At 37.7% G+C, this 72,089-nt stretch overlaps 1 protein-coding gene across 3 annotated transcripts; it reads right to left on the bottom strand.

The window, feature by feature from the left end:
* Positions 1-15,378: 15,378 nt before the first annotated feature.
* On the bottom strand, positions 15,379-43,350 carry RGS13 (regulator of G protein signaling 13). 3 transcript variants are annotated; one of them, XM_027611786.1, is made up of 7 exons: positions 43,215-43,350; positions 41,831-41,896; positions 41,398-41,438; positions 35,905-35,973; positions 32,055-32,116; positions 17,440-17,606; positions 15,379-16,266 (listed from the first exon to the last, which is right to left on the bottom strand). In XM_027611786.1, exons 4-7 carry the CDS (start codon positions 35,967-35,969, stop codon positions 16,084-16,086), a joined length of 477 nt encoding a protein of 158 aa, XP_027467587.1. In that variant the 5' UTR covers positions 35,970-35,973; positions 41,398-41,438; positions 41,831-41,896; positions 43,215-43,350; the 3' UTR covers positions 15,379-16,083. The 3 variants fall into 3 exon arrangements, with proteins under 3 accessions (XP_027467587.1, XP_027467588.1, XP_027467589.1); XM_027611787.1 differs by lacking the exon at positions 41,398-41,438; XM_027611788.1 differs by lacking the exons at positions 41,398-41,438; positions 41,831-41,896 and having other exon boundaries at positions 43,215-43,338.
* Between the last annotated feature and the right edge of the window lie 28,739 nt (positions 43,351-72,089).

Raw genomic sequence — 72,089 nt, 5'->3', positions numbered from 1 at the left:
GGGATGCGACAGAGATGTTAGTGCTGTGGTGGTAATTATTTTGCAATATATAAATGTACTAGATCAACATGTTATACACAAACTTACACAATGTTTTATGTCAGTTATATCTCAAGGCTGGGGAAGAAATGGAATAGCATAGAATCTGCTTCAAGGAAATTTTCCATACAGAACGCTGTTGGAACACCAGAAAGAATAGAGAGATGGGCCTTCATGAGCTTACAGGTGATACGGCTGGTTCAAATGTCTCAAATGTCTATCTCGGCTGGGTCAAATGTCTATTTGCATAGGTAATAGAACCAACTCTCAGTCTTGCTTTCATTCTGAGGTACCGGGACTGTCAAGGCTTGAGAAAGAAGATCTGCAGGCTTTGTCTTTCTCCTACCATTGGTTACAACTAAAAACTACCCAAAAGAGAACACTCATTGTGAATTAAGAATGGGTCTAGGTTGGTTTAGTAGAGTCAGGTTACAGAAAACCTTGAAAGTGAGGCACAAGAATGTGCACAAGCCAGAAACTTGATGTGATGGGCAGTTGAGAGAAGGAGATGATTAATTACTACTGTCTAAGATGCATAAAAAAGACAAAACTGGTGGTAAGAAAACGAGTGGGAAAGCTGTTAAAATAATAAGATATGAGGTGCGAGGTGATGAGAGTCGAGATTCTGTTGGATTCAGCAGCATTCAAGAAAAGACAAAATTGGAGAGTCATGTTGAGGGCATGAATAATAATCACAGCTAAAATTCGTAGTTATTTGTTTTTTAGTTACTGTGCTAACACCTTTTCGTGCATTATCTTACTTAAACCTCAGAACAGCTCTCCAAGCTAGATATTATTAGTACCCCCATTTTATAGGTGAGGAAAGTCAAGCACAAGAATTTGAGAGGCTTAGGGTCACAGTATTAGTGAGTGATGGGCCAGAACATTTGGGGACATCTTAGGGCAGGTTTGCCTGGTGGGCCTGGTGTGATGGCTATTTCCCAAATGGGTATGTTGGAGATGAAGCCAGTTTTGGTGGGGGAGAGAGAAGGGTACAAGTGAGCCTGCCAGGTTGGAGAGGGCAGAATGCGGTGGGAGCTGTTGGCTCATGGATGATCTGTCCAGAGGATCTGTCAAAACTGAGCCAGAACAGACAGAGCCAAAGCAATAATTTCATGAAATTAAATTGTCCTATTTTCCTGGATTTGCGTTTCCTGAGTAGATTTATTTAACTTTTAGTGCTTCCGTAATTCTAGATTGCAATTGCCAGTGAGATTTGCTTTCCTGTATGAACAATATAGGAATTAAGCCCTTTGGACTCCAAAGTCTTCTATCAAGACTTCAGTCACACCACTGAGGTGTGATTCTTACACATGCATGTCTGATATTCTGACCTACTAAAATGCCATATTTATGAAATCTAAAAACTATAGATTTTTATAGATTTTCATCCCAGACAGTTTGGGTTAACTATAACTAATAGTTTTTAGATTATAGTCTTGATCAAGCTTCTATTCCTTGCTTTATGCATGCCCTCCCAAACTCAGAAGGTGAGGCAAGGTCTTCTGTAGAATTTTGTGAAGACTGTTGCAGTTCCTAGCTGGGGCTTAAAAGTATCTGGGGCAAAATTAAATGAAATCATTTAATCTATAGATTATAGTGATGACCTATAGATCACTCCAAAGTCACAATGGAAAAATAGTAAACTACCCCATCCTGTCTTTCATGTTCAAGCCCAGACACGAAAAAGCCAGTGGACATTCTAAAGGATCCTTCTTATCAGGTTTTAGAGACTCTTCAAGACAATTTATAAAATGACATTTTCTTATAATGTCCTCATTAATGAATGTGCTCTGATATTTACTTCCCTAGCAACTTACACAACTTCAAAAGATTTGTTCTATGTGATATCATATTCAAAGCTATTTTTTCTTGCTAGAGTAGAAGCTTCTTGAAGGCAGAGAACTTGTCTTGTTCACAGCTATATCTTTAGTTCCTAAATTAACGTCCAACATATTGCAGGAGGTGAGAAACGAAACAAATCTCAGTTACTGTGTTATGTAATACCAGGACCAAGCAAAAAAAAAAAAAAAATTTTTTTTTTTGTTTTTTGTTTTTTGTTTTTTGTTCCAGGAAGCTAAGACCACAAACTAATTAAAACAGGTGACATATAAAAACAGGGAGCTTGCTCCTCAGGACTGCTTTGAAAAATAGCTTCCTCACCATACTCATTTCAAGACCTCAACTTCACTGGGAACACCAATCCAAAGTTATGTCATTAACTCTTCCCAATCCCCACTGGTTCTCTGCTTTTCAAGAACTACCTTAAAATCATTCGGGATGCATCCTATAACCTGTAACCAATATAACCTATAATCCTATAAACATCCTCCCCTAATTTTCTACCTTTAAAGATTTTAAGACTGAAAAAGTGGTGTTCTTGCTTGCTGCAGTAAGTTCAGGAAACTTACCCTTTTTTGCTCAATAGGTATTTTTGATTGTCTTCATAGGGGTTTTGATGGAGGTAACAAATATTTGTTAAATGAATGAATGGGCAAGAGATGACCAATGGTATTTCCATTTAATTGATGTGGATGGTAAAGCTTCATTAAAGTAAGTAGACTAGATTCAAGCCATTCAGTCTTTCTGCAAAGCACAATTTGTACATGGCTCTTTTGAGATTTCTTTCTTCCTTCAAGATTGCCTTAAGGTTGCTTAAATCTGGGTCAGCATGTGTTATTTGGGGGGTGGAGAAAGGGGATAAAGTATGTTTGTATCATGTGCATCGTCTTGACTACCTCCTTTAGGGAGTGCACCTAGACTTGGAGGTTATGCCTATAACTATTTCACCAGTTTGTATGAGAAACATAAGATGTAGAGGAGGTCATGTATCCAAATGAGAATATGAAATATGGAATATGAGAATATGGTGAAGAGGAAATACAATGAAGACTCTAGTGAATGCATTCTCACCAGTGGTGATATTGCCCCCAATGGGTGAAAATTGGTTCTTGGATGATCAAAAAAATCTCAGAAATTACAATGGTTTGTGGCCTTATAAAGGGCTACAGTACGTAACCAGATATAACCAGATATGTATCTGAAGTATCAACATTTCACAGGGAGGGGGCAATTAGGAAAACAAAAATGTTTAAGAAGGCTCCTTACAGGGATGACAACAGAGAAAAGGTTGAGAAACACTGCTCGAGTGACAGTTTCTTCTAGATGGCCATGATTAAAAACTCTTCACAATCAATTTAAAGTTTTCAAATCTAATACTGGGTCTGGTGCCAAGTCCCAAATGCCACAAAAGGCATTTGCTTGTTAAAAAAAAAAAAAAAAAAAAAAAAAAACCTGAACATGTTTTAAAAAGATATTCTTAAGTATAAAGAAGGAATGTACGTACGGTAGCTGGGATTTCTTAGTACCGCCATAGGTTTGGTTATATATGTTGTTAAGTCATAAACTGCAGTGTGTGTATGCGTGTGTGTGTGTGTGTGTGAGAGAGAGAGAGAGAGAGAGAAAGAGAAAGAGAGAGACAGAGATGTCAACTTTTCTAAGACAGAGGGCTCTGAAGACTCACCTGACCTTAATGATCAGTCTGGTAACATGAAATTCACAGAAATTTATTTGGTAAAGAGATTAACCTGGATATACCAACACTTTGGCAGATTGTAGAGAAAGCTACAAATGAAGTAAGTCATTAGGGACCATGGTTTCCTTGCCCTGGAAAAAATAACAGGCCCCAATATTTACTGTACTCTAACATATTAGCAAGATGTACCAGTCAAAACTAATCAATCACAGCTGCTGGAAAGCAAATAATTAACATGTCTCATTATATTATTCATCCTCTTGGTGAGCAGAAAGACTTGATAATGGGGTCTCTGTGTGCTACTTGACTGTTTGCATTGAATTTGGATTGTAGTCAGAAAATACTCAAATATTCTTAAAACATTAAATGGCAAAAAATGCTGGTCTGCACTTATTGAAATAGGATATACTCATTTCTTTCTAAATAATTAATTTCTGGGAAATATGAGGTACTAAAATAGATACCATCTACATAACGTATTTTACTAAAGTAAAATTATCCCGAAAAGTGGTCCTTCAAGCACCTTCACTTTGTGTAGGTATGATATGGGAGAGAAGACTTAGTCTATAATGTGATCAAGACCACAATAATCTGAGTTTTTATGAGGTTATTTTCTTTTTCTGCAGAATCCCAGAGGTAGATTATTATTTTAAACAATGCAAACGAATAGACCTATACTTGTCTCTCTTTCAATTTGTAAACTAACAACTATTGTGTTTCATACCTCTTGGATTACAGTCTTAAATGATCACACTCTAGGCAGCCATATTTTCCCATTTGCATAAAATAAAAAAATACAGCAATATGAAAAACATGTATTTGTGAACGTTTGTTGAAGGCCTATAATAGGCTGGTCAGTTTACTAGATACTTTACATGTATTATTGAGAATAATATAACCTTCACAGCAACTCTGTGAAGTAATTTTTATCCACTGATACTATTTTTTTTTTAAAAAGACTATTTTGCAGGGGGGCACTTTTAGGTTCACAGCAAAACTAGAGGAAGATTAGATAGGTGGGGTGGTGGGTGCTGGTGGGCCTTGTAGTCCATGCCAAGGAGTTTGGATTTTTTCCTCAAGTGCAATTGAGATCACTGGAGAAGTTTGAAGAGTGCTATAACCCAGCACATTTTCAAAAGAACACTCTGGCTTGTGTGTGTTTGTGTGTGTGCGTATGTGTGTGTTGGGGAAAGTGGTAAGAATGGTGAGGTAGAAGCTGGAAGGCCAAATTAGGAGCCTGTTGCAATAGTCCAGGCACAATATGGCAGTGGCTTGGAGTAGGTCGAAGTAGTGAAGATGATGAGTATCCAAAGAGGCATCCCAGAGATGATGGGATTGACTGATGCGTTGCACGGGCGATGTGGCAGAAATAGCAGAAAGAGGCAGAAAGTTCAGGAGGATTCCAGGGTTTGGCCTAAGTTTTTGTGATTCATGCATTGCATTGACAACGGTTGCTGTGAACATTCAGAAGTGAGAGAGAGGTGATGTTCTAACCTGGGGTGATCACGGCGGACTTTGGGAAAACATGGTAGGATTGAAACTGAATATTGAGGAGCAGGATTTGTTTAAAGCTGAGAGGAAGGGGGACGAGGTTTCCGGCTGGTGAAACGTAGCAGGGAAAAGTGCACAACTTGGAAGAGGCGATGATGTTTCCTGAAATGAGGAAAATTGAGGAGGGATAGACTTTGGAGGAAGATCAAGAATTTGTTTTGGATATATTAGTTTTGAAAGTTCTTATTAGAACCCAAACTATTTACAGTTCCTCAAACATTTCATGCTCTTTTTATTTGTAAGAGTTGTTTGTCAGAAGTAATAAACCAAGAACAGATAGTACTGTGCTCAAAGTACTTTATAATCTCTGTCTTTATTTTCTTTACTTATGATTCACATGTAAATGATTTCACCCATTCCAGATCCTATTAAGAGGTTGTTTAAAAAAACACTTTTCTCTCTCACAGTGATATAGTTGACAATGACTCTTTTACTCCATGTTGTACTTTTAAATTGCCTTGTTGTTTTTCAGAATTATCACTAGCTCCGATATTTAGAAGTCCTTGTCTACTATTTATAAAATATTTAGAAATCCTTGTCTACTATTTATCATTATTTATTGTAAAGTTCTGGTTCATTATGTTTTCTATTCATGTGATTTTGTTTTTTCCCCTAGATATTTATATTACTTCATTAAAGCCATGAAGCAACTTTATCATCTACTTCTTACTTCCTTAAGGTGCCTATTTCAGAGTGCTTTCTTGTTGTTCTTGGGGGATACAGACACTTGAATGGAGATTTGTTACTGATAAAGAATAGTTTTCCTAAAACAATGACATTAAGAAATAGATAATAAGATTTTGTCTACTTCGTACCAGATGTGGGTTCCTACAAGCAGAAATTTAGCATAAAGGATAAAACTGAGTTCTGATCTTTCCTCCTGTAGCTATGTGGCTAGAATGAATTACTTAACAACTCTACAGTGTGTCTTACCTGCTATATGATAAAGATAACAATGGAACCAAACTCATAAGCTTGTTGTGAGAATTGCAGGAGATAATAACGCTTGCAGGGATTGGCACAGCACCTGGCACATAGTAAATGCTTAATGAATTCTATTATTACTATTATGATTATCATCATCACCAAAGGATAAGATACCATATCAAATGTGTTCTTAGCATTTACTCCTTGCAAACCATTGATGTGGTTTTTGGTGGATATAAAGTGGAGAACATAGTTCTCTCCAAAATTTTATAATCTAGTTGCAGAAATAGAGTACTGTTCTTGAAAAGAACATAATAATAAAATATTATGAAGTAGTTCAAGTAGTTCAAGAGAAAAATTATGACAAAATAGTACAAGATTTATGACCCGTGAATTTCACTGATAATTGTTGCCATGGGCATTTGGAGAGAGAGATGGGTTTCAAACAGGGTGTTGAGGAGGAACAGGAATTATTTAAAGCAAAGAGAAAGGGGGCAGAAATCTTAGGCAGGTGAAGTTTAACAGGGAAAAGGGTAAAACTGGGAAAAGGCAAGCGTGTGTATAGAAAGAGTGTAAGAGTGCTATGATTTCTATTAAGTAAAGCAGATTTTTTTGATGAGTCATTTTCCTAAAGTTCTATTAGCAAAATAAAGTATAAAAACTAGAAAGGTAAATGAATGGATATAACTCACAGGAAATAAACTCAAATAAAAAATTTCCATACTAATGACAGAAAGTTTAGAAAACTTCAGGAAAGCGGAATTCCAAGCACTCCTTATTCAAAATTTTAAAATTTATTTTTCTAAAAGCATAACTATTATGCCTGGATTTTCAGGACAACCATTTGAAAGTGGAGAAAAGTCTGTGCTTGCAAATAAAAAACTTTTAAGATCTTTGTTATTGCTACAAGTTTCAGGTTTTTATTTTAGAATTCAAAAGCCAAGACTGACCATTTGCATTCCCTTTGTCAAGGGAGCTCTAAGTGCTCCCTTGAGCTACTTTTGTTGCTCACAAAATAGGGCAGGGCCATAGAAATGCAAGTAAAACATCTTGGTTAATATCTCACATTTTTTTTTTTTTTACTGCTGCAAATGCTGCCTAGGATTGAGGGTCAGATGGATTGAAATATAAAAATATAAAATACTTAGTGATATTTAACGCAAGCAATAAATTTCCATATTTTGAACATATAAAATTAGATGTACATATTTTAATGATTAGAAGTTCTGCATGAGAGAACACATGTTAGAAGACTGTGACTTTAAAAGGATGACAAATGATTAATCTTTGGTCTTCTAATTTACAATTTATGAGGCAAGTAAATGAGAAAAGTGCATTTCATGTGCAGGAAATGACACCATGGAGAGAAGGCATGTGGGTTCGAGGGGCTTGTAAGCAGTTTCTAATAGAGCACATTCGTGTGTGTGCACGCACGTGTGTGTGTGTGTGTGTGTGAGAGAGAGAGAGAGAGAGAACGTATATGTGTGTGGGGGGTGGATGTGAAAGAGAGAGTGGGTGGGTGTGAGAGAGAGAGACAGATAGCCAGCATAAGAAAGCATGAGAAATGAAATTGGACTGGTAAGCTACAGTAAAATTCTTGAAGAGATGTGTATCATGGTAGAGACAATGAGGGATTACTGAAGAACTGGATCAGATTTGCTGGATAGTGCTATGGATGGGATTCACCTCGGACAGAAGGGTGTTTCTATCTTTCAGAAGAAAACTCCTAATCCATGCTAGAATGGTGGGAATAAAAACTCAGGTAGCCATTAAATGAAGACAGCTGCATGAGATATTTAAAGTAGAGCAGACAAAACTTGGTTGCTAACTGGTCTTGGGGGCTGAAGGAAAGGAAGGAGTCTGGGTTCTGAGTAAGGTGACTGGGTAGCAACATTTATTTAGCAAACATTTACATATTAAGTGTGTTTTAAACTATTTGCCAGGCTGACGGATTCTTGGCACATGAAGGTAACTGAAAGTTTTAATGGAAGGGTAGGCAAGTGAACATGCAATTATATTACAGGTGATAAGTGGTGCCATCCATTCTGAGAAAGAAGACAGGAAGGAAAGGAAGCAGAGATGAATTACAAGGAGGAATGATGCATTTAGTTCTAGATGCAAAAACCTGAGAGCTCTGGAACCCCATGGGGACACTGGGGGTTATGCTGCGAGGCAGGGAGAGCTGGGGAAACAGGAAATCATCAAGAATCAGAAAGACCTGGGCTTGAAGTGTTCCCTGGCTCCATCACTTGTTTGGTTTGTAATTTCAGGGAAGTAATTTCTTCATCTGAAAAATGGGATTCAGATCCCCCACCTTTCTGAGTCATTGAGGATGAGTGGTGATAAAAGGGTGCACTGTAAGTGGTCCCCAAGTGTGGTGGCATTGCATAGAGAAGGTCTGGAGTTCAGGGAAGACATCTAGGCTGGGGGAACATACATGATCGATGATGCTTTGGTGGGAGAGAGGAAACTGTTCTGGACACGGCTAGCTTAGCAAGAGGCGCCTTGGCGATTTCTCAGCATCTTTCTGTTATTGGAATGATTATTCAGTTCAGAATACTCAGATTATTCACTTCAGTTTGTCTGAAAGATTTCCCTGCCTTTGAGAAGACAGGGAATTACTGAAGACAGTAATCTCTTTCAAAATTAGGTCTTTATGATTTTTTTTCTTAAAGTGCACATAGGAGTGCACATTGCAATAGCTGTTGCTTATTTCATGGAAATAATTTTCTAACTTGTGTATCTGTAGTATGATACCTGCAGTCATCATTATGGTGTCATTTGAATGATGACAATAGCTCATTTGAGATCTGTCAAGAAGATCAGTCATTACTTAGTCACATGACAATCCCCTCAATGTCAGAGGCTGATTTGCAAGCGTGTGACTGAAAAAAGTTGCAGTTTTGGCCTTTAATAAGCAAAACTTCATTTGATTTATGGGAAGAGCATGGATGTGAATTAGAAAGTTCTTAATTTTACTGCTGGCTTTGTTTCTTGGTTTCTTGGTTCCTTGAGTGAACGGAGACAAGTTTTTTCTCTCTGAACCTTAGTTTTCTCAAGGTTAAAATGTAGTTAATAATAATTTCTTTGCACATTTATTGTGAGACTTGAATGAGAAAAGAAATGCAAAATGACTATCCCAGTGCCTGGCACCTAGTAGCTTCCAAGTTTTATTCCTGAAAACAGAACCTCAGAATCCTTTTGGTTTTTTCTTCTCAAAGAAACTTTTCACCAAAGCTTTAGGCTAATAATAACATTCATTTGTGGCAACCCTAGAAACAAACTGCCAAACCGACACCTAAAAACTGAGCTAGCACATACACTCCAATTTTAGATTTACTTGCTTTGGATGTAACTTGCGTATGAATCACATGGCGTCCGGGGTGCTATCAGATAGTGTTATGGCGTACGAACAGATTATATTTACCTTACCCGTCTTCTATCATTCTTCTCACCAGTAAACGCCTGTGAGAAAGAACTCAGTTGCCAGTGCTCTCAGAGAAGCCCATCCAAGTGTCTGATATAGCTAAATGCGTTATTAATTAGAAGCAGCAAGATGAGCTGTCGTCCTGTCAAGAAGTCAAATTATCCAGTAGATTTTCCCACCTCTTTCTGTATGCCATTCCCTTTTAAAGTATAAGTTGCAAACTAAGGATGTTTATAGATCTGGCATATTCTTTTCTTGCATTGAAAAGTTTCCTTTTCTTATTAAGAATGGAAGCCGTCTAACGAAGTGTGTTTATCATTACAAGCGCTGCTTATTTACTATCCTAGCGCCCTCGGCAGGTATGATGCTGATTTCTTCATTTCTCTTTCCCCTTTTCTTGCGTTTGACACCTGAGACTGCTCTCCCTTGGTTTACACTCCTACTCCCTCTCTTTCCCTTTCCATATTTCATTTTGTTTTTCTCTTGCATGTGAGCTCTTTCTTCCTTTTTGGTTCTCAGAAGCCATTACTTTCTAAAAGCACAATCCCTGTCTTCATTAACTCTGCCAGGGACTGTGGTCCGCACATCCGAATCCGTCAGCTCACTTACTCATGCAGCGGTCCAGCAGAGAAGTTTCCATTACCCCCCTGCTACCGGATTTTTCTTTGCCCACCTGAATCTCACCACTCAAGCCCGGGCCCAGGGAGCAGCAAACACCCTGCTCTTGGGGCCCCGCCATTCTTCCCCTCTATGTCTTGTGGATGAAAATGCATCCTGGTAGGATTGTTAGAAGGCTCAAGTAAAATAATGAAAATGAATTATTCTTTCTAAGGCCCATAAACTCCTAAAATTTGAAAGTGCTACTGATTAGGATGCCTGGGTGGCCCAGTCAGTTAAGCGTCTGCCTTCAGCTCAGGTCATGACCCCAGGGTCCTGGGATCGAGTCCTGCATCATGTCAGCGGGGAGCCTGCTTCTCCCTTTGCCTGCCACTCCCCCTGCTTGTGCTTGCGTGCTCTCTCTGACAAATAAATATATAAAATCTTAAAAAAAAAAGAGAGAGAGAAAGTGCTGCTAATCAAATCCTTTTTGTAAACATACTAATTTATACTTGGATAAATGATCTAAGCCCTTAGTGGCTGGTTCCACATTTTAAGCAAAACTGTAGGGCAAGGTGACTATGGCAGGTATTAGATGTTGGGGGGTGTCTTTAGAAAGTAGCTGCTGTGTGTATGGCTGGCAGATAAAAACCACCTCAGATGGGAAAGATGTCACTTATTAAAATTAAATAAAATGCTCTTATGATTTCCTGTTTTATGTTCTCCAAATTCTTTGCCCATACATTCTAGATTCTTTCAGCACTTTATTTCTTTGGCTTTGGTGCTTCTCATGACATTTTTCACTATTTGCCCATACCTGATCCTTCAGGATCTCAAACTGAAGATGGAGGCAGGTAGCACTGATTGACTATGGCCATGGCCCTGGTCCTGGATCTCCTGCTCATTTTTCATCCAGGAAAACAGGGACAGCTGTGGGTTGCTGAATAGTAAAGACCAATACCTCCAACTTGCTCTTGGCAGGCTCATAGCTTGGATCCTCTGCAATCACCTTCCCCTCTCATTCATAAATAATTGGGTTTAAGCAACATATTTGCCAGCTAAACAGAAGATGTTTCATCCTATTACTGGAATCTGGGCATCATTACATCAGTTCCCTGATAATTCTTCTTTTTAGCAGAGGCTCAAGCATCGATGGCATCTTAAACCAATTTTCATGAGTTCATTAGCAGTAACTAGAGATAATTTTAATAATGATCTTTCATATTAAAATGGTCTGTATAGTAATGGCATTTTAAATTTGAATGCATATTTTTTATGTTAGATCATTGCACATTTACTTTCTATTCAGCTTGGTTGTGGGAGGTTGTACTTATAATGATTAATAGTATTGAGTTATATAATATGATTATACTGATTGTAATGATTAAGGTATTAGATGATTAAGGTATTAGAGTTAGAAAAATTTGGTTTTAGTGAGAGATACTGAAAGAGTTATTTAACTTCTCAAAACCTCAGATTCCTCACCCTTGATTAGGGTTGTCAAAAGGGAGGAGCATATGAATTATGTAGGGAGGATCCCTCGACTACTTTCTCCAGAGCATCCCTACCTCCCACCTTGCTACTCCCTATCCTATTATGTTGTCTTTTTCTTTATAGCCAATATGATTTTCTACGATTACTATTTTATGACATAAAGACAATGTAAGCTCCTTGAGGGCAGACATGTTTTCTGCTTGGTTTGTTGGTGACTCCCTATCTCTGACAACCAGGTTGGTATATGGTAGATGCTCAATAACTATTTATTGAATGAGTGAATAACATATCCAAATACTTAGCATAGTATCCACTACATAGTAAAACTCAATAAATAATCATTATCAGTACTATAAGTGATGTGATGAGCTCCCAATGAGAATTTAAGAGTTTTAATATGTTATCTTGTTCCTTAAGGTTTGATTGGGTCTTATGGGTTTTTGCTCTCTGTCCTGCACAGTTTCACTATAAGATCTCTTCTGGTCATTGAGTCAGCCATGCTAACACTTCCCAGATCTACATTTCTCCTCTGGAATCCCACTTATGGCATGTAGGTGCCTCATATACTCAATCTGTTTCCCAAACCTGCTTATCTTTCTGAGCTTCTTTTTCAATTAATGGCATCCTGTACTTACGCTGATGCTCAGATTAAAAACTTTGGATCAACCCTGATAATTCCCTGTATCTGATGTGTTCACAATTTCTCCCTCTGTTTTCCTCATTTGCCTAGCTTAGACTATCATTGTCTCTCATTTGAACTTTTACCGTAATGAATAAGATGGTTAAATTTTATTAAGCACAGTATCAGGACTTTATATGCATGTGAATATATAAAAGGTAGATGTTATTCATGTTATTGCTATTATCATTTTATAGATGAAGAAAAAACAAAGTTCAGAGAGATTAAACAGTTCCTTAAATTCTCACAGCTGCTAAGTGTTAGAGCCAGGATTTGGACCTAAATTGGTCTGATTCTAGAGCCTCAAACTATCTTTTAAATCTTCTTGTTTGCCATGAGATTTCCCTTTTTCTACCCTTGTTCCAATCCACTCTGTTTTCCCCTTTCCTCTGAGTGATCTCTTAATTATTCTTCAAGAATCATCTTAAACCTCACCTCTTATCTTCTTTCTAAATTCTACTGGGTAGAAGTAGATGCTTCTGCTAGGACTCCACAGCACTCTGCACATGTCAACCTTTGCTGTTATTATTTTGCATTATTATTTTGTATTTTAATTATCAGCTCACACATCCTTGAGAACAGAAGCCTCACCTAATTCATGTCTGCATGTACAATATCTGTACTCATTGGGAGCTATGTAAAGTTTTGTTCAAAAAATGCTTCTATAAATACTATTTGCTGAAGAATTTAATACTTGCTCTTTTATTTCTATAGGAATGCTACTAATTTTTTTTCCATAAAAATGTATAATTACCACTTAGAATACCTGCTTTTTTAAATGATGCACCCCTCTCCTTTGGTTTTCTATTAACAACATAGGAAGATTTTAATAAGAAATCCCTTTCCATTTGTGTCCCTAATTTCTATGTCTTGTTTGGTATCTGGTGACTTGTAGTTACCCAAATATCTTTGTTCTCTCAGCCTATTTTCCTAGGCCACCCTATAGGCCTACATTCTATTTTCCCAGTTTTACTTTCTGCTAGGCAACAGGTAATGTGTCAACACTAGTGTTTCATTCTTCACCTACAGCTTGAATTTCAATCCCATTTTTCATCTTCTATGACCAGTGATGGGAATTTCAGGTCCTAGATACAGGGAAGATGTTTTTGGGCAGTGATATCTTAGGATTTTCTTCAAATCACACCCTATTATGTCTTTGGAGAAAGCTTTACATATCTCTTTTCTGTAATTGTTCTTTCCAAAATTGGTAAAAAGTCTTTTGCAGTTGATGAAACTGTGGTGTGACTGATGAATTATAAATAGGAAAGTGTTCATCTCTGCCAAGATATTTGAATCTGAAATGTACAAATCTCTGTCATTATCTTCTTTGGGGAAGATAAGATTTTATTTTTAGGCAGATACAATGAAGGCTTATCTCATATATCTCCAGAGTTTAAAAATGTATATCTAAAAAAAGAGAAAAAAATCATAAATATATCCAGGTTCTGATATAGAAATCTAACAATATGTTTTTAACTTATTAATCTCAAAGCACTCATGAAAAAACAAATACCATGTAAAAATGTGTTAATGTGGGCATACCCTCATAGCCATTTGATAAGTATCATCAATTTTTGAATTATTTTAATAGATATCCTAAGGAAAATGAACAAGATTTAGTATATTATTAGGTTAAAATGATCTGAAAGCTATCTTAACTGCTACTAACATAAAACACATACTCCCATGTAGAATTCTTGAAAAGATAGCAGTTTAAGTTCTCTGTTCCAAAGTAAAAAATTTCAGAAGTCCCTCAACTAACGTTAAATGCAAAATAGTTTGTTATCCACTTCCTAATGAAAACATTGATTTTGGAAGGAATTCCAGAATGGGTCCAGGCTTGTTACAGAGAAAAAGAATAATAAATACATTATTAATGGTATGTAATAAAACACACACTGTGTGTGGCTCAGTCAAATCAACTAGTCCCACCCCTTTATTTGATAGATGAGGAGAATAAGACCTACTGGTACTAAAGGTACAATGACATCAGGTGAGTGAACAGACACTAATCCGGTTGCTTTGTACCTCAGTCCAAAGTTTTTTGTTTCATGTTACCATGTGGGACCTTGTTTACCCAACATGAGGTGAAGGTGCTGGGATTGCTAAGCAGAGGGACTCTATTCAGGACGTAAAATCAGCATATAAGCAAAACTGAAAGTTCTAGACTTATCTTGTATTGGAACACAGATATTCACCCACTGAAGGGGAGAGATAAGTAGTAAAGAATGCTGATTATTCCAATTCCATTTATTAGTTATATCAGTGGCTGATTTAGTGCATTTTGAATGATAAGGGCTCAAGGTCTTCTGAGACTGCTCAAACCATGTGTATTATTACCATGTATGTAAAACACTCCCTAATTATATGTCTATAAATATACTCATTCCCGGTCAGAGCGAGATGAAACTATTTGAAACATGTGGAAACTTTTTTTTTTTTTTGGTTTATTATGGATAGGGATAATCATCAACTTCAGATATCTAAGATGTCAATCTGTGTTCTTGAACTGGTATTTTTAAGAGAAAATAAAATTTAGTGAACTACGTAAAATGGACCACTGTGGTAACACTTTCTACTTTAGCTAGAATCCACATTAATTAGTGATACACTTTTTCACGAAAATATCTCTTGAGTATTTTCTCAGAAATAAACCCTCAAATATTTATTCTGTGTTATAATAGCCCTTTGCTGATTGAGAAGAATTACAGTTGATATTCATTTTCATGTCATACAGCATAGGTTTATAGGCGTTTTAAAATAGTAATGCTATTTCAGTCAAATCTGAGACCAGAGAAACACTTTTCATAGTAAAACTAAAAATCTTGAACAATATTTTCCTATAGTTAATTCTTCGGCAAAATGATATTAACATTTTTATGTATTTTATTCTTCATAAAGAATATAGAATATTTATCCATCTGTATGGAATGTTTATACTATGTGCTAAACAAAACAAGTGAAATAGATATGAATTGCTTCTTCTGGAATCTAACAAACTCTAAGAAACTGTTATGACAGGACAGACAAAAAAACCTGTCTTTTGCTGGAAAAATAACTTCATTGTGTCTTTGAAAAAAAAGCATAGATTTATGAGATTTTAGTTTATATTTGGATTTATTGATTATCAGGACCATGATAAATTCACATTGTGAGGAAACAATACTTAAAATATAGGAACCAAATTTTCTAACCTCATGTCAATATAAGAATAAATGAAGAATTATATACATTCTTAATAGCTTAGAATCATCAGGAATTTTCACATATAGAAGATATTTGTGCTATAGAAGTTTAATTATGAATATAATAGGAAAATTTTACAGATAAAACATCTCTTAAGAACATATCTTTTTATATTGCTCATTATATTGGACCATTGATTGTACTTCACATACTAAGTTTGTCTACTAATTGAAGTTATTATGAGCACTCCATCTATATAATACACTCATACTAGAGACAACTTATATAGCTACTGTTTTTAAAGAACTGATCTGTGCATTATGACAGCAAAATTTCATTAATAAGAAAACATCCATTAGTTGACTACTGCAGTAAAAACTTTCTAATATTGGTGTCATGAAGACCTTCCTTTTTCTTATATTTTAACTGAGCTACATAGGCATGCCATAAATTGTGTTTTTCATGTTATAACTATTCTAGAGCCCATCCCTTTGGGGATCTGTTTCTCTTTGAGAACTAGAAGAAATTAATTTGTAGTTTGTTTTCTTCTATTTCATTCCTATTCTATTTCTGATTGTGTGTGTGTGTTAAAACAACAAAGCCAGCACTTTCAAAACACCATCTTCAATTTAAACCTTTGAGTGGTATTTAGGAATTGTTGGGCTGAATAGTCTTCAAAAGTTTCTGGTACATTTCTGACTTTACAAATCTGGGATAGGAATCCCTTTCCATGTGCACATACACTATCCTTTGAGCCTCTTCAAAGCAAGTTTGAGTGGGTTCTTGAATATTCCTGGTGATATTTTCTCTTGTTGAACTGTCAATGTTAATCTGAAAAGTGAAATTACATGTAGAGCATAAGTAAGTATAATTGAAGATAGAAACCATAATGGAAAAGTTTAATTTTCCCCCCTCCTCTTTTTTTTTTAAACTGGAAAAGGGTAATTTTGTCTGAAATTTCATAGATATCTAAAAAGACTTTTAAGAGACAAACTTTGCTTCTTAATAACTAAACATCCACCTCCATATCCCAGATTAAAAAACAAAACAGAAAACACACAGCCCAAGACCAGGGAAATCTCAGAAACCATTGCTTACTTAGGCAGATGCAACTGGTTTGTTAGTGGAGTCTACAAACAAGGAAGTTTATGAGATGAAGGTCTCTTTTAAGGAAAAGGGAAGTTGGTGCTATTTTAAAGTTTATTTTTCTTAGTAGTCATGAATGTTGGTTTCACTGAATATGCCCTGAAATGGGAAGAGAGTGAAGAGAAGTGGAGAAATAAAGGAGAGAAGTGGTTATTTCAATAAGCCAAGTATTTTCCAGATAAGAGTTTTGAGGAACAAGTCAATAACATAGGACTGTCCTGCATGATAGGAATCTCATATGTCATGGTCTACCTTTATCCCCTTGACAAGAATTTTCATTCCTTATTCTCTATCCACCAGGAGGGGTCCCAATGTGTCATGCACTCATGACTCTCTATTTTCTTTAGGCCACTGTAAATGATTGGCTGTAATATCAGTGTGAATGTTTGCTGGATTTGCTGTTTTGGAACTGAGGTGAGCAGTGAGTATGTTGCAAAGGCACAGACTTTCCCAAACCACTGGGGCTGTCAATATGCCAATGTATGGTATCTGTAGTTCCATTTAGCAAAGTTGATTCTTCCTTCTTACAAGGACTTCTTCTCCTTTTCCTTTTTTTTTTTTTTTTTTTTTAAGAAACTTTCCCAGGAATTAAGATAATTTAATGAGAAGAGGTTCTGGAGCCAGACAGGTGTAACTTTGAATCCTAACTCTCTCACTTATCTGCTATGTGACACTGAACAAGCTAATTAACTTCTCAGATTCTCAGGTTTCTTATCTGTAAAATAAGGTCAACAATACTGAATTTGTAGCATAGTGGGAGATACTGGATATGAAGTGCCTGGCACATGTATGTGCTTGAGAGATACTAGCACCCTCCCTGGGACTGATTTCCATTAGCCGTCACAGTCACGTAGTTACCTCTCTAGGGGACTGTGGCTGGATGTAAATCTTATAAAGCTTTTTTGCCCTAGAAATTCTGCTCCGTCGTGAGGCAATTTTCTTATAGGTTTCACATGCCATCCAGAATTTAATATTCTCGTCACTGTGCTCCATCTTTAAGTACGCTGCGTAGACTACTGGACCATCTAAAAGTAATGGAGAAATCAGTTTATTTTCATGGGTCAAAATCATTAAAAAATCTGAACAATATTTAATGCAGGTTAAAACTAAAGTCTGAATCAAAGCTCCCAAATTATTCAACAAGTGAATATCATATAATGATACACACACACACACACACACACACACACACACCCCACATCACTCTTAGATCTATACATCTGAAGCATGTTTTGACAATGCCAGTCAGTGGTGTGGTCATCCCTTTATTCCTTTCTTCTCAGTCACTCAAGGAGAATGGCCACTGATGTGGGTAGCTTTGAGGTAGGAGAAGTCACAGGGACTCAGAAACAGGACTTAAGTTAGATCAGTGGACAGAGCTTTGGTCATGAAACTGACATGAAAAATCTAAGCCCTCCAGCCAAACTGGAGAGTCAGAACCAGGTTTAGAATCTCAACAGGCAGGTCAAGGATGAAAGAAAAATATCCAAGTCAGGTAAAAGTAATAAATTGATCAGGTTGTACAGCCTGGGGTGTTTCTCAATATCCAATCAGAGCAGGAGAACATGGATGGAGGAAAAGTTCAACTTCATATTCATGCCTTATGGTTCAAACTAGAAATGAAGGACCAGGCAAAGAATGGAATTCAGATGGGGTGTCGGAAACTATCTCAAAATTGAGAACAGGACAGTGGGTATGTGCAGCACGACCATCAAATGACACTTGATGCCAGAGATGGTCATCCGTAGTTTTGGTCTTAAGCTGCATTTTTGGAGTGGGTAGATAAAGACATACATGTGAAAAGAGATTTTCTGATTGAAGCACTATTTTGTAGAAGAGGGTTAGGCAAGATCTCACAAATCTAACACATTAACGTCAATCTTTGGGAGGACCAAATATTTTCAGTATTGAAGATGAACACTCTCAGAACTTCTTTTGGTGACTGGAAAGTTTCTTGGCATATTTGAGAAATTGAATTGCTAAATGATGAAACAATGTAACTTTTAATTGATAGTAATAGAAGTCTGTGTGTAGGCACATTGAATATGTGACCAAGTATAGGATTTTGATTTACGATATTTTATTCAGTATTATTAACTGCCATAAGAAATAATGGTAATCAGATAGAATAGCAATATAAAATCAAAGTTTCCTAGATCTTCACATCAGAGATTAGGCTGCATTTTCTAGCACTAGAAAGCTGTCACTCCTTGGCTTCTACTGGCTCTGTCAGCAGTGATAAAAAATAAAGACAGCAATTAAGATATTTTTATTCAAGAGAAAAACTCAAAAAGAGGCAGATCCCCTCTAAAAAGGATTAGGGCTGGGGAAAACTGGCAATTTGCAAGAAATGTGCCATCATGGGAATACACAAAATTAGAGCATGTCTCATTAATATCATGTAAATCTAGCCTTCATGACATTGGGTGGGAAATGGTTTGAAAGGAACATCACTTGAGTTGAGAGGACAAATGAAATGGGGATAGATCGTGTATAACAATGTAACATAGGAAATGATATGGATTAGATATTTCTGCCCAATGGGGGAATATATTTATCTTAGATTTCAAACAAGAAGTTTATTTTCACACCTACGTAACTTTAAGATGTGCCTTGCCTCATCACAGGCACAGAAAGCTGAGGCCAGAGACAATGCCTGTAGCAAGTGGAGCTCCTATTAGAGAAATAGCTGAATGGAAAGGCAAACCAGAAAAACAAAACAAATCAAAACAGAAAGCCATTTCTAGCTTAATAAGTAAAGCTGGAAGCCAATAATTTGCAGTGTGTGTTGAAAGAAATGGAGTTCTATTTAAGGAAATAAAAAGCAATTTGATATACTTTGTACTTAGTAGAATTTTGACAGTGCTTCATGAGGAACAGAAAATAAGAGTCCTAAAAGAAAGAAATGAGCTATGGAACAGGGAAAAATATGAGATACCAGATAAAATCTGTAGATCCTGGAATGAGAGTCAGCTACCAGGCTACTTGGATGGGTTGAGTAGATGGGTGGGTGGCGGGGAAGGAAATGACGTAGAAACCAATATTAGATTCTATGTTATAGTATTCTGAATTTATGTTTATATTTATGTTTATCTTGATTGTATAGTCAAATCTTTAGAGATTCTCATTTCAGAACCTGCCTGCATCTGTATCAGCCTTCTCTAACTTCTCTCCTGATTGAGTGAAGGAAGGATCTTATGGGGCTGGCCAAATGGTTCAACAATTCTCAATATACCCAAGTCCTTTGCTCATGAAGATCCATGCATTGCTGTTGATATTTTATAAGATACTTGATATGATAGATTGTAGTATTGATTTTCGTTACTTCCTGCCCTTCTTATAAGATTACACTTTCACGTCCCATTTATATCAGCCTTGTCCATTGGACTTGTTTTAGCCAATGAAATACATGCAAAGTACCATGTACGGTGCAAGCAGAAGATTTTAAGCAGAAGGTTTAAGCAGGTAGTCTGCCATTGCACTTCCAAACAGTCATGCAAAGGACACATTCTGGAAAAGAACTGCTCCTTTTGTCTGAAGGTCAGAAAGAAGGCAGGAAATAGAGCTGGAGCTGAACCTAGTTATTGCGTGACATGAACAAGAAATGAACCTTTCTTGTAAATTAGTGGAATTTGAATGTGGTGTTTTATTGCATCATAACCTGACCTGAACCCGAAAGCCAACCTGGACTGTTTGAACCTCTTTGATATTTCAGGGAAGATTCTGGTGCCCAGAATCAGTAGACTCACATGGCTGGTATGTTTTACAGAATTCTTATGTTAGTCAAGTAAGCAGCTGAAGACGCATTTGTGTAAAAGTGTTCCAGGAATCTGGGTAATTATTAAAGTTGGAACTGAATTGCTCCATTGAGACTTTCTACTGACTCAGACAACAAGTGAATTTAAAGGTGGGAAAGCCTTTTCCAAATCAGACAGTGTGGCTCAGAGTAGCCCATTCTGAAGATGTAAATGACACTCCTTCCTGAGCATTATGCTCCAGACACTGTGATTCTGCTTGAGCAGAGTAAATAAGGAGAAACAACAGAATTGCTCATCAAATTGAGAAGATGGAAAAAATAGGTGCATGTTTTTTTCTTAAGAAGGAGAATGATGGTGAGAATTTTTGCATCATGTTAAGGATGGGATATTGGTCTGTAATTCTCCTTTTTGATGGGGTCTTTGTCTGATTTTGGGATCAAGGTAATGCTGGCCTCATAAAACTAGCTTGGAAGTTTTCCTTCCATTTCTATTTTTTGGAACAGTTTCAGAAGAATAGGTATTAATTCTTCTTTAAATGTTTGGTAGAATTCCCCTGGGAAGCCATCTGGCCCTGGGCTCTTGTTTGTTGGGAGATTTTTGATGACTGCTTCAATTTCCTTAGTGGTTATAGGTCTGTTCAGGTTTTCTATTTCTTCCTGGTTCAGTTTTGGTAGTTTATACATCTCTAGGCATGCATCCATTTCTTCCAGATTATCTAATTTGCTGGCATAGAGTTGCTCGTAATATGTTCTTATAATTGTTTGTATTTCTTTGGTGTTGGTTGTGATCTCTCCTCTTTCAGTCATGATTTTATTTATTTGGGTCATTTCTCTTTTCTTTTTGATAAGTCTGGCCAGACAGCATGTATTGAATGGAGCACTGGGTGTTATACGCAAACAATGAATCCTGGAACACTACATCAAAAACTAATGATGTAATGTATGGTGATTAACATAACATAATAAAATAAAATTTAAAAAAAAGGAGAGTGGTGCTTTTGGGACTCTCTAGGATGTTCTTTTTAAGCTAGTCACTGAAATTAGTATTTCTATGACACACAAGGTGACACATGTCAGTATCTTGATGCAGAAGGGAAACGTGACATTCCTCTTGGCTGAGTCAGAACAGTGGCCCGTCTGTTCCAGGATTTTTTTCTGCAAGGGGAAAAAGCTTACACCATAAATTTAAATCCTAACGTTTTGCTATGTTGCAGTCTTTCATCAGAAATGTGCCTAAAACAATTTTAAATTTATTTTATTTTCAATCTGTACCACTTAGGATAATAAATTCCATAATTGTACTAGCCTTTACGTGAAGTTTTAAAGTAAATCTGCTTTATTGAGATTCTCTAGTTTGGCTCCTATGATATTAAACATTTATGACTTTTCTCTTAACTTCTTTTTGCTGTGTTATTATAAAAGTAACTTAAAGTACTATGAGTTGTTTTTAAATACAGAAAACTTCTAATAAAGATAATAATGATTGTTGACAATTTGATATAGTCCCTTTATTCTTTCAGTCCTTTGTTAATGTTTAACCTTCTATCTAACTAGTATTCATTCATCTACACAAACACAGATACACATATACTTGTATGTGGCATTATACTGTGAAAGCAATTTTGTGTCACTCTTTCATACTTAATATGTAGAAACACTTTCTCCTTTTTATTTTTAAGGGTTACATAGTAGTCCATTCAAGGCTACCCTATATTATATTTAGCTACCTTGCTATCATTGAATATTTATATTGTTTCCCGTTTTTATGTTGTAAATTATCCTACACTGAATATTTGGTGTATAAATCTTTGCATCTGTAATTATTTTCTTAGAATTAATTTAAAAGAGTGGAATTCCTAAGTTGACAGATGCAGTGTTTTGGGGGACTCTTGATACTTGTAAAATTGCTTTCAGAAAGATCTCATTACTTTTCATTACTAACAGCTGTGTCAATGTGTCTGCTCCCTCCATCCTTTCAATCCGATGGGGGTAAAACCAGTGACTTGTAATTGTTTAATATTGGATTTTTAAAACATTAATGCCCAAACATTTTTTCTTTCTTACTGACCATATCTTTTCTTTCTGTGAATTTCAAATCATTTGACAATTTTTTTGCATTGTTAGTGTTTTCTGGATTTTTCAGATCTCTTTATATATTAAAGACACAATCGGTTATATTTATTGCATTATCTTCTGTTCTCTTTTTACATATTATCTTTGTTTATGATTTTTGAGAAATATATGTAAACCATCTAATCTGAAAAAGCCTCAGTTCATCTATCTGACCTGCCTTCAATCTCTTTTGCACTTTTATCAGAGAAAAATCTTGAAAGCAAAAATCTGACCACAACCCTTTATTTATAACCTTTCAACCTTTTCCTATTATTGCCCTCATAAAAAAAGCCAGACCTTGGCAGTGGCTACAAGGTCCTTTAGGATAAGATGCTCTCTACCTTTCTAGCCTCTTCCCTTGTCACTTCTGGAAACATTCTTTGTTTGCGTCTTGCTCCTGGCCAAGCCGTGTGCCACCCTCATGCTACTGTATATGCAGTTCCTTCTGTGAGATGGGCTCTGTACTGATCTAAGACTCAGGTGAAGTCTCTTAGTTTCTGGAAAAATTTCTAACACTCCCCTCCCCCAACTAAATAAGTGTTTCCTGTCTGTTAACAAATAACACCTAGTCCATCTTATTATAATTACAGTTCCATCTCACCCTACATCACAGTCGGTTCTATCTGTCGGTTTACATTTTTTTCTTTTTTTTTTATTATGTTATGTTAATCACCATACATTACATCATTAGTTTTTGATGGAGTGTTCCATGATTCATTGTTTGTGCATAACACCCAGTGCTCCATGCAGAATGTGCCCTCTTTAATACCCATCACCAGGCTAACCCATCCCCCCACCCCACTCCTCTCTAGAACCCTCTGTTTTTCAGAGTCCATAGTCTATCATGGTTCGTCTCCCCCTCCGATTTCCCTCCCTTCATTCTTCCCCTCCTGCTAACTTCTTCTTTTTTTTTTTTTAACATATAATGTATTATTTGCTTCAGAGGTACAGATCTGTGATTCAACAGTCTTGCACACTTCACAGCACTCACCATAGCACATACCCTCCCCAATGTCTATCACTCAACCACCCCATCCCTCCCACCCCCCACCACTCCAGTAACCCTCAGTTTATTTCCTGAGATTAAGAATTCCTCATATCAGTGAGGTCATATGACACATGTCTTTCTCTGATTGACTTATTTTGCTCAGCATAATACCCTCCAGTTCATCCACGTCATTGCAAATGGCAAGATTTCATTCTTTTTGATGGATGCATAATATTCCATTGTGTATATATAGCACACCTTCTTTATCCATTCATCTGTCGATGGACATCTTGGCTCTTTCCACAGTTTGGCTGTTGTGGACATTGCTGCTATAAACATCGGGGTGCACGTAGCCCTTCGGATCCCTACATTTGTATCTTTGGGGTAAATACCCAGTAGTGCAATTGCTGGATTGTATGGTAGCTCTATTTTCAACTGTTTGAGGAACCTCCATACTGTTTTCCAGAGTGGCTGCACCAGCTTGCATTCCCACCAACACTGTAGGAGGGTTCCCCTTTCTCCGCATCCCCGCCAACATCTGTCGTTTCCTGACTTGTTAATTTTAGCCGTTCTGACTGGTGTGAAGTGATATCTCATTGAGGTTTTGATTTGGATTTCCCTGATGCCGAGTGATGTTGAGCACTTTTTCATGTGTCTGTTGGCCATTTGGATGTCTTCTTTAGAGAAATGTCTGTTCATGTCTTCTGACCATTTCTTGATTGGATCATTTGTTCTTTGGGTGTTGAGTTTAAGAAGTTCTTTATAGATTTTGGATACTAGCCCTTTATCTCCCACTCACTGGCTCACACTTAGCGAATTAGGACCGCAGGTCCATCGTCATACGCCCAGGGCCTGCGCGCTGCCTGATATACAGCAGGTACTGACTAGGCAGTTAGATTGCCTTTTGGATTCCTCATGCTTCTACGTTTGGAAGTGATTCTCCCTACGTTTTGAAAAGTGAAGAAGCAGGCCATAACTGTTTAGCATCCAGGGAGCACCAAAGACCAGCAGATTTTACCTGGCGTGCTGTTACTTTTGTTTGTTTGTTTTGTTTTCTTTTGTTTTGGCAGTGAGACAACATGTCCTAATTGAACAGTGATGTGTCTAAAAGGCCAGGTTTTGTTGTTGTTTTGTTTTTCTCCCTGCAAGGTGAACAAGTGCATGAGGAGTGCGAGAAGACAAACAGCACCGAGGGGAGGGGCTGCGGCCGGCTGGGCAGGGGAGGTAAGTGAGGGTGGCTGAAGGGAACCATGGCAACAGCAAGAGGGTAGCAGAGGGTAGAGTAAATCATAGTGGAAGTAGCTGCCCATGGATAGCGAGTGGCACGAAATCTCTCACAGATGAAGAGAGCTGAGGGAGTGGCTCTACCTCTGGGATCATGGAGTAACAGCATCCCTCAGTAACTTCTGATATCTGCTCTGTGCCAGGATGAGGAGGCACCAGGCAGTGGGAATTGGAGCTGTCTTCATTGCCTCTAGCAGTGTGATAATCCTACAGTATCCAACCTGGCGTTTCCAAGGCTGTTTGCAGGTGATTGTGATAACTGAGCAAGGCAGGAAAGTATACAATACATTGCAGGGTGATTTTGACCCAAATCAATGCTGATGCAAACTCTGTGATTCAGAACACCTGCCGATTTAGAATGGCTTAACTCGATGTCTGCTCTGGAGGAAGCTGATGAGGCCATGGGAAATTTTTGTAACTGGGCTTTCTCACTTGGAATCCTCTGGGCAAAGTTTATGTGGGCACTCAGCATTAAGCATTCATCCTACCACCCTTCCACAATATCTTTGTACTTTAACTCTCCAGAAACTATTTCATCTCTTCTCCCTTCCCCATCTCTCCTCAGCTCTGTGCTGATGACCTTGCCTCAGACTTCACAGAGAACACTGATTTAATCAGGTAGACATCCCCTCATCTTCTCCCTGCTTTCTAACTTTCCTCCTGAAAGGGAAACAATGTCCAAGCCGTTATGTCCTTATTATGCTTTCTCCGTGGCTTTCCGTTTCTCTGTTGCTCTTAAAATTGTCCCCACTCTCTTCTATGTCATCACTTTCTTCCTCTCTAATGGTTGCCATCATCATGTATTTCCCAAATAAAACCAAAAATGACTATTGATTCTATGTTCTCAGTATTTACCTCATGCTTCCTTCTAGTCTTTACTCCTTTCTCTGCTGACCTTCACCCCAAAACTTATGTCAATAATTCCCTGTATTCTCTGCCTTGCTTCTGCTTGTCCTGTCCAACCCCATGCCCTGCGACTGCTCCTGTCAGGGCACCACTGACTTCCGTCGTGCCGTGTCGGACGGTCACTGCTCTTTCCTCATCCGTCGTGCCGTGTCCGACGGTCACTGCTCTTTCCTCATCTGTCCTGCCTTCTCAGCAGTCTTTGACACAGTTCACAGCTCCCTCCCTAAAACGTGCTCTTCCTTGCCTTTCATGATGTACTGTTTTTGTCAACCTTAACTCACCTGGTGCTCCTTTTCCATCTCCTTTGCTGACTCCTTCTCTCCTCTGGATTTGGAAATATTAGCATGCACCTAAGCTCCATCTCTGGACCTCTCCTCTCCTCTCTCTGAACTCTCCCTCGAAGGGATCTCCCAGTCCCACGGCTTTGATTAGGGTCTATACGCTAAGTACTCTTGGCTTTGTCTTCCCCGTTGACTTGTAGTCTTATGGTTTATTGCAATAGCCTTCCAACTGGTCTCTCTGCTTCTTTTTTCCAGAAGAGAACCAGAGGGTATTTTTTATTTTGAAAAGGGGGCAGGGGCAGAGGGATAGGGAGAGAAAGAGAATCTCTGCGCTGGGCATGGAGCAGGCACGGGGCTCGATTTCACGACCCAAGATCATGACCTGCACTGAAACCAAGAGCTGGATGCTTAACTGACTGAGCCACCCAGCACCAACCCCCCTGCCAGAGGGTACCTTTAAAAGCACATCGACTCTTGTTACTCTGTAGTTTAAAGTTTCTCATGTGGCCAGTAAGGCTCTATACTCCTGTCATGGTGAACTTCTTCGGTTATTTGAAGACACTAACCTCACTCCTATCTCAGGGCCTTTTGAACATGGCTTTCCTCTGCTTGGGCCACTCTGCCCCCAAATCCCTGCCTGGCTGGCTGCTTCTCATCGTTCAGCTCTTAGCCCAAATTTTACCCCTTCTGACAGTTGTCCTCTAATCATCCAATTGAACTGTCCTCTTATACCTGCCTTTCTTTGCCATATCACCTGGTTTTATTTTCTTCAAAGTACTCATCACTTTCTGGAATTAATGTATTCATTAATTTATTTGCTTGTTTGTCTATCTCCTCCCTCTAGAGGGAGCACATGAGCTGAGCACAGTGACCTTGTAGGTCTCTTTCACCTTTTTTGTACTGGGAAGGTTTACCAGACACATGGAAGGACTGAATGAATCATCCAAGGAAGTTAGTTTCAGTTTTACTAATTTCTTTCTATTTATATTAAACATGCTTTACTCAAATATAAGTGAGCGACCTCTGCCTTCATCTTTTGAGATTTAGGGTGTATATATATATATATATATATATATATATATATATATATATATATATATCTTTTTTCTGACACCATTTTGTGTCATTTTAATTGAAACTAAAAATAAAACTGATTAGTCAAAATTTTGATTTGATTCTTTTTCACTCAACCTTTCCAGTATGTAGAGCTGTAAAGTTTGTAAAACCTCAGGGGTTTTAGGTAATTGTTGGTCCCCTTGTCATTACAAATTCACGTTTCTGTATCTTTTCTAGTTCTACTCGATTTAGCATCAGAACTACAGATTTCTACTAGGTTTAGCTAGCAGAAATATTCATAGGATTTTCTTTCTATTTTTCATCTTGGTGATGCCTAACATTTTGATGCTGTTTTGAGGTGCAGTGTCAAATTTTGGGTCAACATCATTTAAGGAAACATTTTTGGTAATTCTCAGGTATTTTTATGAGGAAATAACTAATAGCTCTGACAAATTTTTTTCTGATCCATAAAAAACTTATTACTACTTTTATGTCCATTTGCAAATAATGTAACTCTCCTAAAGACTTGGGTGTTTGGAAACTTGGAGGACTTTCTATCACCTGCAGACTTGGAAATTTTGCAGCGTACTTTCTGCTTAATTCATTACGGAGATTTTTTAATGAGACCAATTTTTACATTAAATCCTGAGGAATCCAACACACTGTATCTTTTCCTTCAAAGAAGCATTTCTCTCTACTGGACTTCTAAAATAGTTGACTATTTTTAAAGTACTGCCAGTCAGACCTCCTTATCATTTTACAAGTGTCTGAATCAAGTTCCAGCTCAAATTTGCCTCTTGTGAGAAGCTTTCCCAGGAGACCTGCCGTCTCTCCCCATCTATCTTCATCCCTTAGCACAGACCTAGTATGTATGTGCTACAGACATCATACTAGGTCTGTGCTAGGTGATCTGTTATTTCTAGTCTCCCTTCTTTACAGTTTTTCACAAACTGCTTATGGTGCACATATATCTTATTTATCTTTTTTTTTTTAAGATTTTATTTATTTGACAGAGAGATACACAGCAAGAGAGGGAACACAAGCAGGGGGAGTGGGAGAGGGAGAAGCAGGCTTCCCGCTGAGCAGGGAGCCCAATGCAGGGCTTGATCCCAGGACTCTGGGATCATGACCTGAGTGGAAGGCAGACGCTTAACGACTGAGCCACCCAGGTGCCCCTATCTTATTTATCTTTAATTGTGGATGCCTTCAGGAAAGTACTTCTGCTGTCCCTACGTCGTACATGGTTGGAACTCACTAGACACTACACGGCTCAGGGATCACACGTCACACTGTATGCTAAAAACTCAAAGCAGTTTGTTCTTAGCGGTTGTTTGAGCAATCTGTTCAGCCCTCAGATTCTCATAGGGTACTTCATAAGTACACATTTTTCTTCAGTCACAAGCTACACTTTGGGGATATATTTTAAGTGCTACTCTTCCCATAAGGGTGTCCTAACTGGACCTTGCAAGGAATTTTATATCAAAGAAATGTGTATCTATGTTTTTCTTTCTGTATCTAGAGCTTCCTTCTGCTTATTGAATGTAACAATAGACTCTTCAAGGGAAAGGCAAAGCTTCACAAAACCATCTTTACTCTGGAAACAAAAAACCAAACCAAACCAAACCCTGCCAGTCAGCCCTTTATACAGCCTTTGGTGAAAATGTTGTCAAAGGCTATTATTTTTAAATAAAAAGTGTGTGTTTGCCTTGCCTTTGAAATTCCATTCAGGATGTTACTAGAAGTAACAATCACCATTCTCCACTTTACCCCAGTGTGCTATCAATATCCTGTTCTCTTTTGGGAGAGTTTCAGTTTTTGGGAAAAATCTACCCTTTTCCCTGTGTTATTTCATGTGGTACATGGGCACGTGGAAATTTTTTTTTTTCAAGCACATTGCCTGGTACCTAAGCGCTTAAGATTTAGTGAATAGATACTGAGCACACATACTAGTTTTTGAAAAAAAATAACTGGTTTGTCAATAATGTATCATTAAATAACATCTAGACTACTAGCATTCTTAATTTCTAACTAAGGTCTTAATTTTGACAGGGTTCTGTTCTTAAACTGATGATATTCTTGGATACCCTCTTCCCAAGAGGAAGTTGAACTTAACTGTATTGTGATAACTAGTACTTAATGGCTGTTGAGCAAACATCTCTTAAACCAATTCCTGTTCATCCACTGAGACCATGCTTAACACATTTCTTTCCTAAGGGGGTTTCTGAACTACACGTTCTTAGAAAAAGTCTTTTAATTTATATAGAAAAAGATATCTACATATCTTAGCTAGAGAGTACATTTTACAACTGTCCTTGGTTAATGTAAACACACTTTATTCTCTGGCACATTAAATGTTTGGATTTTTGTTGTTGTTGTTTTTCTCTTTCTGATTGGATGGTCCAGAAAATGCATTGTTTTATCACCTTTTAAATTATGTGATTATTAAATTTTTACATGATTTTCACAGTAACTCAATTTCTCGTAAGATTCTTATCCTGCTTTTGCTGGTTTTTATAAAGAGCAGTATGCTGCCTTCCTGTCCTCATCTTTTCTGTAAACTTTGCTTATTTTCATGACACTAGATCTCTAAATAGCTAATTGTAGTTAGGCTCTCTCTTGAGATCATTACCAAACCATTAACTTTATTCACTTTGTTTATGAGGTCTTCAGGACTGGCACAGAAAGTTTTACATAATATGGCTTGATATTTTGATCTTTTCTTACTAATATTTGTCTTGTATTTATTCATTGAACATTTATTGTATGCCCATTGGATACAAAACACATTTTTAGTCTCTGGGAGGGAGATGAAAGCTGAATGCGAGGTGATCTGTGTTCTCAGGGAATTTAATATCTACTGAGAAAGTGTCTGTGGAAAAACCCAGTACACTAAATAACCGTACTTAGAAGCAGAATAAATAAGGATACTAAGAGAAGAGAGAGGGCGAGTATTTCCAAGAGGTTGCAGGGGACATGTGGAAGTTGAATTTTACTAGCCAGGACAGGCAGATAACCGAGTAGACAGAGGACTTGGCACGGAAGCCTGGAGCAGGTGTGTCGCAGGTGTAACAAACGGAGCAATGGTCCCCTCGGCGGAAGGGTGTGTCATGTGAAGGGGCGGAGCTGCGGCTAAGTCATAGTGCATTTGAGTTTGGGTATAGAGAGTCTTCAAGGCCAAGTTAGAGATTTTGAACTTTTTGGTAAACAGCAAAGAAAAAGGAATGGTATTCCAGGAATGATATTCAGAGACATGAACTTTATTACTAATTAAAATAACTACCAATTGGGGTGCCTGGGTGGCTCAGTTGGTTAAGGGACTGCCTTCGGCTCAGGTCAGGAACCTGGAGTCCCAGGATTGAGTCCCGCATCGGGCTCCCTGCTCAGCGGGGAGTCAGCTTCTCCCTCTGCGCCTCCCCCCCTCATGTGCTCTCTCTCACATTCTCTCTCTCAAATAAATAAATAAAATCTTTAAAAAAATAAAATAACTACCAATTATTGCATGCCTAATCTGCATCAGCCATTAAACTAGGCGTTTTACGTCTAACCTGAACAATAAATAATGCTGAAAAGATGAGTGATATTATTCCCATGTTACAGATGGAGAATTTGAAACTTCAAGAGGGAGATTAACCTGCAATGTTGCAAAACATGGATTGCAGGGGGTTGGGACTGAAATTCAAAGCATTTAGCAGGGGATCGCTCAATATAGTTGACTGAACATATGCTTTTGTCCCTTCCTCTCATTCCAGTGTCCTAAAATTGACCAAAAAAAATCTATTTTTAAAAATTCACAGTCACGCTGGCAAACTTGATCACAAACTATGAGGAATACTTGAAAAGTAAAAGGCAGGAGCGATTCACAAGAAAACCATGGCCTCAGATGCTTATTGGAAAGGGCTGTTGTGATAGGTGGGAGTTCAGGTAGTGACCCAAATCTGGAGGTGTGGATCCCAGTACTAAGGAAGGGCCATGAAGTAATTTCCACAATAGCTGATGAAGGTGTTCCTGTAGGAGGAGCCAGGGGTCCACACCTCTGGCTGTCACCCTCTGGGTCAGACAGTGATAACTGTCTCCACACCAGGAGGGGGCCCTTGGGTCAGAGAGAGCAGGAAGTACCCTAGAAGCATGGCCACCCCCAGGAGTAACAGGAAGTATTCTATCCAGAGTTACCATAGGCACATCCCATCAATTAAACCATCAAATAGCGTAGCTAGCTCCCCCCTCCATAGTCAATAGGTGTAAACATGAAATATTCACAGAGAGTCTAATAAGGAATCTCAAATAAAAAGAAGTCTATAGGCAAAAATTAGCAAACATTTGATGGGAACAAACTCCATTTAAAAAAATACCAAATTCAGCAAACAAGGGAATTTTCTTTGAGTACCTACTACATTTTTTTTTCTATACCTGTCTTCTGGTATTTATCCCAATTTTTCCAATTTTCTACCCAAACACAATTGACTGTTCCTATGAACGCACACACTTCTTCGTATTTCTTGCATTGAGTCTATGACTCTATCTCCCTAATATCCATTTTTGTTAATTTTCATTTATATATATTTATAAATATTCATTTCTTCAGATATAAATACTCATTTATATCTGAATGTTGATACTTATGTACAATTATATGCAGACTTATATAATGTCCCACGTAAATCAGACACTGATAAAGTTGAAAACTAACTCTGAGGAGTTTCAGAACATTAAGACTCAAATTTATTCTTACTTTTGAAAACACTAAGAGCAGCAAATTGTTGAGTTTTCTAAAATTCTAACTTTAGAAGGCCATGGTAAGGCAGTATATTTTAGTACGTGTTACGACTTAAGCATATTTTCCAAGGGATTTTACACATATACTTGTGAAAACTAAATATTTCCAGTGACTAATCTTGTTTTAATTAACACCAAAGAAAATAATAGTGGTTGACACGACAAACTATTTTCAGGTTTTCTTTTTTTAACTGGGGGCAGTTGCCATTTAGAAGGCTATGAGAAGAGCAGGGTACATTCATCATCTGGCGCCACCTTTTTCTGTTAGGAGTGAAACTGACTAGTTAGTCAAACATGAAATATCTGTAATACTCACATTTTGTAGCCATCAGCTTTTCAAAAGACTGGCCCCATTGTAATACTTCCTCCAAAGTAATGCTTTGAAAAGAAACAAAAGGTGCTCATTGCACCAAAGTATTCTCAAGGTTTTGCTGAACATAGAAATATATGATCTTGGGGCGCCTGAGTGGCTCAGTTGGTTAAGCGTCTGCCGTCGGCTCTGGTCATGATCTCAGGGTCCTGGGATTGGGTCCCGAATCAGGCTCCCTCTCCCTCTGCCCCTTCTGCTCATGCTCTCTCCCTTTCTGTCTCAAATGAATAAATAAAATCTTAAAAAAAGGAAATATATGATCTTGAAAATAACACCAAAATATAGTTGTACTCTATTTGTGTGTGGTTTTGTGGAAATTTATCTTTCTGTGATCTTCTACATTTTATTTTTACTTTCTAAATTGTTAAAATTAAACAAAAATTGTGAAAGTGTAAACTTGAAAATATGATAAAATAAATTTTTAAGAGATAAAGATCCATAGTCCTGTAATTTCCCTATTCCCAAATTACTACTATTAATATTTTGATGTACTTTTCAGTGTTTTTGCTATTTATGTGTTTGTGTCATTTTAACTAAGAAGTAGCCAAACTCTGAGTGTGTTTGTGTGCATGCATACTTTGTGTGTGTATACATATATACGTATATATCCACTTTTTTAAAAAAGATTTTATTTATTTATTTGACAGCGAGAGAGGGAACACAAGCAGGGGGAGTGGGAGAGGGAGAAGCAGGCTCCCCTCTGAGCAAGGAGCCCAATGCCGATGCGGGGCTCGATCCCAGGACCCTGGGATCATGACCTGAGCCGAAGGCAGATGCTTAATGACTGAGCCACCCAGGCGCCCACATATATATTCACTTTTAATAAGATTTTTATATGTCATCACAATTGTCTTAAAATCCATTTATAGTGTTATGACTTCTAATTATAAAACTATAATCTTTGATAGTCACTGTGGAGTGTTCTACGAGGGGGCATTCTTTTTTTTTCCCCCCAAGATTTACTTATTTATTTATTTGAGAGACTGAAGAGAACTCGGACTGGGGAAGGACAGAGGGAGAGAATCCTCAAGCAGTTTCCTGCCAAGCACAGAGCACAACGTGGGGCTCGATCTCCTGACCCTAAGATCATGACCTGGGCTGAAATCAAGAGTTGGCCGCTTAACCAACCGAGCCACCCAGGTGTCCCTTTAAGGGGTCATTCTATAGTTTACATAATTATTCTCAATGAGCATCTTGATTATTTCTCATTTTTTAACATAAAAACTTGTGATTAGGTCTTGCTATGTTCACATAGGGTAATTGCTTACGGGCAGGATTAGTAGAAGTAGATTTAAAGTGGGTCAAGAAATGCAAATTTTTAAGGTTCTTGGTATAAACTGCCAAACTGCATTTGGGTTTGCATCATGTGCTGCTGGTACCAGTAATGTGTTTGCCCATTTAACTATTCACATCTTAGAGTTTATCCACAAAGTCTATTTGCATGCCTTCATATAATAAAGTTAGTAACCTTGTATCTATTATATGCAGATATTTTCTCTATTATTTGCTATAACTTTCTTTACATGCTCAGGGTTTGAATTTTTATTACAATGAATGATATGTGAATAAACGTATAAAAACCCTTTACCATTTCAAAAATATCTGTGAAAGATACTGGGTTTGAGGCTTCATTTCTGTTCATCTTTCATGGCTTTGTGAGGTAAATTGGCAAGTGACTATGGATCTTACATGTAAACCATTTTATTTTCTCTCCTTTAAAATACTCAGTGTGTTCATTGGCATCCAGTTTATGATTGTTCCAGTTTACGATTGGTTCACACTTCATTTTCCTGTCTTCAATGACATCAAATAATCAGCTAACTACAAATACAAGCAAGCCCTGTCCATTGGCTACACCTGGTGTAGGTAGCTCCGTAACTGGTGTTGAGGGAAGAGCCATCAGCATTAGGAGGCACTTAACACAATGAAGGAAGATTAGTCAAAGAGGTTAAAAAATGATCTAGAACATGGAAAAATATCGGGAGTCTTAACAAGCTCAAATATCTTTTGTTTTCTATAAATTCGGATGGCCCTTGCCAGTTTTAGGCGGACTATGCGCATCAGTACTGAGGCTTAACAGTATACTGCCGTTAAGATTGCTTTCAAAAAACATTTCCATGAAATGCTATCTGACTCACTGTTCTTTTCTCTTATTAGAACTTTAAAAACAGTAACCTAAAGTAACCTTTTCCATCCGGTGAAATGGTAAGTGTTAGGCAAGATATGTGGCATGCCTCTCTGTTCTATGTGTTCCCGTTATATAGGAAAAAATAAAATCTACAACATGAGCGAAGATGCCATCATTGCCTTGGCTTAGCTTAAAATAAAGTGTTGGTACTTTGTTGGTGAGAGAATTCTTTCTCTAAGATTCATGAGATTTATGGAGATAGATAATGATCAGAGTGATTATGGTCGGGGTTAAAGTTGTGAAATGAAAATTGGTTTTGGCTTAACCCCATTTTGCTTGTAATTTTTTGTGAGTATCTCAAGTTTCATGCCATTCCATGGCTATTCAGGTGGGAGTAATTCTAAACATCCCCATCCCCTCATCCACCTGGATTTCCTAATAAAAGCAGCGGATACAAAACAAGGGAGCATTCTGGGACCTCATGTCATTGTGGAGACGGGAATGAAGAGTGCTTGAAGTCTGAGAGTCCTGAGTTCTAATTCCAGTGCTGCGTTTAATAGCTTTTGGTTTTGCCTAAAATCTTTGAGCCCCAGTTTTATTATCTATAAAATGGGGTTAATACCTATCTCTCAACGTTACCTTGAAAATTAGAGAAGGTCATGAATGGAAAGCATCTATCAAACGACTATTATCTACCAGCTTGCCATGACTGTGAATTCTCTCTTTCCTTGGCCTCCCCCTTCCCCGATGGTGGGTCTACAAGGCAAGTAGAAAGAAATGTGAGCCCTGGTGGTGAGACTCCATGAGAGTCATCAGCGGAAGAGATGGAAGCTATTCCCAAACTAGCCTATTTTTTCTCCCTCCCTACACGAGCCCGTTCAGCACAGCAACTTCACCTGGTTGTTTAAAATGCTGAACTTTGGCTTTTCTTGTCTCTTCCACCTACCACTGCAGCCTCCTCCCCACCTCACACAAATGCTTGTAAGTATTTTTGGACCTTTAGGTACTACGGGGCAGGAGCAACATGCCAGGAGCTCTGATCATAGCAAGGGAGGTGTGGCCAGGACTGCGCACTCCACATGGACTTGGTTAGGCACCGTGGTTAAACTAACACACAGCGATCCTCAGTGTGGGAATCCTTGAGGTGGACAATCCAATCAAATGATTTGTTACCCTTCTCCAGCATTATTCGTTCCATTTTAGCAGTCACTCTTCCCATCCAAATGGCTACATGTATAGTTTGGCAAAATATCCAGGAGACTTGGGAAATCGGTAAGCATCTGGTTACCCCACCAGTCTCCCTTCTTCCAGCTAGACATGAGGTTTCTGGCACTTTGTAGGTGGAGGGTTAGAATCATGAAAATATTTTGGATAAAGAATCTCATTTTAACATAAACAATATAAAACTTTAAAAAAATCTAAGAGTATTTATTCATAATAGATGCTGTATAAACATTAAGCTTGCTTAATTCTCAAGTGTAAACCATAAATAATGAAAATGAAACCTTAGCGTAATACATGATTGCTCTTCTGGTGGAATTACTCATGTGTAAATGCAAATTTGCTCTCTGAACAAAATATATTAAATTAGCCGTTGAATAAATGTATACCTATTTATCATGTGATAAATATGCATTAGAATGGCCATGTAATTTAAATGGTACTTACTTTGAAGGAAGTCTCTTAGATTCATCTCTGCACATCTTGCAAATCCAACAATTCCGTCTGCTCATTTTTCTAAGGCAATACAGAATATACTTAGTATAATTTAGTCATTTAAAATAATTATATGCTACAGTCAGTGTCTCAGGAACACACAAAGTTGTAAATCATGAAAAAATAACCACGAGTTTTTGAAATTAATGGGATACAATCACTGGTGGGGGTGGGGAGGAGAGAGGAGAATAAAATAACTCATCTCGTAAATAATTTTTAGAAATATAGGTACTTAAGAGTTGCGACTTTAGGGCGCCTGGGTGGCTCAGTTGGTTAAGCGACTGCCTTCGGCTCAGGTCATGATCCTGGAGTCCCAGGATTGGGTCCCACATCGGGCTCCCTGCTCAGCGGGGAGTCTGCTTCTCCCTCAGACCCTCTTCCCTCTCGTGCTCTCTGTCTCTCATTCTCTCTCTCTCAAATAAATAAATAAAATCTTTAAAAAAAAAAGAGTTGTGACTTTAGAACCCATCTGGGACATTTACTCATCCTAATGGTGTTTAAAACAATACAGCTTACTGAGAAAAATCTTCCCATTTAGGGCCCACCGACAATGAATTCAACTCCCAAGTCCTCCCTTTCTTGGGTAATTCTTAGTTTTAGAAAGATCTTTCAATATATTGAGCAAGAATTTGCTTCTTTGTAATTAGCCAAAATAGTGTAAATAGCTAAATAAAAAATAAGATTCCTTGAGGGTGAATTCTGAGAAGGGGATTGCTTACCTGGTTTTCTACACTCCTGGCAGTATAACATTGGCTTTAAAATTCAGGTACAGTTTACTCAGCCCAGGCTTTATATAACAGTGTATGTCATAGAGGGTTTTAAGCTCAGGACATTGAGAAAACAACTCAAAAATTTAAGAATAATTAAATCTGCAATTTATAATGAGAGCTGGAAATGTTTTGCTAAACATATGCACACTTACACAAAATGAATTATTAAGGGTAACAGTAAGTTTTTATATCAAGTCTTTAGTGATTCATTCGAAACATCTGTTGAACACTAGTTATGTGCCAAGTTCTGGCTGCCAGTGATCTATGCAGATCCTGTCTTTTCCTCTTCCAATCCTCACTAGCAAGCAGTTGAAGTCCATGTGACGGGGACTTTGAGACAGGAAGTCCAGTGGGCCGTGAGTACACACAGGAGGAGAACCTACACAGACGTGGGGGTGGTTAGACATGGCATCCCAGTATAGCAATAGTTGAGCTGGAACCCGCAGGATGTGCAGGAATGTGCTGAGTGAAAGGGACAGGGCAGCTTGGGCAATGGGTCATGTCCTAATTGAGGAAATGAAAGGAATGTGGTCATCTCATGAATCTAGATTATGGCAAGGAGAGAGCTGGGAGCACAGGCTAGAGAGTTAAGATTGGACCAATAATCATGTTCGGAAATGCTCGTTGCAGCAAGAAAGCGATGAGAGACGAAGTTGGAAGACATGCAGAAGCTGAGCACGTTAGGTTATATACACCGTGAATTTCATAGTAAGGAGTTGGAAAATCATTGAGGGTTTTAATATATGGACTAGACATGCTAATATTTGAGATGGGTTTTGTGAGCAGAATTGATTGTCATGCAAGGGTGGAACCCGGAAGACTTGTTAGGAGATTGCCTGCAGGAGTGCAAGTGAGGGTGTTGCAGCCTTAGATTAGGAAGGTAGCAGGAGAGATGGAGGGAAGGGGCAGATTTTAGATGTGGTGGAGAACTTGATGTACTGGATGTGGAAGGTGAGAGAAAGAAAGGAAACAAGTTCGGATGAAAGATTTGACCTCAAGATAAAGTGGCAGTTTTTACAAAGCACATAAAAGAAACCAAAAGAAAAGATAAGATGGCCTAGGAAGAGCGTATGAACTGAGAAAAGCAGACGGCCCAAGACAGATGACTCAGAGACACACTGAGAAAGTGAAGCTTGCAGGAAGACAATCAGAGTAATATGGTATCACAGAAACCAAGGGATGAGCTACCGAAAAGCAGAGACTAGTCAACTGAGTGCAAGAGCTGGGAAACGACGAAGTGAACAAAGGAGGGGGGCGCCTGGGTGGCTCAGTTGGTTAAGCAGCCTACTCTTTTTTTTTTTTAAGATTTTATTTATTTATTTGACACAGAGCACGAGTAGGCAGAGCGGCAGGCAGAGGGAGAGGGAGAAGCAGGCTCTCCGCCGAGCGGGGAGCCCGATGCGGGGATCGATCCGCGGACCTCAGGATCATGACCTGAGCCAAAGGCAGCCGCTCCACCGACCGAGCCACCCAGGCGCCCCGAAGCATCCTGCTCTTGATTTCCACTCAGGTCATGATCTCAGGGTCATGGGATCGAGCCCTGCCATGCTAGGCATGAGGCCTGCTTCAGATTCTCTCTCTCCCCCTCTCCCTTTGCCCCTCCCCACACCCTAATGCCCGCTCCATGCACATGTGCACACTCTCTCACAAAAAAAAAAAAAGAGAGAGAGAGAACAAAGGATTGAAAAATATCCATCAGATTTGCTAACAAGAAGGTTATCAACAGCCTTGGTGAGAGGGGTTTTGGCGAAACAGGGAGGGCAGAAGCAGGAGAGAAGAAAACAAGAGGAAATGGAGACCGGAACAAATGTGGGGCTACTTGCACTTTCTTCCCTCCCTCTCTCCCTTCTTTCTTTCCCTTCTGATAAAAGCCATGGACCAAACAGTATAACAGAGACAGAGAGGCAGGACTCTGCTGTCTGGCCGTTCGGGCCTGCACATCTCTAAGAGTCTGGTTCAGAAAGTCTATGGTGTGAGTGACCTGCCCTGAAATTGGCAAATGGTGTCCATGGAAAGAAGTTGCCGATGTAGGAGAAAGGAGGAAAATCAATAGATTTTCAGGTTTCTGAAAAAAAAATGTTTTTTTTAAAAGGAACTAGAATTCGGATTGTGGGAGATAGAACATTGGAGAAGTGGAAATAGAGGAAGAAATTGTTGTTTTCTTGTAATTGGAATGGGTGTAGATCTAAGTATATTTGCAGATTTGGGGATAAGAATTTATGGGTGTTGTGGCCTGATGGACTTCATTTTCTATATGGGTCTCTGCTGTAAGGAGGAGCAAGGGACAAGGTAGCTAAGTTTATCTACAGGAAAAAAACAAAGTTAGGACTCTTGTGATTGCAAATATAGATTCAAAGAATTTAAGCAAAAGAGAGAGTTATTATGAGGATAACTGTGCAATTAGATTCTGGATGGCCTTGAACGTTGGGCTCTATTCTGTTGTAGTAATAATTCACTGAGGTCTTTAAATAATAGTGTGGAGTAAATAAGATGTTTTGTTAGAAAGATAAATCTGACCAAAGATGATTAACACTGAAATAATTGAGGCTAAGAAATCTCTTACATTGACTGGCTGTTCATAACTGATCCTGTGCATAATTGGATCCTGAATTAAATTTTAAGATTCTTTATCTCCGTAATCACCTTTAAGATGCAGATTACCCAATGGCTCCCTGCTTCTCTTCTAAGTAGGAGGCTGGTTAAGAAGTTCTTTCTGTCAAGTGTCCATATAACTAGCCATCCCTGTTTTCCTCTGGGTCTTGACTTCTCCCCTCCATACTATATTTAACTATTTTATTATCAAATATATTTTAACTATATTTGACTATTTTTTATATGTCATTGTCTGCTCACTTGATGTATTAGAGCTATGTGCACACATTAGTGATTTCTGTAACTAAAATTCATGTCTATTTACAAGTTATCATATATTTTTAAGAACTGTGCTGGAATTGTTTAGCAAAGGTAGAACAGGCTTAGTATGCAACACCCACAGTGTCAGAAGCATGACAAAGGTAATTTCCAAATGCACTAGAGTTTAGGGGGTTCCCACAGCTCTTGGCAGATGATCGAGTATATTAAAATAATTCTAGGCTCTGAAGGCAAACAAACACGGGTGTGAGTTCAGGGTCTTATTAGCTGTGTAACCTTGGGCATAGTAAGTCAACTCCTCGATTCTCAATTTCTTTGTTTCTAAAATGGAATTGTAAATATTAGAAAAATGCTTGTATGCAAAAACTTTCTGTTCCAGTTAATCTGATCTTCCTTCAGCTTCTTGCACTCTGTCACTCAGGAAATATTTCCTACACTCTCTTTTATGTACAGGAAACACACATTCTGCCAGCCTGCATTCCTTCCTCTTTTTAAATCTTAACTCAGACCTCATAAATCTTCCAATTAACCTTATCCATTCTTCAGTGTGTTAGCACACTCCCTTGCAAATCTTACTTTTCTTTTGTACTGTATTCCTATATTTCTGTTGTTCACATATTATATTAGTAGCTAGGGTTCCAGATTTAGAAGTAGCTGGGTCTCCTATAGCAGGTCAGACACTTTTGGGTACGTGTATCATATTGAAGGGACAAGGCTGCCAGGAAGGATTTGTTTGGCCAGAAGAGCTCTGAGAGGACCGCCTAGCCAGAGCTACCCCTTACAATGATGCAGGTTGTCTCCTCTACAGACACACCTGGTCTGGAGGAGAGCAGAGGCTTAGATCCACCCACAGTCCCCTTGTCAAGCTATGGGCCTCCAAGTGGGGCATCATCCATATGATGGAAATTCCAGCAAATGTTCTGTATAGACTAGTAGTAGCCCTGGTTCAGCTACATGACTGATTTAGAGAGAGGTTCTCTGCCCCAAGTAGCTCATTAGTTGGGTGACATTGGAAAAGAGAGTAACATAAATATAAATGTATGAAAATAATGTTATTTATATTTCTGACTTCTATAATCCTAATAGACTATAAATTCTCTGAAGTGATATGTTCAAATGCTATTTGATAATCATGTGTAAGTATTTGTTTATATATTGTCTAGTATTCTAAGTCAAACATTCACAAATTGATTAAGTTGTAGAATACCAATAGATTATAATGACATAAGAGCATCCACAATGAAATAAAGTATTTAGTGACAGAATTATGTAAAAGGAAAAGATGTATTATGCATAAAATAGATCACAAAGCAGTCTTGTTTTACAAAGTTCTTTGGTTTTCTAGTCCATTAAGCAATGGAATTTTTTGGGGTGCTGTTCCAATGCTGGAGTTTTGTTCCATGTCCCTGCCCACCCACTGGAGCCCTATTGTCCATCTTCTAAGCTTTCAGAAATCAAATATTCACTGCACCTCCCTCTTCTGATTACTCCTGGATTCACTATCACTCTATACCACTCCTTTGCTAAAATACCACAGAACACTCTCCAGGTCTTCATAATCCCTTCTACACTGAAAGCAAGAGATAAATTCACAAACATTTAACTCAGCTTCTGATAATAGAACAGATTGGCCCCCTTGAGCTTATTACTTCTTCTAGCCAAAACACTACTTAAAATTATAGTTAAGGCTTAAACATGAAGAAAAAAAGGAGATTAAACAAGGAGACAAGAACCAACAAAATCTTTTAAACTAATTTTGGAAGATGGAAAGTAGATGAAGGAATAGAAATTAAAATTCTCATACCTCTAAAATGAGAAGAGAAAAGATAGTCTTTGGAATTTTATCTGGCAAAATGAAAAAAAGAATCAGTCTGAGGACAAAGAATTTCCAAAAATAACTAGTGATTTAAAAAGAAATATCTGCAATCTTGCATTCAACAGTATATATCATTAAGTAATAGATCTGCATCTAAATACCAAGATTTAGAGTGGTGGAGTGAAATCTTTTCACTTTTATAATTGAGAACTTTTAAGAAATACTTTTGGTAATTCCAAAAAAAGTAAACTAATAAATTTACTTGGAATTAGAGCATACATGGTCATTTACTGGTAAAAATAAAAATTAGCCTAAAATATTCCATAGAATTCAAATTCTATTTTGGCAAAAAGAGAGTTCTCTGTGAAAGAATGACCTAGATGGATATGATTTAGAATTGATTTAAATTGGAGAAACTCACCAAGTTTCAATAACAATCATTTTTTTTCTCATGTTAGTGGTATGATTATGGAAAAATTCCATTGACCTAAAAAGAAAATAATAACAAAACCAAAATGATTATTGTGTACTTCCCAGAGAATGCATATTTGGCAAAATATTTCTATAAATACCTTGTCTTACATTTTAAGTAAATAATTTTTCTACTTCGTAAGTGTTAGATTATGGTTATTCTTATTTTTGATTTAACTCCTTATCTAGAATTTTATTAATTTCATAGATTGATATTGTAAAAATTCCTATACTTTTTATTTGTATTTTTCCATTGATTTTTCTTTAAATGTTTTTTGTTTACCTTATATTAACATTATGCTTTAATTTGCCTGTTTTTTAAATTTTTCCATATCCTTTTGCTAAAACTAGTGTGCATTTTTACACTCTAAGAGTAGAGTATTTAGAACAGTTAGGTCTCCAAAATGATTTTGGCTCCAATGTTTTCTCTTGATTATTTTAAAGAAAGCATACATTTTATCTATACAATCTAATTCTTAGAGCGGCTATAAATGCTTTAGTGATGAATTGAGTTTGTTATATGTTGTGCCAGAATAGATCCAAATTTTCTCTAGCATTTAAGTGAAATCTTTCTCAAAGTAATATGAAAATAAATGAATTCTCTTAGATTTTACCTTCCCACATATTTAAATGTTTTTATTATCCTGACAGTTGATGAATTCATTCCATTCAATATAATATCTGCATTTAAATGTGTTTCTTATGACATAGAATGTCACATAAAATTTAGAAAAACCTAGAGCAATTTACATTTTAGTGAGGTTTTGTTTGCCATAGCGCGTAAAATTCTTGCCTTTTAAAAAGCAAGTAATTTGTGGGTAGTTGTGCTTAGGCATAATATTAAGGAATGAAGAAATTCCATAAAATCAAAATTATGCTTCATGTAAATCTTGCAACAATTCATAACTGGAATCAGTACAGCTAATCAAATGATGGAACTAATTATTTGATAATGCATGATTTTTGAAGCAAACAATTCTGAGATATGATTTTATAATATATCGTTATCTAAACATATACAACCATGTTCACACACACACACACACACACACACACAAACACAAACACAAAACCATATAAAATGAAAGACCATACTCTAAATCTATAATATTTCCTTTACTGAACAATTTAGAAACTTCATTTATACATGTATGACTGTAAGTATTTTTTAAGTATAGAAAGCCTAGGCCAGGCAAACCTGTGTTTAGTAGTTTGTTTTCCTTAGAAGAAATCTAATATTTCTAGCAGTCCTGCTGTTAAAGTAAACATCCACTCGTCATTGATATCAAGCCAACACTGTATTCACCAACTATTTTATGGAATCTCATACTTACAAATATATCCTGTAGAACGGTCCACCATGCTAAATTTTATTTTCTAGCTGTATGATCCTTTTGAAATCAGGTTCTGAAACGCCATGAGGCACCCAGCATTTTATTTTTCCTGGCACAAAATAACTTTACTCTCTTTATAATTACCTTTGATGGCACTCTGCCCTCTCTATGGATGTTCTGTTTTTACACATGTATCTATGCAAAAAGAGGTTTTGTTGAATATGGAAAATAGTGCTGTGGGACTCTAATGCATTGCTGATAAAGAGGTTTTATCTAACATTATCAGCCCATCTGAAGTGATCAGATGATTGGAAGCAGTAGTTCTATGAAATTTTCAAAGTAATATTCAAAATTTTTTCCAAAATGATCAATTTTTCTGGTTTTAGAAAAATTTTTCTAGTTTGGCTTAAAGTAAAATCTGCCTATTAAAAAAACAGAGAATTGAATATCAGTAAGTAAGCTAAGCCTGCAAGTACTTGTTATTAAATTATTGAGAACTATTAAAATCAATCTGTTTAGAATAGTCAAATTACTAAGGTCTTATAATAACTGAAGGGTCTAAAAAGGACTCTTTTCTAGTTAAACCTTTCTAGTTCCTTCAGCTCGTCCTCATAGGGTGCTTTCTGGACTCACCATTATTCTTCAGTTAATATACCTATTAAAATCTGAACTGAACACAGAGCTCCAGATGAAGATTAATGAACACAGAGTATGGTGAGATTGTTAATACACTTGTCCTATGTCTATTCTAACTGTGTGTGTGTGTGAGAGAGAGAGAAAGAGAGAGAGAGAGACAGACAGACAGCAGACAGAGACAGAGAGACAGAGAGAGAAACAGAATGGTGGGGGTTGAGGAATGCTAAAATAAAACAGCAGGAAAGAGATCAGAATATGGTTGGTGGAGGATTTCTGAAAGTATTTAGGAGCCTAATAAGGTCAAAAGATTATTTTTACTTGTATTTCATGATTTTGAGGTCCAAAGCCCTAGAAACTGAATCTATCAAATCTAGAGGCTAAGTTTGGGACTAGAAAAGGCAGACAAACTTCAGAAAGTCAGAAGCTAAGTAGATGTGGCAATGATGAAGGAAGTAAAGGGTGAGGTTTGGATTAACTTTGAAGGATTCAGGTTGGTTGTTTGCTGATAGCACTCATTTTCACTGGTTTCTAGTTCTCCAATTCCCTCCCTACCTCAGGACATTTGGGAGTCTCTCCGAGCGTTGCACTTGAGATGCAGGGATGTTTCCTATTTCTCTTGGTTTGGGTGCAAGGAGCCGGTGGGAAGATTCTGAAAGTAATACCTTGTAAGAGCACCAGTGGAAAGCTTGCTGAACAGAATAAAACATGAGCGTCTTCTTGCAGAGTGAAAATTGGGTATCAACAGGGCTGACTGAGTAGCAAAAAGGCCATGGAGTGAAGAGTAACAGAATGGCTAGGTAAAAGGCAGTCCAGGAAAAATTCCAGAACAAGATGCTTGTGGCAGATATCTAAGCATTTTTAGTTTCTCTGGAAAAAGGTAGGCAAGGAATTAATGGGGTCAGAGCAATGTAATCCTCAGAACATAGGTGGACCCGATAGATTCAGGGATGTCAGGTAAGAGCAGGTAGCAGCATCATTGAGCTTTCACCAGTGCAGGGTGGGAAAGCTCTTTCCTTTAAAAGGTGGTCTTTGATTAACTGTGATCTATTTACTCCTGTGTGCTTTTACTTTATTTCTGTTTCAGCCCAACTAAGACCGAAGTAACACAAGTTCAAATGTGCATAGTTAAAGAATAGTTACTATTTTTGTTTGGTTAAAATTCAAAATGAACTTTTTTGGGGGGCAATCTTCTTTTTTTAATTATGTCCAATTAGCCAACATATAATACATAATTAGGTTTTTATTTTATTTATTTATTTGAGAGAGAGAGAAGGAAGGGACAGAGGGAGAGGGAGAAGCAGACTCCCTGCTGAGCAGGAAGCCCAATGAGGGGCTTGATCCCAGGACCCCGGGATCATGACCTGAGCTGAAGGCAGACGCTTAACCCACTGAGCCACCCAGATACCCCTCAGAATGAACTTTTATGCACAAATAGAAGAACGAAATGTTAGACATTGGTTATTGTCGGTAGTGGTGATTTAAGAAATAAGCTATTTACAGTGCATCGTATTAGGTTATATAGTTGTTGCCATTTGTTCACAGTATCCTATGAACTTTTTAATATATTCTATATATTTTAATATATAGTACTTAAAATACATAATTAATATATACCACTTTAATGTCATAATAAAATAGTTAATCTATATAATATGTAATACTTCTAAATATATTCTAGAAGCAAAATAAATCACTGGTGAATTCACTTATAGACACTGGTGAGTTCTTCAGTGAAATGTATCCAATAGGCAGCAGTTTGTACCAATGTTTTCATTCCCACATAGGAGAGATTTTCTGATGTGTTCATGAATATAATCACTTGCACTGAGACCAATAGTTATTACATTAACTGTGGAATTGTTACTACATTAACTGTTATGGAGAGTTTTCTATTTAGATGGAAGCACAAACTTTATAGTTTTATTTTCTACCCACTTGCAGAAGTGTATTTCTTTTTCAAACCAGATTTTATCATGATATTCAGCAACTATTTCTGGTTATGTACATCTGATACTTAAGTGAACCAATTTAGAATATATTTTTGTATCCTTTAAATAAACTGAAAATTAGTTAGATAACAAATTATGAAAACATTTACTATGGTACTTAAGACCTAAGCACTGTATGAAAATGCTAGTTCCTGCTTACTAATTTAAGAAGAGAAAACACAAAGAAAGATATCCTGGAACAATCTGTTGAAGACCATATGCAATGTGAGTATGTCAGATATTGCCTCCTCAGTCTTTAACAGAAGGTTTTTTAAAGAAGTAATTATTTTAGCTCTACATTCCTTAAAGAATTTTTAAAAAATATTTTATTTAAGTTTTTACTTACAGTGATATAGAGTCTTTAGTAAAAACTTAAAAAACATTTGAGTTCTGTAGAGTGTTGATTTGTAGACAGTACCTTGCTCTAAGAAACCACTCAAAGTACTAGTTTTGTGGGGTTTTTTTTCTTTTTTCTTTTTTTAACCAGACTCTTCATTTTATTACCAAGTAAGAGATATCACCCTTCTCCTGGAGTGAGCAGATATGCACGATCTGTCTCTTGTGAGGGCCCAATTGCCTTTCCCAGATCCTGAGACATCCATCTCTGGGGATTTTCCCATGCCCTACCCCGACTGTTTGTGTCAGGATGATGGAAGTCGGCTTCTGCTTTTCCTGAACTCTGGATCTGCCACCCCCTTAGCCTTTCTACTCTATCCCTGCATTTCCTTCCCATGTTGTATCTTTGCAGAGCAACCTCTATCCTTTTAGACTCAATGTCCGTATCTTGGGGTATGGTTGAACGTTCTGCAACCCAGACTTGACTCATCCCCTCCTCTTGTATTCTCTGGCTTGCTGCCAACTAGAAACAATGTAACTTTGGCTTTCACCTTGTGTAAACCAGAAACATGGTGACAACATAAATTAGAAACAGATTACTGAGCACCCCACACTGTTGTCAGCACAAAAAAGCACTTAAATGGCAGTTAAAACAAGCTGCCAATTTTGTCTGCATTTATTCAAATGACTTACTCTAAAGATGCCTTTATTGCAGTCGTGGGTCCTCCAGTCTATAAAGTCTAGTCACTAACTCCCAGTCATTATAGCTTTTGCTTGGGGGTGACTCAAATCCATTCTCTTGACTTTCCCAGGAAATTCAGTAACGCTTTCAAGGTTTCTGATCTCTAGTTTGTAACTGAGAAGGAACAGTAGCCCTACTTAGTTTCCATTTTCTCCTGAACACTTAGTGGTTGGTCTTTTTCTGTCTTAACCAACTAGATTCCAGGGGAATAGTTAGAATCTTATTGCCCCCCGACACCCCCCCATCCTTGGAAGTGTATTTAAGGCAATGTTAGCAACTAGAAAAGCAATGTTCTTTTCCTGGAAAAAAGAAGACAGCTTAAGTTGTTTAACTTGAACTGGGATGTGTCTTTTGGCTTTATTGTACATTCATGTTTATCTGTGAAACCCTCTGAGAACAAGGTTGAAGGTACATTCCTTTGAAGAAGATGTGTGTTGGCTTTGTCCGGCAACCCAGGCACTTCCAACTCAGGACTGCTCTGTTATTTTCTTGGCTTGTTGGCATGGGGAAAGGGTGGGTGGGGGGTGGTTTCCTGGATCACACAGGATAAATTTAAATTATAAATCCAGGAGAGCGCATAATACCCTGGTATTATGCTGAATCCAAGTTTCCTTGTTATCAGTCTTTGTAGGTAACGGCTTTCCTGTCTATTCTTTCGCTGAAGATCTAGCTCTCTGAGGGTCCTTAGCTCATCTTGCTACTGGATACGGCCTGAGATCTCCTTTTCTGACTTGCAAAGCTCTCCTAAGAGCCAGCCCTCTAGGTAACTGAGATTAACAAATGCTGAGCTCAGCTCTATGTTAAATCCTCTGGTTTAGGATTCCCTTTGTTTTTCCTTGGGGATTTTTTCTACTTTTTTGCAAGCTTAAGTGTACATTTAAATTGGAGGGGGTGGCATTTGTTATATATTTTTTCCTAGCATTTCTAGGTTTCTGGCAGTGAGAAGATATTTCAAGATATATCTTATCTACCACAATCCATATTTTCTTTTATATGAAATAATGTGATATACTCATTTTTATTTATTTATTTATTTTTGATATATTCATTTTTAATAAGACCAAATGTAAGAAAATATCAAGGAAACTGGAACTTCAGTATTTCTTTATTATCACAGAGGGAAAGCACCATTAATTCCTTCTTTAAGGCACTATAGATGCCTTAAACATACCCAGTCTACTGGTTCTGTTGTTGCAAAGCTGAGGTCTGTCCGGTTTCTCATCACCTAAACAATTCACTGCCCTTATTCTTTATATGAACCTGTTACTTTCTGCAAGGTATCAGCCCATGGAAAGGTGGAACGAACACACCTGTATCATGGTAATGTTTCCTGTTTTTTTTCCCCCCACAGAGGTTAAAATGGCTCTGCTGCAGATCACTATCTAAAAACTTGTTGACAATCTTGAAACGAATCTGTCCCCAGGCAATGGGGATGTATAGCCCCGTCTGACCATTCGTGATGGAGGTCAATATGATATCTAGGGACTCAGGGAACTGAATGGCTAGGTAGTGGCTCAGATGCAAGGCAGTTTAAGAATAGGTCCTTCCATCAGCTGGTCATTGGTGGTACAAGGAAAGGTAGGGAACTCAAGGTTGACGTGCATGACTTCTCCCTCCTTTACTAAGGTAATCTCCTATTTTTCTCAGACATGCTTCAACTGCATATGTGGACATAGCACTGAGACTGGTATAATAGATGCTCAATAAATATTTTTTAAAGATTTTATTTATTTATTTGACAGAGAGAGACACAGCGAGAGAGGGAACACAAGCAGGCGGAGTGGGAGAGGGAGAAGCAGGCTTCCCGCCGAGCAGGGAGCCCGACGCGGGGCTCGATCCCAGGACCCTGGGATCATGACCTGAGCGGAAGGCAGATGCTTAATGACTGCGCCACCCAGGCGCCCCGCTTAATAAATATTTAAACAATTAATGAATATATCCCTTTTCTAACAAGATTCATCCAAAATAAAAACTACCCTTAATGTTCCTTTAACCAATTTTCATAAATATAAAAATCGTGGAGTGGAGTTTGGGAAGAAGGAGCACATTAAGTTTTCCCACATTGTAAATCTTCCTTAGAGAGTCCTGTGTCTCTCCTGTAACCTTGTTATAACCCACAATTAGTGTAGTAGTTAATGAGACATACCTGGAAATGCCAAGCTTTGTAAGTATAATTTGCTGAAATACGTATTTTTATGAAGCATGCAAATTTCAACAATGGAGTCCTTGTGTTTCTATCAAATAAGGAACTAGAATAAAACAAAGCAAATGTTTGTCTTTAGGATCTGAGAATAACGTAATAAAACTATACCTTAGAACCTTTGGAAGGACATGATATGCAAATAAGATTAGTTAAAACATGTTAAATTTTAGGAAGAACAAAGAATTTAAAAAAAAACCACAATCCCAGAGCTTTAGAAATCCACTTTCATACGCTTCCCAACATAAAAAAAAAGTGTATTTCCCTTCAGCTTTGAGTACCTGGTGGCTGCCTTAACAACTGTAAAACTAGCCCATCAAATAATTTTTTTCAGATATTGAAAATGTATCTTTAAAACATTTTTACATAGAGGAAGAGTAATCTGGCTCAAAGAAAATTATAAAGGAAAATGAAAGTAATTGCCATGATGAAAGTTATAATTTTGGGGGACTAGAATCATGTCAGGCAACCTGAATGCAGGACATCAGACCAATAGCGATTACCCGAGTGATTTTTTTTAATAATTTTTTATTGTTATGTTAATCACCATACATCACATCATTAGTTCTTGATGTAGTGTTCCATGATTCATTGTTTGCATATAACACCCAGTGCTCCACGCAGAACGTGCCCTCCTTAATACCCATCACCAGGCTAACCCATCCCCCCACCCCCTCCCCTCTAGAACCCTCAGTTTGTTTCTCAGAGTCCATTGTCTCTCATGGTTCGTCTCCCCTCCGATTTCCCCCGCTTCATTCTTCCCCTCCTGCTATCTTCTTCTTCTTCTTTTTTTTTTTTTTTAACATATATTGTATTATCTGTTTCAGAGGTACAGGTCTGTGATTCAACAGTCTTGCACACTTCACAGCGCTCACGAGAGCACATACCCTCCCCAATGTCTATCACCCAGCCACCCCATCCCTCCCACCCCCCACCACCGAGTGATTTTTATAGATGAAACCAAGGAAAGGGATAGAATGGGAAGCAGAAGGGGGACTGAGACACAGAAGTAGGACTTTATTTTGAAAAAGAAACATTTCTGTGCAGTAATTACAAACATTTGTTTTTTTTCCCAAATGCATTTTCTTTTTCCTTTCTTGAAGATTTTATTTATTTATTTGAGAGAAAGAGAGAGCTCAAGGAGGGAGTGGGGCCGAAGGAGAGGGACAAGCAGACTCCCTGCTGAGTGTGGAGCCTGATGGAGCTTGATCCCAGGACCCTGAGATCGTGACCCAAAGCCAAAGTCGGACGCTTAACTGTTTGAGCCACCCAGGGGCCCCCCAAACACATTTTCAAACACAACAGAAAGTAATATTTAAAAAACCATGAAATTTGTTTAAGTCTATTGAAAAATTTCAAATATAGCAATTTAGGGAAAATGGCATTTTGAGGGTTTTTTTTTCCAGGTTGGTGGGCATTTATTCCATCTTATTGCTTTTCTTTAAAACAAACAAGCAAACAAAAAAAAAACATTTTATTTATTTGAGAGAAAGAGCAGAGGGAGAGAGAGAGCACACAGGTGGTGGGGGGGGGCGGGAGAGGTAGAGGGAGAGGGAGAAGCAGACTCCCCACTGAGCCTGACTTGGGGCTCTACCCCAGGACCCCAGGATCATGATCCGAGCCGAAGGCAGACACTTAACTGACTGAGCCACCCAGGTGCCCCCATCTTATTGCTTTTCTAAGTGAGTAGGCAGAAGATAAATAGAAGTGTGAAATTTACATCAGTTGGTTGTTTTTTAATACCCTGGCTGAACAGCTTTGTGAAAGAGACTTTTACAAGAAGGGAAGTATTTTTCTATGTAAATCTTGGTGGTCTCTGTAAGAGGTTGAAAAGCTTATATCAGAGACATGCTTCTCCAACCCCATTTTAAAATAGAAGTTCTATCAGAGAAATTTAAAGTTTAAAGGAATTTTAGAGGTAATCTAGTTTAAAAATTTCATGTTATTAAATTCTTTTTTCCATTTTACTGACAAAGACTCTGATCTCTTATGCATTGCCCCCAAATCACACAGCTAGTTGTGATATAGCTGAGGCTAAAACCCTGGCCCATAAATTTTGTGCTCTTTTTACTATGAGGTCTCTGATTCCCTTTCTGATTTACTATTGGTTGGAAACCGAAGAATTATATATATGTTACAGTCTCATCTCAAATTATGTAACAGCTAAGAGTTTTTCGGCACTGTGTGTCTGTGTATCTATGCCACTTTCCTTTCTTTACCAGAAGGACATGTAACACAGTCGCTGTAGTTACACAACTCTGCCCCATTGCTACATTATGTTCATTGTAATTAATTGATTTCATATTGAGAAGTTGGTCTTGCCACTTGATTGTTATTTACATGGTTTCTTTTGAGTTGAATAAATCTAACTTATCTGTTTCAAATGATGCAGTTTGGGCATCATTCTCTAAAGAAACAGTATATGCTGCCTGCCACCAGAAAATGATAAAATATCGGATAAAATAAGAAATTAGAAAAATATAGAGTGAGGAATGATTATTCATACCGAGGAGAGTAATTTATTTTACAAAAGAATTACATAAAGATTCCTTTAGTGAATTCCTCTGGTTTGAATTTCTGAAATTTAGTTGATGCCCAATATTTCAGGAACATAACATAAAGCAACATATCTTTGAATTTTGATGATAAATGAAAAACACCTAAGCTTTTCTAAATAACTCTAGCAGTTCAAAACACTGGTTATATCTGATAATGCAAACGATAATATACTTACTAATATATTTCTTATTATTTTATTTTTACTTTCTGCTAAGACCCAGGGTTGTTCGGTAGGCTGAATGATCCTATCTGCAGATTGGAAACAGATTTAAATTGCTAAATTGCAATGCCTAGAAATACCCTGGAGAATCAAACATGCCTGAGAAAAGAGGGTCAAAAAAAGTATTATGAAACACTGGTAATTAAGGAATATTCCACTTAGGTCTGTTTTAAGTCAAGCTGCGTTCCAAAGGGACCGTGTGGCTTTATTTTTAGGCTACAGTTTATTGATTCGGGCTGTGGCCTCTGCGAATTAATTGGCAAAGCTGCTCTTAGCCTACAGATGTTTTACTGGCTTTAGATAATGAGAAATTAAATGTTTTTTCTGTCTTTCTGGAGAAAAGACACCATTACTCTGCTGAGGAAACTTTCTCCAGGGTCAAGCCCTGATCCTAGGTGGACCATATACAAGGTTACTTGACAGATAACTGAGATTCACACTGTCCACATACTGGGTTTCCTTTGGCCAATTAGTGACAGATAAGTCAATAAAAATGCAGCCGGGTTTTGGGAGCCATATTTGACATGGGAGCGTGAGGATGATTTTGTAGATAACACTGTTCATCTAGTGAAGTAATTAGCTGACAATTTCCCTGAGGGGTTGAGAAAGGAGAATAGCAAATGTCAGTGGTGCATCACATAAACCTGTGGAGCCAAGGGATTGGCAAAAAAAATTGCTTGAGTTTGCTGTGAGGAGAGAGGAAATAGTTCAGGGCTGATGAAGGTGCCAGAGTATGCATCCGTAGAGATGTTTAGAACTCAAGAGGCGACACTCGGGGTTAGGGGCAGCTCCATGTACATGTGACATGGCTTACATTTACCTGGGGCCTGGAGCTTGCTTAAATGCTCTGTTCATAATTTTTTTTTTTTTTTTTTTTGGCAAAGGGTCTTTCATTTTCATTTTGCACTGGTCTTGCTATAAGGGCACAGAGATGGCCAGGGGATAGATACCAAAGGCAGATTTTGGGTAAATTTCAATTTGGGCTATGGAAAATTCTATTCTCTAGAATGGGGTTTAGAGGGAAGGCATTTAAATAATCCTCCTAACATTATGACTGGATAAGCATCGGTAGGGCATTTGACCATGGAGTTGCTGAGAATGGAGAGGTGATGCTTCTGGTGGAGTAAAGGCAGGAGTGGTAAGGTGGGATGGGGGAGCGGGCGCACAGAGCCAGGGCTGAGGTCTCAGGCTGGGGGAGAAGCACAGCAGTGGCTGATAGTAAGAGATCCATAACAGGGGACATCACAGTTGCCTGGCAACTGCAGTTGCCCTAATTAGGAGGCCTTATGAGTCCACAGAATTTGGAGAGTTACATGTAACTTGGTGCTCAAGAGAAACTTACTTTCTGTGTTTCAGATTACTTATCAGTAGGATGACTTTTCATGTTAGCTTCCCTCCAACAACTAACAGTTATAATGTGATAGGATCTGTCAAGTGCTCCAAGTTCCTAAGAGATAGGCTCTTTATCAATCGGCACAACAGCTGGTTCCTTTAACAGAAATAAAGAAATTTGGGGTCTAGTAGAGTTGCCTAGGAGGATGTGGTTCTGGTTTAAAGAAGTTTAGGAGTTCAGTTGTTCTAATTAGCAGTTCTCTAGGGAGATAGCTTTTTTTTTTTAGATTTATTTATTTACTTGAGAGGGGGGTGGGGAGAAAGAAAGTGAAAGAGAGTGGAGGGTGGGGAGGGGCAGAGGGAGAGAGAAACGTAAGTAGACTCTGTGATCAAGACCTGAGCTGAAACCAGGAGTAGGGCACTTTAACCAACTGCATTACCCAGGCGCTCTAGGGAGATATCTTACAGGTAATAGCCACCCACTTCCCCACAAATACCTCCAGTATATTATCTAGTTGTATATATTTCCTCATAAAGTATGGAGTCAGACCCAAGACATTAGGCCTCTCAGGTATTGTAGGTGGGCCTTGCTTAATCTAGAGGATCCATTAAAATGATAGTCTGTGCGCTCTCAGAGGCATTAGAAACAATTTAGGTCGACTCCTTGAATTTTCAAATGACAAATTTGAAAGAGAAAGGGGTATGAATGGCTCAGGTCTCACCGCTAAGTGCGCAGTCTCTAGTGACTAGATCTAGTAGCTTCTGGTTCAGGGTTTTTCCCTTATACCACATATGTCTTGCAGGCAGTCAGGCCCATTATCGGTATAATTGAGGAATTCTGTTGTATTCTGTGTTTACAGATGTTCCAAGGTTATTATGGAGTATTTAGTAATCAGGGTGATACTACTGCTGCTAAGTATGATTTATATAGGTCTTGGAATGGGCATAGTGAGCTCAGGACTTCCCCCAATCCTTTTAACAACCTTAAGAGATAGATCTTACTATCTTCACTTATCAGAAGAGGAAATCAAGACTCAGTATCTCATGGCTCTTAATGAGATCGATTTTAGGACTTCATCAACCTTCCAGCAGTTTTCAGCAGCTGTTTGTCTCGGAGGAGACTCGATCCAGTGCATTTAGTGGGAGATCTTCCATTCTGTTCCTTACTGCTGAGCAAGAACCAGAGTACTAATTACAAGGATGTCTGTTTATCTTACAGTATTTAGTCTTTTGTTTCACTGTTTTTTCCAGTTGATGACATAGAAGCCTTAAGTTATTCTTCATGATCCAATCTCCGAGCTGGGGAGCATACTTACTTCTACAAAGAATCCAGGTGTGAGAAATGGGGGTGAATAAGAGCTCTGAGCGTGCCACTTTATGGAAATATAATGGTGACTTGTGTGCATTTGTCAACTATCTGGAAGCCATAGTCAAGGAAAGCATTTTGATTATAAGAAAGAACAATATTTGAAATCAAAGGAGACTAAGGGAAGTACAAGGCTTTTCTAGGCTGTGCTTGGTCAAGACATCGAGAATTAGGCTACAGGTCACAACCTGCACTTTTGCCCCTGTGCTGGGTGCAGAGAAGATTGGGCAGAGTTAAGAAGAGGGTAGTAGATGCCAGTCTGGGGGTGGGGTTGTAGAGGGGGTATGCCCTCCCTCCTGCAGCCCTTTGTGAACCCTGTTCAAAGGCAGAGAGTATGGTCCCTCTGTCCCAGTTGTCATTTGTGTTAAACAGCGAAGCCACTAGACTTCATTTACCTAAACTCATGTTGTTTCTTCCTCAGAACATTCTTGGCCAGGTAGCGTTGCTATAAGTACAGTGAAGTGTAAAATAGCCAAACAGGTTCCTCTTTGACAAGTTTCTCATCACTCCCCAGGGACCACTTATAATGAGAAATTGGTCTTGTGAGCTTTGAAACTTTTCCGTTCACCACCCTGTATGTCTTTTATTATTTTGCCTTTTAAAATTAGCGTGCTATTTCAGGAAATGAAGAAAGGTTTTAGAAGCATAACAAGGGCATCTGCTTTGCAGAGTCCCTGTCTCTTCACATTGAGTTTTATGTTATTTCCCAAGATAGGAAAATATGCAAATGGAAGACATGTATATTGACTATGCTTTTGTCTTGAGGCTCTTCTATAAATCTAAAGGGTGGATATTTGTGTGTAGATTTGATTCCTATTTCCCCATGAGACTGTGCTTGTGGACCCTAGAACGTGGCATGCCCTAAAAGCATGCGGATTCTCTGATGGTCCCTGGCACCTTACTCTGAGCCCCAGCACTGGATTAGCAAATAGATTTTATTATTAATAACGACTATACTTTGTAGGTACTGAGTTTCCACTGAGGTTTGAAGATGTCAGAAGAGTGAAATAAAGTCTGTTATGATTCCATAGGTGTCCCTCATTTGGGCCCTAAAAGCGCTCTGTACTTGCTTCTGCATTACTGGGCTTGTCACAGGTGCTACATTTGCATGTTCAAGCATCTGTCTCCTTCTGGACTCTGAGCTCTGGGAGAGGAGGACCTATGCTAGTCTTATTCATTATTGGGTCATTAGAACAAATTAATGCATGGCCCTCGGCAGGCACTCAATAAATATTTGTTTAGTTTAATTGGTACCTTTAATTCAATATTTTTTAGTACCTTTATTATGCCAGGCATGGTAAAGAGTGCCTTAAACGCCTATAATCCTCACAATAACCACATGAGGTTGTTATTTTGGTTTTCATATTATAGGTAAGTAATCTGAAATTCAGGGTAAGCAATGTGCTTAGGTCGCACCGCTGAACTATATATAGTTTGGAACTGGGTCTGTATGACTACAAAGAACACGCCTTATCTACTACCACCGTGCTTTCTATATCAGAAGGTAGAGTGATAGAAAAATCATCTAAAATGCTGAGGAAAACTTGCAAAATAAGAGACATGGGGAGCTTTGTAAGATACTCTGGCAAAGCGATACTGCTAGGGATGTATTCCCTTCAACATTTTCACAGAGAAATTCTTTTCAGTGAATACAAATATTTCTTGCTCCAGGGCATAGTTAGTTAATCATCTGATTCTTGATTTCGGCTCAGGTCATGATCTCATGGGTCATGGGATCGAGCCCCGCATCGGGCTCTGTACTCAGTGCAGAGTCAGCTTGAGGTTCTCTCTCTCTTTTCCCTCTGCCCCTCTCCATTTGCATGCTCTCTCTCTAAAGTAAATAAATAAATCTTCAAAAAAAAAAAAACCCACAAATATTTCTTGCTCCTTAGACAAATAAACTAGATAAAGCATGCTTGTTCCTTGTTTGTGCCATTTGAATTGATATTCATGGGTATTATAATTATAAGTGAGGATGGCATACCCAAACTATTTGATTTAATTGTTCTTATTGAGCACTTTCTAATTCTGAGACTGACACTGGGTGAGATTGGGGGTTGGAGGCAGAATGGAAGACACAAGTTAGTAAACATACCTTTTATATTCATAAGCTTGTGGTACGATGGGGAATAAGAAGGGTAATCAAATTACTGTATAACAAAAGAGAACATAATACATGTGTTTAAAGTGGTACAATAAAGAGATGATCTAAAAGGAGTAGGTAATTATATCTGGCTGGTGATAGAAATATATTATGGAAAGGATAGTAGCCCTGGGATGGCTCTTGAAAAATGGGTGGGATTGAACAGTTTCATGTGCTGGACCTTTCACTATGGATAAAGACACGGTCTCTGACTTTAAGAGCAACCAGGACTCCTTGACAGAAAGGAGTACAGAGTATCAGTGGGTCAGAGAACAATGGACTGGAGAATGCAATTAAATTATTATGAAAGGTAACATTGAAAAAATAATGTGGGACTTTGTGTCTTTCTAGGGGAAGAGTAAAGATGTCCAATATGGGTAGCTGGCAGCTAGGGAGGCTGGGATTTTGGTTTCGTTGGTCTGGTTCTTGAAAGTTTGTTCTAAAAATGGATCTAAAAGGGGCTTTTAGACGTATGAAACTCAGTTAACGTAAGCTCCAGTTCAGTGACTCAGTTTTCTTTGGAAGTCAGAAAGCTTTGAATATGGAATCCACAAGGTCTGGAAAGGGAAAGGATTCTTCTTTAAACAGTGGAGTATGTTGTTGCACTATTCATCAGAATTGGCAAAGAAGAATCAGGCAACATTTGGGTTGGATTATACTGAAATCACGTCAAAGACTGAATAATTAAAACCACTTGAAAGGGAAGTTTGTTTTTCCCTCTTGCGATGAACATACGACTCTGGCACAGAAATGTTTTTCTAGTTAAATGTTGTTTCATTTCCCATTTAAGATTTGTCATGGTAAATAATCTTTCTCAAATGACGATAGCTTGAATGTAAAATATAGTGGGTGCTGCCTAAATATTAGACAGTCCGTTCCTTTTGGGATCAACTAGCTTTTCCTTAGATGAAGATTGTAAAATGTAACAAAGAAGCACACATAAGCAAATGCTAAGACTGTTCCCATGGCAAGGGTGGCCAGAGATACTTTTGCTAATAGAAGGAAAATGGGGTGGATATTAGAGATGTTAATTAGCTGCACTATGGCAACAGCTTTTTCTACAACCCTAAGCTCCTCCATTCGACTCCCATGTGTACAGCTACATGTTGTTGGCTATGAACATACGAGTATAGAGAAATATTTTTGTTCAAAATGATCAACAACTTATTTTTAATAGCTTTGTTGAGGAATAACTTACATGCCATTAAATTCATTCATTTTGATTGTAAAATTCAATGATTTTCATAAATATGTACAGCGGTGTAACCATCACCACAATCTAACTTGAGAATATATCCATCACTCCCAAAAGATCCCTCGTGCCCATTTGCAGTCTCACCCCAGCCCCTGACAGTCGTCTCATTCCTGTCTCTATAGATTTGTCTTTTCTGGACATTTCACAATAACTTGTTCTCGAATAAAGTAAAGCATGTTTCCTGTTTTCAAAAACCTGACAAATAACTTGGAAAGGTGGGATTAACATTGTACTTTTTCAGAGGTGAATCATAAAGTTAAGGGTTAAATTCTATATAGGGGGCTCACAGATACAGAACTAAAAAGGGGCAAGAGCCTTACATGTAGAGGGATGAAGAAATGAAAGAAATGAATTAGATATCAAGACATCTCACCAGAAACGTCTCATTCATTTGAATGAAAATGTTTGATTGGATAATGTAATAATCCTTTTACTTCTTCGTTTTTCAATGAGGAAAGAAATATATGTTACGATAATTTTAAGTCAATCCTGGGTTGTAGTTCATGTTAAATTTAAATATTGGACAGGATGGGGCGCCTGGGTGGCTCAGTCGGTTAAGCATCCGACTCTTGATTTCAGCTTAGGTCATGATCTCAGGGTTGTGAGATGGAGCTTTGCATTGGGCTATGTGCAGGGCGTAGAGCCTGCTTACGATTCTCTCCTTCTCCTTGTGCCCCTCCCCCTGCTCACATGCTTTCTCCATGAATGGATGAATGAATGAAGGAAGGAATATTGGACATGTTGGCTCCGGTATTTTTGGAGTTGGAAGAACACATAACACACATCACAGTGAAACCCATCCTGGCCATATGTATGAGTGCAGAAAGGCTGCTCAGCAAGTATTGAGAATTCATAGGCTGCCAGTGTCCTATTACACTCTCCAAGTATGCTGTCCATGCAGTTCAAGGCCAGTGGTCTGCCTTGCTGTGGTCAATAGTTGGGCAGGCTACTCTCTGTCAAACAGTACTCTGTTTAAGGAAAGAGTATGTCTTTTAAAAGAGAAAGTGGATTTATTTTCAGACTTCTTGATCACATTTCTAGACAAGCATGTTTTATCTACTATATTAGTTTGTCAGGGCTGTTGCAACAAAATACCACAGACTGGGTGGCTGACACAACAGAAATATATTGTCTCACAGTTCTAGAGGCTAGATATCCAAGATCAAGCTGTCAGCAGAGTTGGCTCCTTCTGAGGGTGTAAGGAAGAATCTGTTCCATGCTTTTGCCCTCAGCTTCTGGTGGTTTGCTGGCAATCTCTGCCGGTCTTTGACTTACAGAAGCAATCAGTATGATACCTCTGCCTTCATCCTCACAAAATGTTCTTTTTGAGTGCATGGCTGTCACTGTGTCCACAATTGACCCTTTCTGTCCTATCCTGCTGCAGCAATATTTTATCAGAACTGTATCTGTAACAATCCTATTTCCAAACAAGATCATATTCGGAGGTACTGGGGGTTAGGAATTTAACGTAGGAATCTTTGGGGGACACAATTCAACCCATAACATCTGATCATGATACTAAGCAATATGCACATAACACAGAATGTACTAAAGAACTGTTCTGACAAGTACTTAGAAGCATTAACTCATTTAAGGTGGGAAACAGAACGCCACAATGACCACCGGTGCATGTTCGTCAGACTCCGAGGTCTCTGAGAAGACTCGAGATTGCAGGGTTAAAAATAACCCGAAAGGATCAGAGTGAAATGCCCTTGGGATGTGTGTGGTCTGTTCTAAAGTACGCAGCAGAAGATGTTTTGTAGATAGGAAGTCAGCTGTATACAGCACACTGTGCACTCCCTTCTTTGTTCTCTTATCCTGTGTTAAGGTCCGAGTACGATGGTGTTTACAATTAATTGATCACAGCCAGTTACAGATTTCTTTATTCCTTCTCCACTCCCACTGCTTCACTTAACTAACCTTGTGTATGTGGAAGAATGTGCCTTACTACAACCCCTGCTGTAAATCATTATAGATCTATATCGCTGTAGAAGGTATATAAGAGGATGGAAAATAAACCTCGGTGCCACAGGCTGTTAGCTCGGGGTCTCCTGTGCCTCGCTATACTGTCGTCTCTTTTTCTCAGTTCCTTCGCCGCCCCAGGTCCCCGGCTCTCAGAGGTCGACAATTTAATCCTCATAAAAACCCTATGAGTTAGGTACTATTATTATCCCTTCTTTATAGATAAAAAAAATTGAGGTACAAAAAGATCATTCAGCTAGCAAATGCGGATCTTGGGTTAGAACCTAAGCCCACTGGCTCCAATGTACATACTCTTATACAACAAAGTGCACTGTACCACTGTCTAGGTATTTGTAGTCTTTCCAAATGGGTTTTACATTATTTAATTCATAGATGGAGAGTTCATGACCCTCATCTCCTAGGACGGCATTATGAAAGGAATTATATTCCTCCTCTACAGAGTAATGTAGACAGTATAGATTCAGAATGGTGCTTGATTTCCCTGTTAAAGAAATAATATGCTAAACTCATGAACTGACTCATTATAACATGTATATACTTACATTAGGTTGAAACATATGTAATTGTTTTTTTTTTTTTTTTTAAGAGAGGAAGGGTGGGGTGTGGGACAGAGGGAGAGAGAGAATCTTAAGCAGGACCCACACCCACTGTGGGCTCAATAACCCTGAGATCACGACCTGACCCAAAATCAAGAGTTGGACACTTAACCAACTGAGCTACCCAGGTGCCCCTAAATTGTCTTTTTATAAGGTAAAAAATGTCAGCAAATTAATAATTTTCTGTGATTCAAGCTAATATCTCTATTCATGTTTAAAGCCAACTTCTGTTGGCTTCCAAGACTTATCTCTTCTTTATTGATTAAGCAGGCAAGTCATCCATTTCCTTGGAAATTCCTTTACCCTTTCTGTCCACCCCAACCTATCTCAAACATTCAAGAAGTCAGACTGGTGGTTTCCTTTGCTTCCAGGAAGAATGTTACACAGTATGCAGAGAGAAAAAACAGCAACAACAAAAAAGATGATTATTGGCTTTTGAAGTTCAAACATTAAGTCAGAATATAAAATATAGATTTTGAGGGCAGTAGAAATGCTACCTCTGTCCCTAGATTAAATAAAGATTCTATTGTAGAAGAAAAGAAAAGTCTAGCAGCAGCAAGAAACTTCTGTTCTGGGGAGATGAGAGGTTGTAACTGTCTGCTCAGGGCCAATCCTGGAAGAGGTTAACAGGATGATAGAAATGTGTCTTATTTTTTGGTTAATACCATGGAAAAGAGCAAGACAATTCTGGGACCACATGGTCTAAAATATGTTGTGGTAATAAGTTTCATTGGCTTATTACATAGTTAAGTCTAAACTTGTATAGACAATACGTTTACTTTAGAAAAATGAAGATTTTGCACACTTGAATTTGTTTTTTGTTTTGTTTTGTTTTTAAAGATTTTATTTAGAGCACAAGCAGGGGGAGGGTCAGGCAGAGGGAAAGGGAGAAGCAGGCTCCCCGCTGAGCAAGGAGCCCGATGTGGGACTCGATCCCAGGACCCCGGGATCATGACCTGAGCCGAAGGCAGTCGCTTAACCAACTGAGCCACCCAGGCGCCAACACACTTGAATTTGTTGACTGATATTTATTTATTTATTTGTTTGTTTGTATTTAAATTCAAGTTGGCTAACATATAGTGTAGTATTGGTTTTAGGAGTAGAATTCAGTGATTCATCGCTTACATATAACACTCAGTGCTCATCCCAAGTGCTATTCTTTATCCCCATCACCTATTTAGCCCATGCCCCCACCCACCTACCTTCCAGCAAACCTCAGTTTGTTCTCTACATTTAAGAATCTCTTATGGTTTGTGTCCCTCTCTGTTTTTATCTTATTTTATTTTTCCTTCCCTTCCCCTATGTTCATTTGTTTTGTTTCTTTTATTTTTTTTTAAAGATTTTATTTATTTATTTGAGAGAGAATGAGAGATAGAGAGCACGAGACGGAAGAGGGTCAGAGGGAGAAGCAGACTCCCTGCCGAGCAGGGAGCCCGATGCGGGACTCGATCCCGGGACTCCAGGATCACGACCTGAGCTGAAGGCAGTCACTTAACCAACTGAGCCACCCAGGTGCCCTCATTTGTTTTGTTTCTTAAATTCCACGTTTGTTGTTTTTGATAGATGACAAAGAGACACTGTAGATTTTAGAATAGTCTAAGAAAGTTATTTTAGAACATTTTTTTCTTTTCATCCTACTGACTATCCAAAAAATATCCAGGCAGTGAAAACTCATCAGTAGGTTGTATTTTGAGGCCTACTTGCAAGTCCATTATTTTGGATTTGGCACATCCTCAGACAAATCTTTTTATATGAAGGGTTAGTTTCCAAGACAGTCCACAAAAATTTAGATAACTTGTAATATGAATTTTCATTTACGTGGATATAGTATTTTACAAATTGTAGCAATCACTACATTCATGGAGACTTAGGAGTTCTGCAAGAATTTTTAAATCTTGTGTTTTCATTTTTTAAAGACTTTATTTATTTATTCATTAGAGACAGAGAGAGAGAGGCAGAACCAGAAGGAGAAGCAGGCTCCCCACAGAGAAGGGAACCCAATGTGGGACTTGATCCCAAGACCTCTGGATCATGACCTGAGCTGAAGACAGACACTTAACTGACTGAGCCACCCAGGCACTCCTTGTATTTTCATTTTGATGACAATCTAAAAATTATTGTAATCATATTCGGGATCATCTAAATAAACACCCCATTATGTGAGTCTCAAAAAAAAATTCCATATATGAATGAAATCATGTATTTTTCTTTCTCCGAGTGACTTATTTCACTTAACATAATATATTCTAGCTCCATCTATGTTGTTGCAAATGGCATGATTTCATTCTTTTTGATTTTCGAGTAATATTCCATTATATATATATATATATTCCATTTTATATATATATATATATATATAGTGATATATCTACTACATCTTTATCTATCCATCAGTCAATGGATATTTGGACTTTTTCCATAATTTGGCTATTGTTGATACAGCTGCTATAAACATTGGGGTGTATGTGCCCCTTCAAAGAGCATTTTTGTATCCTTTGGATAAATACCTATTGGTGCAATTACTGGGTGGTAGGGTAGCTCTATTTTTAACTTTTGAGGAACCTCCATACTGTTTTCCAGAGTGGCTGCACCAGCTTGCATTCCCACCAACAGTGCAAAACAATTCCCCTTTCTCTACATCCTCACTAACATCTGTTTTCTGAGTTGTTAATTTTAGCCATTCTGACAGGTGTGAGGTGGTATCTCATCGTGGTTTTGATTTATATTTCCCTGATGATGAGTGATGTTGAGCATCATTTCATGTGTCTGTTGGCCATCTGGATGCCTTCTTTGGAAAAGTGTCTATTCATGTCTTCTGTCCATTACTTGACTGAATTTTTTTTGGGGGGGTGTTGAGTTTAATAAGTTCTTTATCAATTTTTGGATACTAACCCTTTATCTGATGTCATTTGTGAATATCTTCTCCCATTTTGTCCATTGCCTTTTTTTTTTTGATAGTGGTGGTGATTGTTTCATTTTATTAATTTTTACAATAAGGTTGTAGCCTTTATACTCCACACACACAAAATAAAACAAGTGCTTATGAAAGAGTCCCTGCCCCCACCCCCCTTTCCAAAACATCCTGAACATAGGAATTCAATAGAACAGAAAAATCAAGACATGTTTGATTTCAAAATTTCAATAAAAAAAGCAAAGTATTTAATTGTCCATTGCTTTTTAGTTTTGTTGATTGTTTCCTTCACTGAGCAGAAGCTTTTTATCCTGATGAGATCCCAGTAGTTCATTTTTGCTTTTGTTTCCCTTGCCTCCGGAGACGTGTCTAATAAGAAGTTGCTGTGGCCAAGGTCAAAGAGGTTGCTGCTTATGTTCTCCTCTAGGATTTTGATGTTTTCCCGTCTTAACATTTAGTTCTTTCATGTATTTTGAATTTATTTTTGTGTATGGTGTAAGAAAGTGTCCAGTTTCATTCTGTGTGTTGCTTTCCAGTTTTCCCAACACCATTTGTTGAAGAGACTGTCTTTTTTCCATTGGATATTCTTTTCTGTTTTGTTGAAGATTAATTGACCATACAGCTGTGGGTCCATTGCCATTGATCTATGTGTGTTTTTGTGCCAGTACCATACTGCCTTGAAGATTACAGCATTGTAATACAGTGTGAAGTGCGGAATTGTGATGCTTCCTGCTTTTCTTTTCTTTTTCAACATACTTGGGCTATTCAGGGTCTTTTCTGGTTCCATACAAATTTTAGAATTGTTTGATCTAGCTCTGTGAAAAAATGCTGGTGGTTATTTTGATAGGGATTGCATTGAATGTGTAGATTGCTTTGGGTAGTATAGACATTTTAACAATATTTGATCTTCCAATCCAAGGGCATGGAATGTTTTTCCATTTCTTTGTATCTTCTTCAATTTCTCTCATAAGTGTTCTATTGTTTTCAGTGTACAGATCTTTTACCTCTTTGGTTAGATTTATTCCTAAGTATCTTATAATTTTTGGTGAAATTATAAATGGGATTGATTCCTTGATTTCTCTTTCTGCTGCTCTATTATTGGTGTATAGAAATGCAACAGATTCCCTCCCCAGTGTCTATCACCCAGCCACCCCATCCCTCCCACCCCCCCACCACTCCAGCAACCCTCAGTTTGCTTCCTGAGGTTAAGAATTCCTCATATTAGTGAGGTCATATGATACATGTCTTTCTTTGATTGACTTATTAACCTGGTGATGGGTATTAAAGAGGGCACATTCTGCATGGAGCCCTGGGTGTTATATGCAAACAATGAATCATAGAACACTACATCAAAAACTAATGATGTAATGTATGTTGATTAACATAACATAATAAAAAAAAGCGATGCAACAGATTTCTGTATGTTGATTTTATATCCTGTGACTTTGCTGAATTCATGTATCGGTTCTAGCAGTAATTTGGTGGAGTCTTTCAGGTTTTCTAGATACAGTATCATGTAATCTACAAAGAGTGAAAGTTTGACTTCTTCCTTGCCAATTTGGATGCTTGTTATTTCTTTTTGTTGTCTGACTGATGAGGCTAGGACTTCCAGTACTGTGTTGAATAATAGTGATGAGTGGACATCCCTGACGTGTTCCTGACCTTAGGGGAAAAGCTCTCAGTATTTCCCAATTGAGGATAATATTAACTGTGGGTCTTTCATATACGGCCTTTATGATGTTGAAGTATGTTCCTTCTATCCCTACTTTCTTGAGGGTTTTTTCAAGAAAGGATGCTATATTTTGTCAAATGCTTTTTCTGCATCTATTGAGAGAACCATATGGTTTTTATCCTTTCTTTTATTAATTTGTTGTATCACATTGATTGATTTGCAGATATCAAACCACCCCTGCAGCCCAGGAATAAATCTGACTTGATCATCATGAATAATCCTTTAATGTCCTGTTGGACTCAGTTAACTAGTATCTTGTTGAGATTTTTTTTATATCCATGTTTGGGGATATTGGTCTGTAATTCTCTTTCTAGTGGGGTCTTTGTCTGGTTTTGGAGTCATGGTAATGCTGGCCTCACAGAATGAGTTTGGAAGTTTTCTCTCCCTTTCTTTGTTTTTGGAACAGCTTCAGAAGAATAGGTATTAATTCTTTAAATGTTTGGTAGAATTTCCCTGGGAAGCCATCTGGCTCTGGACTCTTGCTTATTGGAGAATTTTTGATTACTGATTCAACTTCTTTGCTCGTTATGGGTCTGCTCAAATTTTCTATTTCTTCCTGTTTCAGTTTTGTAGTTTATATGTTCCTAGGAATTTATCCACTTCTTCCAGATTGCCCAATTTGTTGGCATATAATTACTCATAATATTCTCTTATAATTGTTTGTATTTCTGCAGTTTTGGTTGTGATCTCTCCTCTTTCATTCCTGGTTTTATTTATTTAGGTTTTTTCTCTTTTGTTTTTGGTAAATCTGGCTAGGGGTATATCAATTTTGTTAATTCTTTCAAAGAAACATCTCCTAGTTTCATTGATCTGTTCTCCTATTTCTTTTTATTTCTATATCATTTATTTCTGTTCTAATCTTTATTATTCCCCTTCTGCTGGTTTTAGACCTTATTTGCTGTTCTTTTTCCAGTCCTTCAGGTGTAAGGTTAGGTTGTGTATTTGAGAATTTCCTTGCTTCTCGAGGAAGGCCTGTATTGCTAAATACTTCCTGCCTTTGCTGTATCCCAAAGGTTTTGGACTCTCATGTTTTCATTTTCATTTGCTTCAATTTTTTTTTTTTTAATTTCTTCTTTAATTTCATGGTTAACCCATTCATTCTTTAGCAGGATGTTCTTTAATCTCCATGTATTTGTGGTCTTTCCAAATGTTTTTTCTTGTGGTTGAATTCAATTTTCATAGAGTTGTGGTCTGAAAATATGCATGGTATGATCTCAATCTTTTTGTACTGGTTGAGGCCTGATTTGTGACCCAGCCTGTGATGTCTTCTGGAGAATGTTCCATGTGCACTTGAAAAGAATGTGTATTCTGCTGCTTTAAGATCAAATGCTCTAAATACGTCTGTTAAGTCCATCTGGTTCAGTGTGTTATTCAAAGACTTTGTTTCCTTGTTGATCTTCTGCTTAGATGATCTGTCCATTGCTGGAGTAGGGTGTTTAAGTCCCCTACTATTATTATATTATTATCAATGAGTTTCTTTAAATTTGCTATTAATTGACTTATATATTTGGCTGCTCCCAAGTTGGGGGCATAAATAATTACAACTGTTAGATCTTCTTTTTGGATAGTCCTTTATTATGATATAGTGCCCTTCTTCATCTCTTATTACAGTCTTTGGTTTAAAGTCTAGTTTGTCTGATACAAGTATGGTTACTCCAGCTTTCTTTTGATGTCCATTAGCATGACAGATGGTTCTCCATGCCCTCACTTTCAATCTGGAGGTGTCTTTGAATGTAAAATGAGTCTCCTGTAAGCAGCATATCAATGGGTCTTGCTTTTTTAATCCATTCTGATGCCCTATGTCTTTTGATTGGAGCATTGAGTCCATTTACATTCTGAATAATTATTGATAGGTATGAATTTAGTGCCATTGTATTACCTGTAAACTTGCTGTTCCTGTAGATTGTCTTTGTTCCTTTCTAGTCTTTGTTGTTTTTGGTCTCTCTTTTCTGCTCAAAGGGTCTCCTTTAATACTTCTTGTAGAGCTGGTTTAGTATTCACAAACTCCTTTAGTTTTTGCTTTGTTGACTGATATTCATAATAGCGACATGAGAAAATTATTTTAAATTTTTAGATCTTTAGTTTTTCTCTTTATTTCTACACCGAATTTTTTTTTTTAAATAGGCATAGTTGCTAAGGGCTGAGTTTTCAATAATTTCTAAGAATTATGTTTATAGGGCGCCTGGGTGGCTCAGATGGTTAAGCATCTGCCTTTGGCTCCGGTCATGATCCCAGGGTCCTGGGATTGAGTCCCGCATCAGGCTCACTGCTCCTTGGGAGCCTGCTTCTCCTGCTGCCTCTCTCTCTCTCTCTCTGTCTCTCATGAATAAATAAATAAAAATCTTTAAAAAAAGAAAAAAAGAATTATGTTTATAATATATTTTATTTATGAACTATAGGGTAATTTGTGAAGTACTTAGATAAAACATCTTCAGATCATTTTGATTTTATTTATGTAGAAAATCAGGTACTATATGAGGAAGTGAGATTAAATGAGAGACAGTCTCTACACTTAATTGCATCTTGCATATTTTTATGACTTTAATCTCTATTTGTAACAACTTAAGTAAGTTTACATATTAAAAATACGTTCTGGATATACAAGTTGATGGACGTGAATATAGTGAATAAAGAGAAAAGTAACATAGCTTTTCCTCAGGCAAGCTTGAGTTAAAGAGCTGACAAATAAACATCCAAAGTAAATAATTGTGCTTTATGAATTAAGATCCATGAAAGACATATGGAAGTCCTTAATGTAGAAAGATACCCAACTTTGGAGTTAGAAACTGATGGATCCTTATTCCCAGTTGAGTCATCAAATTTGCTTCACAATTACAAATAACTTACTTAACTAATGCTAGTTTCCTGAAGGAAACTGAGAATTATTATAAGGATTGGTAGTAACTGACACATCTTAAGTGCTTAATGATTGGTAAATTTTATTAATATTTATTTTAATTTTGTTATTAGTTTTCCATAACAATGCCAACTCAGTATGTATACTTTAAAATGGTTAATGATCGGGGCGCCTGGGTGGCTCAGTCAGTTAAGCGGCTGCCTTCGGTTCAGGTCATGATCCCAGGGTTCTGGGATCGAGTGCCTCGTCAGGCTCCCTGCTTGGTAAGGGCCTCCTTTTCCCTCTCCCTCTGCCTCCCGCTCTGCCTACTTGTGCTCTCTCTCTATTTGTCGAATAACTAAATAAAATCTTTAAAAAAAGTAAAATGGTTAATGATCATGGCCATTATTTGAAAAGAGTATTTTCACTTATAATGGAAAACAGCATTCTATTCATGTTTATGTTTGGCTTATTATGTACAGGGTTCTTGCCAATTATCTATACAATTATAATTGAATTGGAAAAGGAATGATATTTATTTCCAGCAATTTTTTGAATTGAGGACCAGAAAACCCTCCCATTACAAAAGCACCAGATGTTATATGTAAGTGTTGAATCACCATATTGTACACCTGAAACTATATTACACTGTATGCTAACTAATTGGAATTCAAATAAAAACTCAAAAACAAAACAAATAGATTTGCTAGCTAACATATTTAAAAATCTTTTAAACAGAGGGATTTAGAGATGACAGTGTTAAGTAGGAAAACCAATAACCATGGTTCTCTCTGGTGAGAGTAGAGGTTCAGGGGGAAAAAAGACATTGTCGGCATGAGAAAACTAGGACCTTAGTTATGATGCTTATGTGAACAGAAGACATGGCCTTTGGCCAGGTCATGGAGGGAAGTGGTATTGAGAACCTACCCTTCCTCCCCCTTTATAGCTGAATTCTTTAAGGGAATAACCATTGGAAATGGTTGAACCAGAAGACATCTGTCCATTGACACAGAAGACAACAAGGAAGCTTAACTCTCAGCCTGGGCTGGGGACAGAAAAATGAAGTCTGATGAAAATTTGTTATCACAGGAGTGGGATTTAAATCTAGCTTACCATTGAGTTTCTGGAATTCCCAAATAAGAAATAAATGTAAAAAGTAGTATAGGCTGAAATCAGGATCTCAAAGCAGAACTCCTTAACTTTGACAAGTTCTTGCCATAATTCAGTATAAAAAGAAAGATCAAAAATAGTGAATGCACTTTCCGAACAGGTGAAAAGACGGATACCTAGATTTACTCAAAGTTACAGAGATTAAGAAGGTGCAATATCTGCGCAAAGAAAGACAAATGGAAAGATGTACCAGGACAGAACATTCTTACTCATATGGAAAAATAAAATGACAGAAGTGAAAATCTGCAGAAAATATAGATTATTCAATAAATGGTGCTGGGATAATTGATTATCCACATGGAAAACAACCTCCCATAAATTTAGATTCTAACTTCACATTATCTACAAAACTATGGGTTAAAGACATAAATGTTAATGCCTTGATTAAAAAAAATTAACGGAGAATATTTTTATAATCTTGGGTTAGGGAAAGATCCTTAAAGAAAAATTGGAAGTATAAACCTTGAGGGAAAAGATTAGTAAATTTTACTGTTAAAATTAATAATTTCTGTACAGATTGCATAAGGATACATACTTATATATAAAATTTATATAATGTTTAAATATATGCAAACCCATGTACAATGATTTATAGTTACACATAAAGAAAATATAAAGATATGCAGGTAGATGATAAACCCCAAATCTAGATAGTGATTTTTCTATAGAGATAGGGATGGAGTATAGGGTCTCAATTGTCTGTGCAGTGTTCTGTTTTTACTAAGTCAAGTATGATGAAATGTTAAAATTTCCCCAGAAAAAGTGATGGATCCATGAGTCTTTCTTTGACATATTATTACTTCTAATCTCTATGCTTGAAAGAGTTAATAATAAAAAAAATTTAGAGAAGGAAATGAAAAGTAAAATAACAAGAGGAAAAGTGAAAACAGAAAAATGGTGGGGAGGTGTAGTTGGGAGAGGAAGGGGTAACTATGAGATGAGTTCAAACTAACAGGATGAGGGCTTTCAGATGTAGAACATGGAAGATGTTGAGAAGATTGGATGGAGTTACATGAAATTACAAATTTCATGGATCAATGAAAAATAACTGTATATTAAATATGAAGTAAAAAAATGCTAGTGATTCCTTTTGACATTTAAGTGAAGCACGTTAAGGAAACATTCAAAGCTAATGTCACTTTATTTAACAACTAATGAAATTATTCTATTCATCTATTCATCTATTCAAGGTTGAGACTATAAATGAATTAAGTACTAGGGACAAATTATGAATTTAGGACCTAAACTAAAATTCACATATTATGAATTTAGGATCTAAACAGTAATGCTAATATGTAGTAAACCTTTGATCCTCAGTCAGAACAGAGCATCTAGACATTCTGTGGTGTTAGGAACAGAGGGCTAGATGATGAGGAAGACCGTGAGAATGGCAGCAATTTGTAGAGTGTCTTGTTGGGAGTCTCTCAAAAGTCATCTAAATTCTAACCTTCTTGTATTACCAATTATGGAATTGTGGCACAGAGAAGTTACACAATTTGCTCAAGCCCACAATAGCTAATTAGCAGCACAGTTAGGACTATGAACCTGTGATTTTTATCCCAATAATTTTAGTTTAAGCAATTATGCCTCACATTCCTAAACTTTTGGGGGTTAACTGATTACAAAGTGTGCATTAATTCTGACCATGAATAGTTTTATTTTCTGTCTTCTTAAGATTTATTTAAGTAGAAGTTTTAAAAAGGTGACCTTTCTTAAATATAGATTCTTTATCTGAGGATTTCTATCTTTTTGTGGGAAAGGGAAATTTTGTATATTTACTTTCTTCTTTAAATGTGCCAGAATTGGGGTGCCTGGGTAGCTCAGTCCATTAAGCATCTGACTCTTGGTTTCGACTCAGGTCATGATCTCAGGGTCCTGGAACTGAGCCCCATGTCAGGCTCTGTGCTCAGAAGGAGTCTGCTCAGGATTCTCTCTCTCTCCCTCTCCCTCTGCCCCTCCCGCTCGTGCTCACTCTCCCTCTGTCTCAAACAAATAAATAAATAAATCTTAAAAACAATAAATGTGCCAGGATCCATAAATGGACATTATGACTATATTTATGGAAAAAAAGGAAAATTGATTAAATTGATCAAATTGAGTATTTCAAAATATGCCTATCAGCCACTAGGTGTCACCATAACCCACTATAATTAAAAGCCAGCATGATAATTTTGTAGGAAAAGTCAATAGCAACATTTTTGCTGAAGCACAAAGTGGTATTTTTATAGAGCTAGATACATAGCTTTATTTTTCTCACCCCTGGGATTCTATCTAAGCTCTAGGTGGAAAGATTAATTAGGAACAGATTTCACATTGTTATTTTCATAGTCCATAAATTAGGCATAATTGTAATACTGAGGATTTTGATGACGAAACAGCGTATTTTGTTGATGTTAAATAATGACAACATTCGTCACATCTTGGAATCCACTTGTCGTGCACATGGTATTCACGAGAGAGGGAAGGTTGCTGGAAGATCCAAGATCTGCCCAGGCAGTCTGTTGCAGGGCAGAGCGGAGCAGGGGATGCGGAAGAGGAGGAAGGTCACCCGGGATGGTTTGTAGGACCTGTGACTCTGTGCTTGAAGGGTGTGGTTCTTGAGCCTGGCTGACTGGAGGCCAACTGGGCATCTATTTTCTTCTGCACTAGTTTGCAATACTACACTTTCATCTGTGTGAATGTTTGTTTGCCTCAGGGAAAATATTCATGTACTCATGGTTGAAAATGAAGGTGTTAAGACGTTTTCAGAATAGGTCTGTCCACATCCACCATTGACTTCTTTGGGTTTTTTTAGTCATTTGTTTCAGAAAAGAAAAGCAGACAGAAAAAGACATTTTGGTCTCTCTTCATCTCTGTGTACTCTGCAGTGG

The sequence above is a fragment of the Zalophus californianus genome, chromosome 10 (genome assembly GCF_009762305.2).
Source record: "Zalophus californianus isolate mZalCal1 chromosome 10, mZalCal1.pri.v2, whole genome shotgun sequence".
NCBI lineage: Eukaryota > Metazoa > Chordata > Mammalia > Carnivora > Otariidae > Zalophus > Zalophus californianus.
Note: the sequence above shows the minus strand (reverse complement) of the source record. Positions and strands in the feature narration are given on the sequence as shown.

What these genes read in the sequence shown, in the direction of transcription:
- RGS13 (XM_027611786.1), bottom strand. Translation starts at nt 35,969, where the DNA reads ATGAGCAGACGGAATTGTTGGATTTGCAAGATGTGCAGAGATGAATCT. An exon ending in TCTAAGAGACTTCCTTCAAA is followed by an intron (nt 32,117 to 35,904) that starts GTAAGTACCATT and finishes TTCTTTTCAAAG; the next exon opens with CATTACTTTGGAGGAAGTAT. An exon ending in AGCCACAGTCCCCTAGAGAG is followed by an intron (nt 16,267 to 17,439) that starts GTAACTACGTGA and finishes TTCACTTTTCAG; the next exon opens with ATTAACATTGACAGTTCAAC.